We start from the raw sequence: 72,089 nt of genomic DNA on the forward strand, positions 1-72,089 counted from the left end.
GTTCTATTTTGTTAACTAAACCAAGAGAAACAGAGCCAAAGACTAGATTTGAGGGTTGGCCTCAAATAGTTTCCTGTAATGAAAATTGGGATGAGAGAAATGATCCAAATGCAATGAGAACAAACTTTGATTTAAATAAAGCTGTAGGGAGTTCTAAGAGAGTACTTTTCCTTACCTTGTTTTCCATTTTAAAAAATCCTCTTTCTCACTTAGGCTGTATGAGAAATTGCCCAGAGATTACTGAAAAAACTTGATATATCGGCTGTCTGTAAGACACTTTCCTTCTGAGCAACAAAAGAGAAAGCCCAGGGGTCCACCAAAGGTCTCCATCAAGGACAGAATTGCTGGGAGTTGAATTTGGAGATGTGTTTTACAGTTCTGTGTCTTGGCATTGAATTGAAATAGAAGAGAGTCTTTGGGAATGCTGGAGCCCCATGCACTTGTGCTGGTCATCTGTGTTTTAGGGCCTCTGCAACCCTCAAATGTTTAGGGGTCTATGTGTATTTGTGGATTTAATTGAGATAAAATTCACATAAATAACTTAATCATTGTGAAGTATGCATCCAGGGCTTGTAGTATATACACAGTGCTGTGCAATCATCATCTCTATCAAATTCCAAAACATCATAGTCCCCCAAAGAAATCCCATATCCATCAAGCAGTCACTCCCTATTCCTCCTCCTGCTAGCCCATAAGCAACTACTAGTTTGCTTCTTGTCTGTGTGGATTTGCCTATTTTGGATATTTCATATAAATGGAGTTAGGCAATATGTGACCTCTTGTGTCTGACTTCTTTTACTCAGCATCATGTTTTCAAGGTTCGTCCATGCTGTAGCATGTATTAGTACTCCACTCCTTTTAGGCTGAATAATATTCCTTTGTATGGATATACCACATTTGTTAATCTACTCATCCATCGATGGACATATGAGTTGTTTCCACTTTTTAACAATGTGAATAGTGCTGCTATGAACATTGGTGTATAGGAATTTGAATATCTGTTTTCAATTCTTACGGTTCTATACCTAGGAGTGAAAGTGCTGAGTCATATGGTAATTCTAAGTTTAACTTGTTGAGTAACCGCCAAATTGTTATCCATGGCACACTCTCATTTACTTGTGCACATACAATCCATTTTTTCTCTTGTAACATCTTTTGAACTCAAGCAAAACAGATAAAGCTTCAGGTAACCTAGTCACCTTGAATCTCTTCAGTGTGGAGTGGAAGCAGCAGCTGTTATCTGTTCCACTTGGAAATCCTTTCTGGGGGCCTGATAATATGGGCCTGATAATTTGTGCATCCTGATTTGTGAATCACCCCAAACTCCAGGTCAGTCTCCACCAGGGAGGACAGCATCGTATTTGGGAAGGATTAAATACAGTCAACACTTACTGTGACACGGCCCTTTAAGGCCAGATCTGAAGTTGGACATCTCCCTCCTTCCCTCACATTTGTGGAGAGCAGCAGGGAAATTTGAAAACAAGAGCCTGAGACCACTGAAGTTGCTGAGATCACTGTGTTCCTGTGATGTCACCCAGGTCACACTGTGTCGTCTTTGACATTCTACTCTTTGACATATCTAGGGAATGGGTCCCCAAGCCTTGAGAGATGGAAGACGTTTGGCAGGTAGACTGAGAGAGGAAGGGAATTCCAGGCAGAGAACGTGGCCCATGGAAACACACACAATGTGAAGGGTGAGCGAGGGCAAGGACTCTTGAGAAGGGTATGAAGCATTTGCAACATTCTCAATGGGAAGTGTAACAGGCAAATCACAAACTGTGGAGAGGAAGTAAGGAACCCCATTTAAGACAGGGACTGCTTCTTTTAAAATTTCTTTATTCGTTTTATTTATGAATTTTCATCCAAAGTCAAAAAGAAAGCTCCTTTACTCTGTCATAAAACCAACAGACGTCTCTGAACCCTACATATTGCCCAATTCGTACATGGCTACATAGAAATATGAGGTTTTGACATTTTGGAAAATCATCCAAACCATTGTTTAAATGTTGAGAACATACTTGTTTTTACTCAGTCTTTCCTGGAGACTTCTAAGTTCTCCAAATTTCATTAATAAATAAATAGAAGTCATTTAGCCATTTCTTTGAACTGCTTATGTTGGAAAGACATTGCCAGTTATTCTCCAAGTGTCCCTTTACTGTTTGCAGTTGACTATTGATACAAATGTTCTCTGCTTCCTTGAGTGCTCATCTGGGCTAGAGTTTCTTGTCAAACATGGATTCAAAAAGGACTTCATTCTTTCTGACTTCAAGTCATAATGACTTCTCCATCTCTGCTCTCTGCTCATTTATTGGGGAGATAACTTCCTCTTGGAACTGTTTTTATAAATTCTTAAATCTTCACTGGGTTAGATTCTTACTTGCTCCCTTGTGGCTTAAAAAGGGCCTGTCTTACTACCATGGGTCCCCTGGTGGCTAAAGAGACCTTAGTTGAAACTCCAAGTAGTTAATTTACAACTCAAGCTAACTTGGGCGGTCACAGTGCAGAGGAAATTCCATCTGATTTTTTTGACTGATATAATATAAGCCATTTCTTTTTTCTCTTTGTCAATAGACCATCTTTGTTTGTACTGATATATTCAATGTTGCCTACTCTCCCATTTTATCCCTTATATAATACACTCATTGAAAGTCTTGCCTCTACATTTTCTCTTATCATGGAATAATATTACCCACGAGAGCAAGAGATTTTAAGTGTCACAGATATCACTTCTTTTGCCTATCACCTAAAAACAGGAGAGCTCATATTTAATCATCGTGTTTCCAGTAACTTGAATAGGCAGTGATGTTAGAAGGAAGGGGTTGTTTGATCTTCTGGAAGAGCCGATGCAGTGATTTGTGTGTTTTTCCCAAAGAGGTACAAGGTCAAGCTGTGGCAGGAGCCACACTGGAGATAAGCTGAAATGCTGGGTCACTAAAGAGCCACCACTGAGCTCCCAGGGAGAAACTGAGTTGAAGAAAATTAGTTGAATCAGCTATTTTGGAGATGCAGTGCTAGGTGACATAAGCGAAGTGTTGAGAACTCCAGTCTAGGGTCATGTCCTGTGTGATTGCATGTTTAAAAATGTAGTTAAGAGGTCGGCGGTGTGAATAGAGGAACATCACTCAAAGGAGAACACAGGCTCCTAGACACCATGACCAAACTCTTTTAGGCACCACCAGGCCAAGCCCTCAGGTTTAGCCTGATTTGGATGTCAGACAGTTTCCTTTTATTTGAAGGGGGCTACAGATTCTGTTTTGCTTTCCATGCTTTTCCTGAAAGGGTGCCATCGTGTTACTGTACCTTTTCCCAAAGTGAGTCAGACGTGCTGACCATTGGAACACCAAAGTGGTGGTTCCCATAGCAGCCAGAACCACATGCAAGCAAACAACAAGAGAGCAACACTGTTCTCAAACCCAGTGGAGAAGTAGGATCACTAGAGCAAAGCGAGGACTTGGTCAATATGCTGTGCCTTTCTGAAGCTGACATTTCTTTTCCGAACTGGAAGAATTGTACCTCCCTCTCTGAAGGCGTCTTCACAAAGTGAATATTAGAGCCACTCAGACTTTCCGTGGAAGGACGCTCTTAGGTTTCCTCTTGTATGCACGGTTATGGCTAGGATGACGTTATATGGTGGACTCACAAACAAGACCCTTTTGTGGACTTTCAAAGTAAAGCCAGATGTTGGTTGCTGCTTCCACAGAGACTAAATGAGGTTTCAGGTAAACCAGATATATGCATAATTATAAAACTGCATGGTCCATTTCATTGAAATCTGCACTGGTACAACCTTCAAATGCTGAGCTGAGCATTTACCTGGAAATATTTTCAACTTACATAGAATCATATTTGGGTGAAATATGATTTAGAAGGACTTGACAGTTTTATTTAGAAAATTGGCCTCTGGAACAAGGAGACAGAAGAAACACATGTTCTTAGACATATGGCCAAAAAAGATCTTCTCAATTCTGGGTAAATAAGGCACTGAAGACATGAACTAGGAGACAGAAAAGAAAAATTTCTGAACTGATTCATTTGAATGCCCAATAGGGAGACGGGATGCTTAGTGGTTAAGAGCATATACTTTGGAGTTAGGCAGATCTAAGTCTGTGACCTCAACATTTCCAAGCCTTGGTTGCCTTCCCTCAAGAGGGAGGTTACACTGATGGCGATAGTTCCCATTTGTTGAGCTTTTCCTGCTTGACAGGCACTGTGTGAAGGTTTTATCCTCACTGCACCCTCAAATCAGTTCCATGAGGTAGGTACTACTACTGCCTGATTACAAATAAGAAAACGGAGGCAGAAATAGTTTCAGTAAGTTGCCAAGTAACTCATAGAGCTGACCTTTGGATTAAGAGTAACTACAGTATCTGACACACAGAGCACTAAGAGGACATCTAGGATGGGACTGGATACAGCGGTCCTTCCTTATCTGCTGGGGGTACCTTCCAAGCCCCCAGTGGATGCCTGACACCATAGATTGTACCAAATGCTATATATATACTGTTTTTCCTACATTAAACGTACTTATGGTGAAGTTTAATTTATAAATTGTGCACAGTAAGAAATTACCAACAAAACTAATAATAGAACAATTATAACAATATGCTGTAATAAAGTCATATGAATGTGATGATTCTCTCTCTTCCCCACTCTTCCCCTCTCTCTAAAATCAATAAACATATCCTTGAGTGAGAATAAAATAAATAAATGAATAAAAACTACTTTGCTTTATTTTGAAATGGATTTTTTAAAACATTTTTTCCTCCAGCTCGAGATTATAATTGGTATACAAAACACTGTACATAATTAATGTATACAATTCAGTGATTTTGGATATATGTATATGCTTGTGTTACCATCACCACAAACAAGTAAGAAATATATCCATCATCTCCAAAAGTCTCCCTGTGTCCCTTTGTTGGGATTTTTTTGGTTTTGTTTGGGAGAGGGGGGTATAAAAACACATGCCATTAGATCTAGCTCTCTTAATAAAATTTTAAGTACACAATACATTATTATAATAATTATATCATAAAACCTTATTAACTATGGGTACTATGTGGTACAGTAGATTTCTGGAACTTACTCCTCTTATCTAACTAACTATACCCATCTTCAAATGTCAGATTTTAAATCCCAGAAACTGATCTTTCTCTATAAGAAATAAGCAACAGGTCCTCAAAAGGAAGATTTCCTACTGCTCCCTTTCCTCTACCTGGAGTCACTATTAAATGTCAAGGGGAAGCTTTACTTTTAAAAAGCAGTTTTCATGCTAACTCTAAAATTGGTCATCACACTTCCAAACGTTTTATACTTTTAAAAATGTTTTGGGGGGAGCATTGCACACCTGGTTTATAAGGACTTGATTTCTCACCAACATGAGGAGAGTATAGAGCAAAAGTTCTTTATGGAGAATTTTTTTCCAGTGAAAAGGGGAAACCTAAAAATAAATCTGAACAAGACAAATATCCATTAGTCCTTAAAAGAAAATATTAGGATCCCCATATTTATATACATAAAGAAATATACATACTTCCCCACAGGCTGGACAAAAGCCCAGCTCTGACAGTTTCTACAATGATGAGAGAAAAACAAATGCATATGGAGCCATGATAGAGAGAAAACCCTCATAAGCCTTGTTTCATGCCAGATAAAATACATGTGATTTGATTGGGAAAGAATTCCTAATAATGCCAGTGTCATCAAGAAATAGGTTAAAAGATCTCATAGTGAAATAAGGGCCAGAACAGATAATCACGGACTTATTACATAAATAATGATCTGCCCTTCGTATTGTGGTTGTGGTCCATAAATCTTGATTCATTTTTCTGGCAGGGAGGACGAATGTGCAATGAACCCTCCACGCAGTCCTGTCTGGGCCACCTCGTGATGAGGGCTCAGGAATTCATGGACAGTGGGTGGGGTTGAGCACAATCCAGAACATGAATCAGGGCATGACTGGCGGGTCCAAATCCTGCCCTGGCCATGCTGACATGGGGCCCTCACCCAAGTGAGTCACCACAGGAAACTGACAGCTTCCACACAACTTTACCTCCAGGGTTCCAAGGGGTACTTTATTTACTTTTATTAAACTCACACTTCTAAAAAGATTGCTCTCATTGAGGCTGCCATTCAGCGGGTATGGTGAGCAGCATTTCTCCTGAATATAGTGTCTATGAGTTACAGGCTAATAAATATTCTGAATATCACTCTGAGTGATTGTGTTGTACAACGTAGCCTGTTAGTGCAACATACCGACCAAAAGACTGAAAGCAAAAATCAGACATTCAGAATTCAATGTCCAAAACTGGCCTTGCTCAGTCCACTTAGATATGAGAATTTTAATTTTTTGCTTTGCAGATGAATCTCTTTCCAGAGTTTCCAGCTGAATGTCGGTAAAGGGTTCTTACATGAAGGCATAGGCTTTCCCTGTCAAAGAAGTGATTTAAATTAAGCTTCTATGACTATAGGATCTTCCTGCTTAAGCCAATCGAGTCGAAGGAGAATCCAGACTTCACAGCAGTTTCAAAGTATACATTTAGGCATCACAGTTCTGAAAAACGTCCAATACATTTGCCAAGTGCCTTTCCCCACCACCTTTTAGTATTTGAACTTATTCAAGCAAATCTAACCCATATGTTTCTGACTCATTTACACTTGAATCATAAATATATTATTTTCTAAGAGCCATTTAATATCCAACCACTTTTTGTCACTTGCAAAATATATATTTTTAGACCTCTTCCCCTTAAAAACAAAAAGTCATCTTAGAGCAAACTAACAGAGAAAAGAGGTACAACTCTAGTTTAAAGTTTCTTTTTTTTGAGCGCAACATTTTTTAAAACATATGTTTTTATTGATTTTTTTTCTAGAGAGAGAAGAAGGGAGAGGGAGAGAGAAAGAAACATCGATGGGAGAGAGAAACATTAGTTGCCTCCCGTATGCACCTCGACTAGCTGCAACCTGGCCATGTGCCCCGATTAGGAATCAAACCAGGGACCTTCTGGTGCACAGGACAGTACCACTTTCAAGCGCATCTCAATCTGCATGCTGATTTTTCACTCTTTTACTATATAATTATTAACTTTAGTGCCATTGCGGTTCCTGTTAATTCATTTCGCACTTTGAATATCCTCTGGAGACTTTTACTTGTCAAGTATCTTTAAGCTTAGGTCATTTAGGGCTTCAGGAGTAAAAGAAATGGGGTGGAAGCAATTTTGCTTTTTTGGGAATGTGAATAATTTTTCTGCAATAGTTTCTTAAAAGGCATATACACTGTGTGATCCATGTCCAGCGCTGAATTATTGTCCTTCATTTTGAAAATAAATAAATAAAATTCCAGACGGCACAATCATTCTAGGAAAATCTTCCAAGGATGCCAACAGACATTAACGCAGTCCTTGAATTTAAGGTGACTCGAATCCAAATCTGCTGTTTCCAATGCACTCATGAATAAAGAGGAATGAAGGACTAGGACCCTCAGAAACACTAGTATTACCCATTACTTTATGACAACCAAAAGGGTTTTTTTTTAACAAATATTATATTTTTACTTTTCCCAAAGAAGTTCATCTTGTTCAATGCATTTCAGTAATGTCCATTGATATGTTTCTATTTCTCACTGAAAATATTTCTATTAAATGCTTCCATGTGTTGGTATCCATGCTGATGTAAAGTAGTCTTTGCTGTAAACCACCCAGTTATTTACTTTGACGTGACATTTAAAGTATCCTGTCTTTTCCTTACATTTATTTAACAGCTTCATACCCTTCATGTAGTACAATTGCTCTCAGGTTTATAGATCTATTCAAGAAATAAAATGAAGCCCCAGAATCTTCCAAAGAATAATTACTGTTGGTCCCATAAGGCATTTCATGCATTTGTATGTGATCTGGCAACCTATCTTCCACAGCATATTTAGCATGAAATATAATTAACACCTGGCAAGAATATCAGGCTCCATGAAGCTATTTAGCTTAAGACCTTAACATTCGCTTTTAATTTAAAAAGAACCTATAAGTATTCAAATATATCCATGAAGGTTATTTTGGTTATTTTGGTTAGGTATGTCAGAGGTTATTAGCAGATAAGATAGTTCAGACAATGTCTACAGGATAAAGTCATGGCCATATTACAGCACATGAGTCTGCAGCTATTCATAGTAGACACTAAATGAATGTCATGATCAGAGGAATAGTGAGTGGCCTTATCTTTGCAGCAAGTGGTTTGTTGGTCCCACCCCAGGAGCCATTTCACCAGCCTCTGCACTTGACTGACAGCATCTCAGGACTTTCCTTTCTCTTCTCCCACTTACTTGCCACTTACCTAGTGTCATCTCTCACTTTCCTATTGCATTTAAAACATCCTACCCCCTTCCACAGCTCCAACCAACATGTACGGAGGCCTAGCTTAGGATATCTCTTTGCACTCATATAGAGGAAAGGGAGCTAATATCTTTGAAGAATTTACAGCAATTAAGAAGACAGTTGCTCTCAGTTTCCATGATTGATGCAAGTCAGAGAACACAGGAAACTTTCAGCAGTCAGTAAAATCCTAGGATCATACCGCTTTGCATACTTAAAAGTGCTTTGGAGAACCAACTGCTCAGTGCTAATCTGCACAGTGTAATTTACCTCTACAGGTTGGGTGTTTTGAGGAGACACACACAAAAGGTTCTGTCAATTCCTTCAGTAGCCACAGTGCTTAAATGTGAATGGCACATGTCAAAGAAGCAAACACTAATTTGAGCAGTGCCAGTAATTGCCAATGCTTTAATTAAGTTCATGTTTTAAACCCCTGTTCTTGTCTTAGAAATAAAAATTACTGCTTTGATTCCAACTTCAAGCCAGGGAAGTAGACCACAAATTTTGGCAGAATTAGACAGTGCAGAGAAAGTCTCTGAGCAAAGGCCAAGCCCCTAGTGTTAACATTCCAAAGATTTGTTTCTGAAGAACCCATAGTCAAAGGTTCAAAGGATTTATTTTCTGGAATCCCGACTCTGCCATTGGCTTGGTATACAGCCTAGGGCATGTCACTAGGATACCAAAGGATCGTGAAAAACATATTTGTTGATCAGCATGGTGTAAATAAATGAGAAAAATCTGAATGAAATTTTCCTTACCATATATCTTAATGGGAAAATACAATAAAAAAGAATATTAAAATGAAATGGATGTGTTTACAGAAAGAGGCATTTGCAGAATTAGATGATATGGTTTAAAAGTAGGAAATCTTAGAAATTACACCAAAAAACCCCCACAGAACCATAAGCTGACTTTCGCTTAGATGACAAAGTTAATTTCTGCTCATGTGAAAATTCCTGCTGATGGTCACTGCTCCCACATACAACAAATGGATCTTTGATGAGGAATTGCTAGATACTGGCAGAGAGTCAAAGCTCATGAAATGGAAAGTTCAGGGACCACAACCACCTCACCCTTGGGGAGGTGAGTGCTCTTGGATAACTCATATCACCTCCCATGAGGGGCTGTCACATGCACACCTGCTGTAGGGGACGTGGTTACAGGATTTGTTGATGTGCCCGCTCATGGTTCCGATGAGAGAGAACACGTTTCTGATGTTGACTCGAGCGGACTAACAACCTGTCCTCCTGGCATGGTTTGAATAGAGTAAGAAATACAGTCTGAGTCCCAGAAACATAATGGACAGACTGGAAAAAGCAAGGGATGTGGAGGTGGAGAGTGCAACTTCTTAATGCATGACCTTGGGTTAGTTTCTAAAATTCACTGAGCTTTAGATCCTTTAGTTTTAAAATGTAATAACTTCCACCCTGTGGAAGATGAAAGCCTTCTGTATGTAAATAAAGCACTGTGTAATTATCAAGCATCATTGTTATTTACTCATTTTTTTCAACAAATATTTAGTGAGAATCTCTACTAAACCAAGCAAGCAAACTCTCAGCCATAAGATGTATAGGTCCCATCTTCAAAGAACTGAAAGGCAGTCTAGTGGGGATTATAAGTGAGAGAATAGGCAATTTCAATAGAATAGAATATAAAAGATACACCAAAAAAAATATTAGCTAATGCACTCAGAGTGGGAACTGTCTTTGTTTATAAAAACACCCTGAAAGCAAGGAGAGGAAAGGGGTGTGAGTTAGCAGGAAGCTGTGCCTTTCACGGGTATTTCTTCAGAGCCTGCTATGTGCTAGACTCTTGAACCTTGAGATATATCAGTAAACAAAACCCAAGCCTTCTTCCCAGGGCACTTACAGTCTAGTGAGGGGAGATGACAGTCATAAGGAACAATTTGGAGGGCAAATGTGATGGGGGTACAGTTCATGGAGGGTAGTCAGAGTAGGACTCATTGAGAAGGAGACAGTTTAGAAAGGATTTGCTGGAGGTAGGGCAATTAGCTATGTGGCTATTTGGGAAACAGCATTCCAGGAAGAGGTACCAGCCAGTAGAGAACTAACGAAGAAGCATGCCTGCACTTCCTAAGACCAACAAGAAGGTCCAGGTCAGTGGGGTGGAGGGAATGTCTCGAAGAGTAGTGGAAGGTGGGGTCTGAGAGGTCCCAGAGCCCCTATAGGTCCTTACTGGACTATCAGGGGCCTGGAAGGATTTGATTTTTCTACTGAGTGAGGTGTTGAGTACATGGAACTATGCATGACTTGTGTTTGAAAAGGATCACTCTCACTAGCAAATCATCCTTTTTTAAATAAAAGGAACTGGGATGTCAGAGGAGAAGGGGGGGCAATGAGGAGAGAGTAGGGTGAGAGAAAGCAAACAGGCTCCATGGAAGAAGGGTGGGACTGCTGAGAAAAGTGAGAAATTCCCAGCAAAGGGATGGGTGCCAAAGGACCCTTAGTCCTGGGCTATTTGGTATTTGTTTGTACAGGTTGTTTGTGTGGCTGTGATATACATTTCTAACCTCTCCAATTCCTCACTGAATTCAGATACTCTCATACACCCTTCCATGGTAGGTTAGTGGGGAATAAAAAATGATGTCCTATCCTATGGTCCCTCCCTCCACTATTGCCAATACAAGGGAAAGGGTGGAACCCCATCTCCTGGGGTTGCAGGAGATGAATAGCAGTGGAGCTAAAGTGGAACAGAGAGGTAACTATAGAGAGTGGTGGCCTGAGAAGGAGGGGAGGTGGCCCTCTGACAGGTCCTATAATAACTACAACTGACAAAGTCTTAGGGGCCAGTGGAGCCCCACATGAGTGTCACCTACCATAGTCAGGAAGGGCATCTGCTAAAAAGTGAATTCCAAGTGCAGACCTAAGAAAAGATAGGCTGGGGGTTGGGACATGAGACTGTGGGGTCCACAAGAAAGGGCAGCCTGGACTCAGGCCTGGAGATGATCACAAACTCTGCAGTAGGGGTGCCCATGGTGGGCCATGCTATGGCTGGGAATACAGAGTGAGAGGAAGTAGCCGGAGAGAGGAGATGAATTCTTCAAGCCATGTTCTTGAGTTCATACTTCATTCTCATGGCCAAATGGAGCCACTGACATGAGTAAGCTGGGGGTTGACCATCATTTAGAGAGCTCACCCTGGCTAAAAGCGGCTTATTATTGAAGTTTGAGGTAACAGAAGCACCATGGACCTTAGAAGGCAACTCAGCATTATTCTACCAGGCTCATGGGAGGCTGCCACGTAACTAAAACCTACATTTTTCAGCTACTCTTAATTCTGATCATCATAAAACAGAATAAGGAAGGTGATACTGCATGAGCTATTTTAATGGCAAAAGGTTTGAAAAACTAATGAGTGCTTCCTCACTGCACTACCTTCCATGGCTTAAAAGAATAGTCTATGCCCTCGCCAGGTAGCTCAGTTGGCCAGAGCGTCATCCCAATACACCAAGGATGTGGGTTTGATCTCCCGTCAGGAAACATACAGGAAGCAATCAATGAATGAATAAATAAGTGGAACACAAATCGATGTTTCTCTTTCTCTCTTCTTTTTTCTCTCTCTAAAATCAATAAATACAAATTTTAAATATAATCTAGTGCCAGTTTTCACCACTTTATTAATCTTTAATACTGCTATTTATAGCTACCAAATTACCAAGTATATGCCAGGTGATAATAAATGGAAATTATTCCATCTTCTTCTAGGTCCTCTTTGGAAATGAGACAAATTATTCAAATTCTCAATACACTCTTGAGACATCCTAATGTGACAGTGACTCTGAATAAATTGCTATTGTCACTAAGTGACACATTTTCTTTCATTTCAAATACAAAATTGTATCAAAGCGGCCATTCTTTTGAATCAATTCAAAACCTATTCCTGGACCACTTGGTTTCTTTAAAGCCTATCAGCCTCACCAATATTTCTTTAACTATGGCACCTGGAAGGAGCTATTGGAGAATTTGTCATGGCGGCCAGAAAGAGAATGAACAGAAGAGAGACAAGTTGAGGTATGGATTGAGAAAACATCAAGTGGCAAAAGAGATGCATTCATCTGCAAAGGGAATTTTTCTCTGGGTAGAGAATTAAATTTGGCTCGAGCTGGGGGAGCAGTTGTTCTGTGATCGTTATTACATCTGATTGTAGAGTTATTCTCACAGGTCATACATTCATTTTCCACTGGAAAAGGAATATTTATTCCACTAGCTGCTCCATAGGACATGACTAATAAATAATACGTGGAAACAATAACTCCGTTTGGTATAATTTATTTCAGTGGGTCAAGGCACATTTTTATTGCTTGCTGTCGAGGACCTTGTGTTTGGAGCGTGTTCCTGGGACTATTTATCAAGACAGAGGTACTGATATTGGCGGAAGAGGGGGACCAACAGGAACTAATCAATTCCAACCTCGTGGTTTCTCTCGGGTTCTTCAACTGCCAACGCACAGGCTGCATTCGACATTCTAAGAGCCTGGGAAACCACAAGCCAGCAAAACCTGCTCTCCCCTTGCAGTTATATATCCTGTAGAAGGACGGATTTCCCTGGTTTGGGGTGCACCGTGACATTTGGTGGTGAGAGGGGGCTGGGCCCGGCCCTGGCCTTCGGAGAGGCCTGGCACTGTGGACTGTCGAGCCAGCTGTCTGGCATCACATTACTTGCAAAACAACCCTTCATTTTTCACTCCCCTAAAGCTGGAGGGCGGTAATTCCTGGGATCATTACCCTTGTCTGTAAAATATAGGAATGTGAGAATGTGCTGGAATAGGTTTCAAAGCCGGTGGACTTTGTGGTCTCGATATCTACTTGGGTGCCCAGCTTCTCGTTTTATAAAACCATCGCCGTGCGCTTTGCGGGCACGGTGCTGCATAAGCACTTCCTGCTGCCAGAACGCACAGGGCCTGGCTGACCAGGCCGTTATACGGCCTGTCATTAAAACTCCGATTACATGGAGATATTTCTGGGCTATATATTGTGAAATGAAAAAAAAGGCAATAAATATGTATATAACTGTATATGTCTTTTACATATAATATTCATGGGGGAAATCTGGAAAAGCTACCCAACAGTGATGTTCCCAATAGTTCCTTCTGCATAGTGGGATCTGAGTTCTCTTTTCATGTATTTATTACCTGTACTTTCTACTCTTTTCAGAGAGCAGGCATTGGGCTTAGGCTCTACATCCAGCACTCAATAGGTGGGTGATTTTGGATGTTATTTAACTTCTCTAAATTTCAAATTATCCATTTGTACAAATGGAAATAATAATATATCCACTATTAAATGAAAATAAATGAGGTTAGATATATTAAAAGCTTAGTTCAGGTTCTGATTCACACAAGCACTCAATAAATGTTAGCTATTAGTCATATAGTACTATTATGTTAGTGCTGTTGCTATTATTGATGCAATAAATATTCATTTGGTGAAACTAATAAAGTCCTTTCCTGAGACCTGTAATTACCTGCTCATGTGTGTGTGTTGCTCAGAGACCCTTTGGGCCAGGGCTGTCTTAGTTGCAGTTCCCAGTAAGGGTGGGATTGGTGGGTTCCAAGGCCACTCACACCACTTATCAAACCGGCCTGCTCCATACTTGACCTAAGAAAATTGTATCTTCATGTTTTTGCCTTAACTAAAAAGAAAATAATATGCAGACCATGGCTGCTCACTGAGATCTTAAGTTCTCTTAAATCCCTAGGGTTGTTTGAATGCCACTGGCAACTCAATCGAGAGTCCCACAAGAGCATTCCAGAGTGAACACCTCACTGTTGTGATTGGGTCCCTCATCTTTCTGAAACAAGGAGAAACAGCCTCTAGTGCATGATCATGCAGTCTCAAAGACCCTGAAGGAAATTAGTCAACAGGTGAGAATTGCATACTTGGAAAATATGTTTTGTTAGGATGCTGGAAAGATTTATGGGTTGTTGAAAATGTGGACTGGCTTCTAGATATTTTGAGTTTCTCCAACAAGATTTGAGATGTTTTACCTGAATCCTCTCTCTGTAAAGGCATGTAGACGAAGCTCTGTGCATGTTTATAAGGAGAACTGATCTTATGTCAGAGCATCTGCCTACTGAAGAGATCCCCAAAACCTGAAAGGGTCACAGCTTCCAAGAAGTAGTCACCCCACCCAGATACCAGGAGAACTGCCCTCCTACTTCTAACTGGGTCAGAAATTCCCCCAGAGGAATCATTTCCCTGGGTTGGTCATTGTCTCTAGAAAACTGACATTTTGATGGCGAGGGGTTAGGACTCTAGCTAGAGAAGCACTCTTAGCTTGCTCCCTCTCCTTGGCCTGGGTAGGCTCGCTAGATGGGCACCTCCTATCTGTGTAACACTTGGTGGTCTCCAAAATGCTTTCAGCAGATGGATGACACCTGCACATAGTGGCAAATGCAGAGAGTGTGCGGAGATCATTGCAGGCATGGCTGATTTGGCTTAGCGAGGGCAGGAAGAGAGGCAAGCTTGGATAGGCTGGGCCTTGGACCAGAGGAGTATATGGGTGGGCAGTGGTGGTGGGTGAGGCAGAGAAAAAGCCAGCCAGGGATCGTCGTAGGAGAGGTGCCCCGGAGGGAGCGAGGAAACAAAGCCTGTCCAAGGTTACTTTCCTATTTTTGTCTCAGGTCCGTTCTGCCCTATAATTATAGTAGCACAGGGATCCTGAGAGAGCATTCAGATCGATGATTCCTGAAGTGTTGTGTGCATCAAGAAAGACCTGAGAGATAGTAAAAATGCAGTTCTCCCAGCCCACATCTAGATATTTTGACCGGCCTGTCAAAATAAGGGCCTGAAGTGTGCATTATAACAATCATGGTGGAGCTTATGATATAGATTGTCTATGAAGCACACTTTGAAAAACTCTCCTAATTTTGACTATCTCATTTTATGAAGAGATGGAAACTCAGAGAGGTTACATCACTTACTCTATGCTGCATTGATGATTTCGTGGCAGATTGGGCTAGAAACTAGGTGTCGCTTCTCCACAAACCTACTGTGTGCCAGAGACTTTTCTAATTTTATACCAGGCTGTCCCTCTTTAAAAGTAATGGTCTCCATTTCCTGGAATGTGTCACCTCTTTCTGCCACCTGGAGAGTCCTGGAAATTCCTTGTATGTTTAATGACAGGTCACCAGTTTGTGTCCAACAAAATACAGCTGAACTAAGATTCAAGGGACACCTATTGGCCATATGGCTATAGACTGTGTAGCTAGAGGTTCCCCAGCCTCAGCCCTTCACACTCAATGCCACATAAACAGAAGGTCTAGATCTGAAATGCTCTGGAACTCAGTCTCACAGACCCGATCCAGGGCTAGGTATGGGCAATATAACGGCACAACCATGAGAGCAAGGGTCCACTGAGGCCTCTTTCCCCACGTCCTTTCCTCCTGGGACAAGCCCTTCGGCCATGGAGGTGGCCAGAGCATCCAGGTCCAAGTGCAATAAGCCACAGCAGAGTCACTCCCACAGCCACACATCCTCTAGTGCACAGACCTCATCTTCGGCTTCTTTCTGGGATAAATACTTAGATGAGATGACTCTATAAATCTTCAATTTAAGCCAAATTATGGTGGAAAACATCATATTCTTTAGGTGAGGTCATCTGAACATAATTTAGAAAATCTCACATATGTTTCCATTTTCCTGAGCTTCCTGACCAGGAGGGATTTCTCCTCGGGTTGGTCAGTGCATTGAGCCTGGCTCCACGGATGGCACACAGCGACTGCACCATCTGAGCTGTTCCATGGGCAAGGCCCCAAAGTCCACTGAGGGCAGGACCTGAGGTTCGTAGACCTAGGATGGCTGCTCAGGTTTGCTCTTTGACTGAGATGTCTGAAGGTACAGTTGAGCAACCTGTCAGGTCCTGGGATCTTGAGGTCCCAAAACATATCCTATATCTGTGGACATCATTCAATCCTTTTAAGGCTCTCTTGAGGGAAAACCCACATTGATGATTATAAAAATTAGAGAGTGGCATAATATAATGAGTGGGATTTAAAGGATATTTTATAGGGAGAAACTTGCTCTAACAAAAAATCAAGCATTTACATAAAGTAGTCCAACATGAAGTCAGTCTCCCCCTCTCTCTCTTTCTGTCTCCACACACACACAAAAATGTACAGAGAATTGGCATAACATCAGAAGTAAAAAAAGTAAAAACACGGGATAAAAAACAAGTCCACAGCAGCAACTGAATTTTGATTTAAAAGTTCAAAAATATTAAAAGATGTTATAAAAACAAAGAGTGAATGTTTCTCTTAGCAGATTTTGGCTGCCAATCCTATCATACTGAACTTTGCCATATAGGTCTATAGAATTAAAAACTAAGGTCCCAACCTTGCTTTCTTCACTCCTTGCCCTTGATTATAAAAATGTTTTAAAATATTGAGAGGCTGCTTTGCTCGGAGAGATTTAATCATAAAGTAAGGCTTTGTGATAGAATAATTGGATACCCATTCCTCCATCCATCGCTCCATGCATTAATGCATCCTTTCATTCTCATGCATGGATTCATCCACAGACTCAGATTTAGATGCTTAATTCCACTCTGAAATGATAGCAGTCTCCTCTCTTAAACCATCCTCTTCAACATTACTGACTGTCTATGTTAATGGCATTATTGTCCTCCATTCTCTGGTTTCCTCCCTACCCCCTCTTCCCTACCACCATGACAAACATTCTCGAAACTCTAAGTAGTAACTAAATTATCTCCCCCCACCCCTGATTAGGGATTCTCTGATTTCTCTTTGAATTCCTCATATCAGGCAGGTGTTTAATAAAAGTGGGATGAATGAATGATTCATCCCATAATTTCTCTCACATTCATATCTTCTTCCTACCACCAGGGTCATGACTCGGGTCTGTAACCCCTCCGAGTAAACCACTGAAGTCACTTCCTGCCAGGTTCCCATTCCTATTTCATCTCCACTTCCAATCATTTTCTGACCTCATCCCTCCTCATGAAGTCTAGAGTCCTTAACTTGGTAAGGTTTGGCTCCAATTTATCTTTTCAGTCCTATCTCCCACTACAACCTATCTTGAAATTTCTGCTTTAGCCAGTCCAGACCACAAATATGGCCTTGTGAGTTTCTTAACCTGTGTCTAGAACGTTCCTGTTGGTATGCCCATGTCTAGAACGTTCCTGTCTGTATGCCCATGTTCACCCCTTCCCATCTTATTCAAAGTCTACCCACTTTGAAGGCTCATTTGTACAGTCTTCATATCATTGTCTATCTTCTCAAAGTAAATTTTACTTACAGCATGCATCACATTCTTTCTTGCATTTTGGATATTTGTAACCATGTCTTTTCCTCTACTATGTTATAGTCTCATGATGGGGAAAATAGGTGTCTCATTTATCTTTCCACACAGTGGCTAGCAAGTGCCTTTTGAATTTTAGACACCCAATAAATGATTCTGACTGAACTGAGTTGAACACAGACATACAACATAGCCCTTACCCTTAAAAGAACTGAAGAGAAAACCACGTGAAAGAGCCTGACAGACTGAGGGTCACCAGCTTTTTGCTGTGGAGATATTTAACCACCCAACCAGATAGTGCAGATTTATATCATGGACTATCAACATCTCTTAGGTGCTTGATACTGAGAGTATAGGATTCTCTCTGCTCCAATACCTCCAGCCCAATCAGGGCCTCAGCAATAAAACACACATACAGTTTGGCATTTTCGGTGCGTAGTAGGCTCAGTGATGTCTTCTAAATCCCTCATTTCAAACATGAAGAAGTTGAATGAAGTGCAAGGATGTTAATAATGCCCACAACCACTTTGTAACTTATGCTGTACAGTTTCCTTTTCTTCTGTTGACAGAATGTGTAACTATGGAGAACAGTTAAAAATCTCTGTTCATAACCTCTCTGCTTGCTTAGCAAATATGTTAAACCTAAAGCTAAATGTTGAAATAAAGGAGTCAATAATCAAAATAATAATAATAACAATAATAATAATAATGTCCTTATACATTTACTATGTGCCAGATGCTGTGTTAAATGCTTTCCATGCAATTCACCTTGAATCCTTACCACTCTAGGAAGTGGGTGCGGTTATCACTCCACATTTCATAAGGGGTGAAGCTGAGCCTTGGAGATGCTGCATAACTTGCCCAAGTTACAAACAGCAAGGAGTGGGCAGAATCAGGGTTAAAATCCATGTTGTCTGACCCAACAATGTTCTTTATTCTGTAGGTAATGCAATGTTTACATGATCTTTCAATGAGTTAGAAATAGGTTATGAGATGACAACTCCAGGCTTCTGACATCTGTTCCACGTCTCCTTCACTCATCACCTTCATTCAGACTTTGCTGGTAAATATGACAAGTTTGCAAGTGCTTAGGAAACACAAATTAAAATCGAATACAATTTGCTTCATACCACTGGATGGGGCTACTCCTTTATCTATTCTAATGTCTTCTGTGCCTTGTGACATGTTTGAAATTTTCTATAATTTAAAAAAGTCCATGGTAAAAAAAAAAAAAAAAAAGACAAAATAAATTAGGATTTATTATTCTCTAACACTAGAGAATCATCCTCCAGGGAAGGGCCACATCCAAAGCTCCTTGGCAGGCTCTATATTATCTAACATAATTTTTTCAAGATGATTTTCCACTGGGACTCATCTAACAATGCAATTTTACATTCTGCTAGTGAACTTTCAGAAAAATGTATCAGAAAAAGGGAGGGATCAGCATAATTTTGAACTGGGATGGGGGATCCTATTCCTTTCCCAGGCACAGGCCGCCCCCTGCTGTAGAAAATAGGTTTTTACAGCCCTTGTCTGATTTAACAGCACAGCTCTTGTATCTGATGTGCCTTACAGAACAAGATGGTAAGGTGTTGAGTGCAAAGTTTACACTCATTATGTGATAAGCTGATTGCCTTGGACCTTAAAGGCAAATGTGGAGATTCAGATTGGGGAGGTAAGTTAGTGATACGACTTTCATGTGTGCTTTAAAAAGAACCCTTTTTACTTTAGAATGATTCCTTGAGTGGCCAAATGTTATTTATTGGGAGGTCAGAGCCACTGGCCAGAGCAATTCTTTTACTCTCCTGTGAGAAGAAAGTGCCAACTGATGAGACAAGTTCCCAATGCAATTGCAAGACTGTGATCTGGATTAAATGTTTTCGCAAAGCACCCAAGCACAAAGCAAGCACATAGTGATTGTTCAGCAAACAGAAGTTCTCCTTATCATGGCTATCTTCATCATAATCACATCCAGAGGATTGCATTGTCTGCTAGGGCTGCCCGAACAAAATACCACAGACCCGGTGGCTTAAACAGCACATTCCTTTTCCCATGGTTCTGGAGGCTGGAAGTCCAAGACCAAGGTGCAGTCAGGGCTGTATTCTGTAGAGGCCTCTCATCCTGGCTGTGTCCTCACATGGCCTTTTCTCCGTGTGCACATGGAGAAAGGGAGCTCTGGTATCTCTTCCTCTTCTGATAAGGACATCAGTCCTATTGGATTAGGTCCCAGACTTATGACTTCATTTAACTTTAATTATCCCCATAAAGGCCCTCTCTCCAAGTGCTGTCACTTTGGGGGGGGGGGGGAGGGCACAATTCAGTCCATAACAAGGAGGGTAGTAAAAGCATCTCCTGTCACATCTCTGAATGCACAGGTAGGCTGATCGCCTGCCCTTCCACCATGAGGTCTGCAACTGGTCGAAATGAGCATTCCGGTGTGCTAGTGTGACCGGGAGGCTTTGTGCAATTCACTTGTGCCTCCTAGCATGGAATTCCCAAGGCTGGCCTCCCACATTTTGCAAAGACTTTCAGTGAGGGCTGAAACAACTGATACTTAATGCCAAAGGAGTTGAATCAGCCTTAACTTAAGATGAAAATGCAACAAGAAAAACCCAGTCCTCAAAACCATTTGATTAATGAAAATTTCTCTCCTTTTCCTTCTTCAGTGATTTCATCTCACATCTTACAGCCAGAACTATTCCAGCCCCGATAAACAGGAGCAATCAGCCCATGCTTGTTGACGCCAGCATTCCAAGAGAACCAAAGCAACTCTTGGCCTTTAGAGGGAGGTCACTTTGTACTGGCAATGTGACACATAAATGTGTTATGCTCACAGGACTATTCTTTGGCCTCCCAAATCGCTATTTCATTTGCAAGTCATTTAAGATCTGAAGCACTATTTGGCATAGGTAGTCACTAAAGTAGAAACACTCGAAGTAGTAAGGTCTTTGCAGATTTAGCGGAAAAAAAAAAACAACACAAAAAAACAACTTTCTTTGGTCAGAACAACTTCCACCAGACCCACAACCACATGTCTTTTCAAAGAGCAATTTGGGAAAATGGGACAATGCATCCACATCATTCCCATTTTGCTTGCTGAGGTTTAAATGTTTTGTGTGGGGCTAAGAAATTAAGTAGAGAAAGAGAAAAAACCAATACAGAGAAGAAGAAAATGAACTTAAATATTTAAAACAACAGGCGTCGGACGTTCTCCTTCCTCCTTCCCTTACTTTGGAAAATATTTCATCCTTTGACAAGTCGTCAAAGCTTATTACCAGAGATTTCATTCTTTTCCAAAAATAACAATCTTTGTGGTTTTAGAAATCTTTGTCAACCAAAAATTATTGCCCTTGTTTTTTTGAGGTGTGGCCCATACTTTTGTAACTTCATTTATTGAGTGATCTCAAGGGACTTACTAGGAATGAGTCTTCTTACAAGGTCCATAAGACTCAAGATGCCTGCCTCAAGCTCCCTCTCCAAATTCATCTTTTCCTGATCCTTCCAACCAACCAACTTGCAGATTCCTTAACACACTGATTGCTCCCTTTAGTCTCTATGCTTTTGTATAACATAAGTTACTCCTGTCTACAACGCCTCTCCAATCCCATCTTGTTTGCCAACCTTGTAATCACTGATTTTGGATCAGCTCTTTTGACCCTTTGGAACATCTTCCTGATCACTACAGAATTCATTTTCACAGCATGTACCTCCATTATAGCACTTCTTATAATGAAAGGCAACTACTTCTTTACATGATAAGAATAGCTAACATTTTTCAAGTACATGTAACATGGTGGGAATGCTGCTGTATGTTTTACATGCATTACTTCTACTCCTATTAAATAGGAAAGTGTCTGATGTGGAAACTGAGGCTTAGATGGATTATGTGGTTTGCCTGTGACTGCAGAGCTGGCATGTGTAGAGCTCAGATGTAAACGCACGTCCTTTGTGTCCACAGTGCTGCTGCTTGTCACCACTTTCCATCACCATTCCATTCACCATCCCCACTGGGCAATAAGCTCCCTGATGACAGGCACACATTTCATTCTTTCTGATGTTCTTAATGTCAAGCGTAACATCCTATACCTAAAGATTGTGTCAAGATGCATGCTGAATGAATAAATGAAACTAATGAATCATTGCAAAACTGTTTTGAAGCAAAGACCAAATAGTCAGAGCTCTACTTTCAAAGACTGAGAAAGGGGGTCCTCAGAAGGCATCAACACGAACTGTTCTTGGTCCAGCCTGTACCCTCATCTCCAGTTCACCTCCCCCATGCTTCCCGGAGCCCCGGATTTCAGTCTAGCAGAGCTGCTCCAGGTCTGCTTCCACAGAATCTCCAGTATGACTGCCCAAACTGCACTGAATGTTCTCCTTCTCTCATCTTTCTCACTAAGCTCTTTCTTTTCCTCACTCATGCAGCTTGTGAAATCCAAACTCCCCAACAACAATACTTCTCTGGACTAATCAGACAAGAGGAAAACTACAAACACTAAATGTTTTCAGTGCCTACCCTATGAGGGGCAGCAGTTTGGAAAGGTCAGATGTGAGGGCTCTGGAGACAGACACACTTGAGTGCGTTCAATGGTGCTGACACTCACTGAATCATCTTGGGAAAGGAGCAAGCTTTTCAAGTGTGCCCATCTCCTAGGGTAGTTCTGAGAACTCGTACTTCTAAAGCTTAGGATTTGGTACAATATAAACACTCAAGAAATTTTAGCTAATATTATTAATAAAGCAGAAAATCAGAAGAAAAGGTAACCTTTCAGTGATGAGCAGCCAAGCAGAGTAGGAAGGCAGGAGTGATTTTTACCCTCTCTCCAGGTTTCAAGGCCCAACTTGCAGTGATCTGATGAAGAACATCACTCCTGGGGCTGAATCCCTGGCTGTGAGCCACTGCCAGTGAGTCTTTCTTTGAAAGCACATTGAAATTTGGGATCGGGGGGGGGGGGGGGGGGGGGGGCAAAAACTATAGTCCTCCATCTATGAAACCAGGTAACAGCTACACACCCTGTGGTTTCTGGCAAGGAGATTAATTCAAGGGGAACTATTCTGAAAACAACAAGCCATTTCCTGTTTTATGGAAATGGCTCATAAACACTTGGGCTGTAGGCTTTGAATTGAAGCATGCCAAGTCTCCAGTGGCTACTGTTCATAGAAATTATTAGTTGCAAGGCAGGGACAATTAACAAGTGTTGATCTCATGGAAAATTAATGGTGATTTCTTCAGAGGTGCAAAGAGGGAGCAAATGGGTAGGGGAGAGAAAACAGGCTCCAACAAGGAGCAGGGACTCATGGACAGACAAGAGTGAAGATAATATTGCCCAACTTACTTCATATTAATTCTTCTTTTCCGAATGGGCAATACACTTCCTTTACCCCTTTGCCTGTAGATTTCCCAGTGACTTCTTTGACAAATAAATGTAACATTTCCTCTTTCTTAGAGTTCCTCTGAACCAAAGGCTATGCATAAAAACAAAGCTTTGCTGAGGGAAAAGCTTTGAAGGAAGCAGTAGAGTGTGGCGGTCAAAGCAAAGGTAGCTCTGGTTTTAAATCCCAACTGTGTTACTCATTAGTCATGTGACTTTGGGCACTTCATTTAACCTCCCTGAACCTTGGGATTTTTCACTGTAATAATATAGATAAATAATTTCCACTTCAGAAAGTTATTGTAAGTATTCAATGAAAATACCTGTGAAATACCATTTACATGGTGTTAGCACTCAATATTTGCTATTATTATTTTAATCATTATATATATTTAACAAAATATTTGTAATTAATCAAAATGATATTTGTAGTAGATTCTCAGTGCCCTGTATACCACATCTATTTTAAATGCTCAACAGAATGAGAAAGTCCTTCCATTCCTAAAGTCACTTTGCCACTCCACAGATCATCAAAGCTGCACTGATGTGTCAGGTCATAATGTATATTTCTTTTAGAGCATCTTTCAACTTGGTTACAACCAATGGGAAAATCCATCTAGTTATTCCCAGAGAGCAAGCCACTTGATCAAGTTAAAGCTGAGTCTGATTTGCCCTATGGGAAACTCAAGCCACATCTTGAGTTAGAAGACTGTTGTACATAATTGCTAGAGGTAGTGTCTTACTCCAGGTCCCTGGTCTCTTAGAAGTGAAAACACTGCAGGTCACTCACTAGTGCACTTGAGAATTAGCCAACTTTCCTCCTATTAGAAGAATAATCTTAGGTAAGGAGAGAAGGTATGAGAAAACAAGAACGCATGGAATAAACTCAAATTCAGCATTCATATCTCCCTTTATAGGAATTGCTGTATGTGATACCCTTCTTGTCTCCCTTTTCCTAAACTAGAGTGAAAGCTCCTGAGCACAGGAGGCTAATCTTCTGCTAAGCACTACAGGCAGCAGGTACTCAATGCATTCCTATGTAATCATTGAGTTTAATTTACTATGACACTAACACACAACCTTTAGAGAGGTGCCTGTTCCTGCTCAGTCTTCAGAGAGGATTGTCTGTCAAGCCCTACTCAGAGTTATAGTCAGGAAAAAAGGCATGAGCATTTCATGGGATAAGAGCCCATCCCAATGAGAATGTATCAATCACAGTGTATTTGCTGAGAATGAATAAAAACAAGGGGAAAGGGGACACATTATTGGTAAGTATAAAATTCACTAGCAAGTGATCACTTCGACTTCTTGTCTAGAAATAGAGTATAGGATATTCATGAATGGAAAATTCCTAGAAGACATATATCAAAAGAGCAAAGCTTTCTTTTTCTTTCCTGTTTACTCCCCAAGCTTCCCTAGCAACAACGAGGAGGTAAACAGTGAATAAGTCAGTGCAGTCCTCATGCCCCGGCTGAATTTACAGAGAGCTCTTGCTGAGTATCTAATGGTGAAATTGATGATAATCTTGAAAGTGACATTAAAGATTCTGTAGGTTAGGGCATTCTCCTTAAGTAAAAAAAAAAAAAGTCCAGCAGGAGAAGGAATGGGTCCCAGGACAACTTTGGTTTTGTGCCTGCCATTCAGCTTAGAAAAGTAATATTACCAATAAAATTGATGCCCTTTGTGTTTGCCCTGAATCCCACCCAATTCTTTCTCTCAAAGGAAAACCACCATCCTGAATTTAGTGCTTATTATTTCTATGCACTGCTTTATACCTTTGCTAAATATGAGTGTATCTCAAAGCCTGTATTTAAATTTTAAATAAGTGGTATTCTGCTACATGTCTCTGTAATTTTTTTTGCTGCACATCGAGAAAAAAATTTATATGTTTGCTTACATAGTGAAATTAATAACTTCCAATTATCAAAAGATATCAATCCCTAAAGGCACAAGTCTCAGACAGGGAAAAGATGTTTTGTTAAAACTCCTAACTAATTAAGGATCGCCATCCAAAAACTAAGCTCACAGTTTAGGCCAGGTTAAAACTTGAATCTATAACACTCATTTCCCAGGCCTCTATACAAAAGCAGCCTACAACACTTCAAATGGTAAGGTCATTAGCACTGGACCTGCACAGCCTTCCTGTCACAATACAGCTGCTCAGTAATGAGAACAGAGCAGAAATCGAGATCCAGTTCAAATAGCTTGTTTGCAGACCACCCAGAAAATGTGTTGTCTGTGCCAAGAAATCCAACTTCTCCAAAGCCAGCTAGATTAGACAAGTGAGCTGATACAAAAGAAAAGAAAAAGAAACTGTGGGGGTAGGGTAATTGGTGACAAAGTAAAACTAAAAAGCCAACTGAAGTAACAACCAGAGTCCTTGGTATCACGGAACTTGAGGCCATAGGAAGGCCCACTATAGGAGGTTGAATGGTGGCCCCCAAAAGATATGTCCACATTCTGTTCCCTAACCTGTAAACATGACCTTATTTCAGAGAAGGGTCTGTGCAGATGTAATTGAAGATCTCAAGATGAGATCATCCTGAATTATCCAGGTGGGCCATCCATCCAATGACAAATGTCTTACAAGAGACAAAAGAGAAGACTCAGAAGGGGAGAAGGCCATGTGCAAATAGAGACAGAGATTGGAGTGACAGGGTCATAAGTCAAGGAACGCCCGAAGCCAGCAGAAACTAGGAGAGGCCGGGAAGGAGTCTCCCCTAAAGCCTTCCAAGGAAGGAGCACAGCCCTGCTGACACCTTGACTTTGGATTCTAGCCTATAGAACCATGAGAGAAAAATATGTTTCAGTTTTTTCAAGCCACTAAGTTTGCAATAATCTGTAACAGTCCCAGGAAACTAAAACACCCATATTCCATCAGAAAGTCAACTATATTCTCATTATCTAGAACTGTTTTTCAATTAGGCCATTTGCAATATTTAAAGAGAGTTGGCCTTCTCTGTTCTCTATTAACCTCTGGACCTCCTGAGCTATCGGGGTCTTCTTTGGGTACGTTTTCTTTCAGGCTCCCAAACAGAGAAACAAATTTGAGAAAATAATAAAACCTCCCACCCAATGGCTAGCTACTCCAACAGTAATTTAATTTGGGTCCACAACTGAAAAATTTACAGGCTAATTTTAATTTTGCCAGGTTAATGTTAAATGACATTCATGCAAAGTTGCAAATTCAGAATAAGAAGCTACAGCTGTATAAGTACAGATTAAGTAGGTTAGCGGTAGGACGTGTGAAAAAACAATTCAGCTAAATCAATAAGAATGACAAGTGATGTGCTTGTCAATGGAATCAATCCTGGGCTGTATTCATAAGAATGTAATCGACACAGCAAAGGAAGGAATAGGCTGGGCCATCCATCCCGCCTGATGCCATTCCTGGAATCCCTCCCATGCCGAGAGTCACATTTGCAAATGAACTCATCCAATGTTGGGCAACTACGACTCCAGAGTGAAGGTGTAACGACAGATGGAGAGCAGACAGAAGGCCATGATTCTCAGCTTGCAGAAAGTCTTTAGAACGAATGTGATGATGTCTTCATGCCTTCAAGTGACCATCCTAAGAATCAGATTGTGCTCTGGGTAGCAGTGGGCAGAAACAGGTAGAGGAGGGTGAGCCTGCAAGAGACTAACAAGCAGCAGCCAGAAAGGAGAAGAAAAACCAAGAGTGTGTGAATCACAGAAGCCAAGGGACAGCTCCTGGCCCGGCGGTGTTAGCATAGAAAGACACTGCTGGTCACCGCGGCAGTGCAAACTGAAACACAAGGAAGGAAAAACAGGGCTTTTCTAGAATGGGAAAAATGTTTGAATACCCCCACATTTAGTCCTGTGTCTTGTCGCACACTGATATGGCCTTAATTCTGGCTGATCTGGAAAATAACCCAACACACCTACCCTTGGCCTTCACTTAATGGTTCCTAAATGGCCGTCCACTACTGCGGGCCACCAGTGAGGATAGTTCCTGACGGCCAGCAGAGTGAGGAAAACGACAAAGTAGTAAGTTTTTCTATTGAGAAGACTGCCTTTCATTTTGAAGTAACATCTTTCCTACAGTTTTTTTCTGAGTGTTAAAATGCTGTCTTTTTGGAAATTATGGTGATACTTGGAAAATGACTTTTTAATCTGACAGTCCTATTTGTGATGTTTAAAAAATTTCTTCTGGGGAATCCAAAAATCTGGGAGCCAGGGCTCCAGATTCTAATAGGAAAAAAAAAAGATTTATTTTTTAAAATTCAAAGACAGGAACCTAAAATTAGTGTTGAAGGGCTCTTTTTCCTAAGAATTTAGCAATGAAGAAAACAATGCTTAGATGTGACTTATAGTTTGTAAACGTTTTAAAGTTCATAGGCTGTGTGCATTTTTTATAGAACCAACTAAATTAGAATAAGACTTGTACTAATTCAGTTGAAAGCTTTTATGTTTAGTGTCGTAGCTACAGTTACTCCAGTTACCAGTGAGGGCGTCACCTGTCTGTGCTTACCTGGGACCAGGCGCAGAGCTAAGTGTTCATGCTTCATCTGCTCACAGCCACTCTCTCATGTAGGCTCACTCCATCATACAGAAAAGGAATCTGAGAGTTTGGAGAGGCTAAGAGACAATGAAAGAATTAAATTCTGTGCCGCTGTAATGACAACCACGGCACAAGCAGTTTCCCAGAATAACCGCATGGCTTTCTCCCCGGCTCACCCGCGTTCCTGTGATACTGCCACTGGCCACAAGGGGGAGTAGAGGCTCCTACTTGAACGTGGGTTCATTTTAAACCATGGGCTTTACCTAGTCTCAGATTCATTAAAACAGTTCAAAGTGCAAAAATATATCTTATCAATTTTTTCAGTGCTTCTTTTTTCACCCATAATATTATTTGGCTGCAAAACAGGAAAACTGGATAGAACTCGGCACTGCACTGGAAGGCGTGTTCTCGTCTTAAAAGGCAGACCTGTAATCGTGTGGATGCGGGTTTCCCACGAAGAGCAGAAAGATTCTGGTGTTTTCCAAATACACAGCAAAGGAATCTACCACTTCGTATTTATTCTTTTTTTTTTTTTTTTTTGTATTTATTCTTACAGACAGGGCCTGAATTCAACATCTATATAAAGTGGAGGTAATTGTTATAACTGCCCCAGCTTAGCTCACACAGGACAGTTGGAGGTTCCAGTGATATAATCAGCTCTGGCCCTTCCTGGAACTAACCACTCCACCCCCCACCCCACCCCCAGACCCTCTGAGAACTACGGGAACCATAATATCTGCAACCGAGTCTAATACCAGGGGGCCGCATAATGCAGTCAGGGGGTCATTAGGGAGCCAGACTTACGTCAGCGCCCAGGTGCAGTTGGGCCTTTTGGACTTTCGTCTTGCCGTAGAGGCAGGGCCTGGCACTTGCCCCGCCCCCTGTTTCCATGCCAACGCTCACATCCGCTTCGTTCCAGAATTTGACCAATCCCGTTCGAATTCCCCACCCGCGTGTTAAACAGCCAATTCCAGATGGTGGTTCTGCCATTATAAACTCTGGCTTCCCCTGTCTTCCTCAAAGCACAATTTAGGTTGGTAACTGAGTCTGTATTTCCTGGGCTGCAGTTGCTTTTGCCCAAATAAATGCTTTTTATTCTTTATTACAGTCTAAACTTAATTTTGGTCGGCAACTGTAGCACTGCTTGTAAATATGACCCAATGACAAGGCAACAGAGCTAACTGTGTTTATGTCCATTCATCAATAAGGTAGTTGTGAGTAACTTCCTAGAAGAGCTGTGATGGCCCAGGACAGGAGAAATGGTGGCTCTGCGTGTGCGTGTGTGTGTGTGTGCATGCGTGTGTGCCTGTGTGCGTGCAGGTGCAAGCCCCTGAGGCTGCCGTGCGTGCAGACCCGGGTTATAAACCTTCTCGGATTCCCGCCAGCAGGGTTATCGCTCTAGAAAGACCCACCAGCTGTTTTGTTGAAGGCTTCAGAGGAAACGGTCCCATGGCCATGGACCGCTTTTGATTAGCTGCCTTCCAGGGGTGACCACGTGGCCGAAAGGGAGTTACGACGCTGTGGTGGGGCTCTGCCGGCGCCCAGGGCAGCCTGGAGAAGATCTTTCCGCGCGGAGGGGGCGACACTGAGCGAACGGAGGAGGCAGGAAATGCCCCCGTCCCTTCCGCAGGGCCACCGCCAGCGCCGCCACCATTCGTGGCCCCGGGAGATTGCGGCGACCTCTCTGAGAACATCCCTCTGGTCCCAAAGCTGTGACCCGCTGGGCCATGCGCCACCTCCCGTTGCTCTCCCCAGGTCCTTGCCTCGCTGCCTCTCTCCCTCCGCTTTTGCTATCCTAGGAGCGCAGTTACTCGTAAAGCGTTAGCACGCACACTTTGCTTCAGGCTCTGTTCCCTAGAGGATCCAGGATAAGACAGAGTGTTCTGTTGTTTCAGAACTTGAAGTCTTCAAGAAGGTGCCTAACCCTGATTCTTTGTTTTCATGACCAATGACAGAAACTACTTCAGCCCGAAGAAAAGGCAGAAAGTAACTGCAGGGTTAATACGTATGGCTAAAGGCTTGTTGCAATTCATGAATGGGCCACTAGATGGCGCACGAACATCATCCTTTCTTGGCTTGGAGCCGCTGCATGCTGCTCAGAAACTTGGCGTCCTTCTTTGACTCAATTATTTTCCCACAAATGCTGTAGTAAGGGCTGGAGCTGCCGAGAGTTCCCAAAATAGCAGAAACAGTGGTTATGTAAGCAAATAATATAGTGTGGATGGTCCACTCACAGGTGTATTCACTGCCCTTGAAGGTGGGTTTCAAATGACTCTTACTTTCTTCAAACATAGTTACTTTTTTCAAAATAATTTTTTACTTGAAATTCACATGACATTAAATGAGCGATTTTAAAGTGAACAGTTGAGTGGCATTTTGTGCATTCAAAATGTGCAATCATTATCTAGTTAGTTTCAAAATACTTTCAGTATTTAAAACTAAAACCTCTTGCGAATTAAGCAGTTTTCCCCATTCCTCCTCACCTCAGCCCCTGGTAATGAACTAACCAATATGCATTTTGTCCCAATGCATTTTCCTATTCTGAACATTTCATATAAATGAAATCATTCTATATGTGACCTGTGTGTGGCTTCTTTCACTTAGCACGGTGTTTTCAAGGCTTATTCATTTGTAGCATGTATGAGTACTTCATTCCTTTTTATGGCTAAATAATATTTTATTATATAGCTACATACTACAATTAATTCATTCAGGACATTAGAGCTGTCTCTACCTTTGGGCTATTGAGAATACTGTTGCTACAAATGTGTGTACATGTACTTGTTTGATTACCTGTTTTAAATCCCATTGGCTCCCCAAGGATGTGTCCCAGGTGCAAAGAGAAGCTGGTGAGAAAATGGTGCTAGGTCCTATGTTTAATTTTTTGACAGTCTTCCAAACTGTTTTCCACAGCAGCTTAACCACTTTACATTCCCACCATCAATGGAGGAGAAAGGGTTACAATTTCTCAACATCCTCAACAACACTTGCTAATTGTGCTTTTAAAATTATTATTATAGCCATCCTAGTGGTGTGAAGTGGTACCTAATGATGGGTTTGGTTTGTATTTCCCAAATGACTAGTGATGTTGAGTATCTTTTCATGAGCTTGTTGACCCTTGTATATTTCCTTTAAGACATATTTATTCAAGTCCTGTGCCCATTTTAAAAAATTGAATTATTTGCCCTTTTGTTGTTGACTTATACAAATTAACACACTCTGGTTGCTAGACCCTGATTGGGTATATAATTTACTAATATTGTCTCTCATTCTGTAGGTTATCTTTTCACTTTTCTGATAATATCCTTTGATGCACAAAAATTTTAAATTTTGACGAAGTCAAATGTGTCTTTTCTTTCATTGTTCATGTTTTTTGTATTATCTCCACTGCCAGATACAGTGCCATAAAGATGTACCCCTATGATTTATTCTTATATAATTTTTGTTCTTATATTTAACTAATTGATGCATTTTGAGTTAATTTTTGTGTATGGTGTGAGATAGGGGTCCAACCTCATTCTTTTGCAGGTGGATATCCAATTGTTTCAATATAATTTGTTGAAGAAACCATTCTTTCCCCATTGAATGGTCTTGGCACATTTGTTGAAAATCAACTGACCATACATGCGTGGGTTCTCTTCTGAATTCTCAATTTTAGTCCATTGGTCTATATGTCTGTCCTTATGTTACAACCACATTTTTAAATTAATGTGGCTTTGTAGTAAGTTTTGAAATTATGAAATGTGAGTCCTCCCACACTCTTCTTTGTTCTCTAGATTGTTTTGACTAGTTAGGGTCCCTTGCAATTTCATATTAATGTGAGAACTGTCTTTTTCCTTTCTGTACTAAAGGTCATTGGAATTTTTACAGAGAGTGCATTGAATCTGTTGATCACCTTATGTAGTATTGCCATCTTAACAATATTGTCTTCCAAGCCAATCTTTCAACAATGTTTTATAATTGTCAGTGTATCAGTCTTTCATCTTTTTGGTTTAATTTATTCCTTGGTGCTTTATATTTAGGATGCTATTGTGAATGAAGTTGTTTTCTTAATTTTCTTTTGAGATTGTTCATTGCTAGCGTATAGAAACATAGCTGATTTTTGTGGGTTCATCTTGTACCTGCAACTTTGCCAAATCCATTTATTAATTCTTGTAGCTTTTCGTGGATGCTCTGAATTCTTCTGTGGATATATAAGATCAAGCTATCTGTAAATGGACATAGATTTAATTCTTTCTTTTTAATTTGGATGCCATTTATTTACTTTTCTTGTCTAATCGCTCTAGCTAGAACTTTGAGTACAATGTTGAACAGCAGTGGTGAAAGCCAGCATCCCTGTCTTGTTCCTGATCTCAGGGGGAAAGCATTCAGTCTTTCACCATTAAGTTAGATGTTACCCATGTGTTCCTCCTAAATGCCCTTTATAATGTTGAAGAAATTCCCTTCTTTTTCTATATTCCTGAATGTTTTAATCACGAAAGGGTATTAGGTTTTGTAAAAGGCCTTTTCTGTATCAATTGAGATGATCATGTGGGTTTTCCCTTCATTCTTTAATGTGGTGTATTACATTGTTTTCTTATGTTAAACCACCTTTTATAATTGTCAGTGTATCAGTCTTTCATCTTCTTGGTTTAATTTATTCCTGGGTGTTTTATACTTTGTATTCCTGAGTATTTATTACTTTTTAATAACTCTTTTTAAAAAAATGAAGATACATATAAGTTGTTGCAGGAATGTAGAAGAGGCAGAACTCTGCAGGACAGGGAAGAATGTATGGGAGGGGTAAGAAAGAGGAAGACAGGTCAGCCAGTAAAAGGCGGATAAGAAGTGATCTTGACCGATAAGGGAATAAAAGCCAGATCTGCAAGTAGTCTTTCTCTAATTCTAGATAGATGAGAAGCCTCATCTAATTTCCAAAATCCAGCTTCACTTTCCTTATCTGTAAAATGAACGCATTGTTTTGGTTTTGATGATAATAACTGTAATAATTTATCATCACGCTCATATTATAAGCCTTTCCTGTGTAGTTACCCAGTTTGGGGACTGTAATTTTTAACCATTTCATAACAGCCCATGGTTAGGTAATCAGAGTAAGCACTTAGATTAGTCTTGTCCTATCCTGTGGAAATGGAAAATAGTGAGTCACCCATTGCTAGTGAAAAGTTGTCTCTCCCTCAGCTCACTTAAACAAGTATCTCTAAGCACATCGAAACTAACTCGCCATTCTAGGCAGAGCGGGGAGATGACCAGGGAACAGGGATGGTGAGGCCGGCCCTTGGCCCTGGCTTTTCCTGGCTCCTCCACCTTACTCTCCCTCCAGCCGTTCTCTGACCTTCAACTTGGCCTCTTCTTGCCTCCCTTGCTGGGCTCTCCAGGAGTATGCACGGGGCTAGAAATCCCTGGTGAGGATAGATCTAGCCTCTCTTCAGCTCAGCATGTATATATTAGGCACTTTGCAACTCACCTTCAATAGGAGATAAAGAAGAAAACAAAAACAAAAGGGTCTGTTTATAGATGCAAGTGCCGTTCTCTGGGTGGCCCCTGGTGGCAGTGCCAGCTAAGCAGGCAGATCCTGGCCCCTTCCTCCACTTGCCTGCCACTGTAAGCACTCAACCAGGCATGACTGTGGCTTATCCCAAGTTAATGCCCAAGGCTAAGGCACCCTTCTTGGTGGTTCCATTTCCCCACCAGTTTGTTTTTCATCTGGGAGACGTCCCTGGGAGGCAATGGGGTGGGGCTGGTTAAGGGTTCAGATTCTGAGCTAGAGAGAGCCAGGTTTTAAACTCTGACTCTGGACTCTTGAGCCCAGGCCAGTGTGGCTCAAATGGTTGGGCATCATATCATGCACTGAAAGGTCACAGGTTTGATTCCAGTCAGGGCACATGCCCAGGTTGCTGGCTCAATCCCCAGTAGAAGGCATGAAGGAGGCAGCTGATCGATGTTTCTCTCCCTCCCTCTCCCTTCCTCTCTCTCTAAAATCAATAAAAAACATATTAAAAATAATAATTATAATAAACTCTTACTCTACTACTTTCTATCAGAATGTTTTATTAAATATTTATTGAGCACTTGCTTTGTACCAGACAGGCGTAGGTTATAATTTCAAAAAATACAAAATGGAAAACCATGATGCCTGCTCTAAAGACATTTACAAACCACTGATAGAAAAAAAAGGCATCCTTGCTCAGAACAGAGGCCAAGACATGGTCTCTAAGCTTTGTGTCTCTGATCCAAGGAGTCCCTGTCCCTCTTTAAGCCTTTGGTTGTTCATGTACCTTCTTAGAACCTGAACCCCTAGAACAAGGCCAAATTTGATAAGAATCTTGTTAGACCAAAGGACAGTAGAGTTCCCAAATGAATGGTATGGTTTCTAAATTCTGTACTCTTTTAAACTTGCCCTTTTAAACTTTAGTGACAAATGGTGATTCATGATGACTCTACTGTTCACTGTCCGGCCCAACTTAGGAACCTCGTAGTCATCATTAATGTCTAGTCTCTTATCACCCACGTTCAGTCCAGAACACGGTTCATCTGATGCTAGTAGTCAAGTGTCTCAAGTCCCCTTGTGTTCCCACCGCCACTCTCAGCTGTGGCCCTCAATCTCTCTTACCAGGCCTGGCCAGTTCATGCTTCCTTCAACCATCCTGCACACCCCAAGCCAGTGAGCCAAGAGCCCAGGCTCAGGCAAGTCATATCTCAAGATACGAAACAGGCTTAAAGGTGTGATCCTAAAGCCCCACCAGTGCCTTCTGAGGATTCATGGGGAGAGGTGCAAAGAGGTGCAGGAAAGTAATGAGAACATATTCTACCCAAAGGGGAGAGACCCCCTGAGTTCTCGAAACAACGGACCAAATTTCAACATTTTCTAGGCTTCTAAGAGTTTGAGAAAAAAACAAAAAATAAAACAGTAGTTGTTTGTACATTGTATTCTTTGCCCTGATGTTTTTCTTTTATTTGGTTCTGATGTTTTTCTAGTATAGGTTTTTATCTGGGGCAAACCAAACACAATCCTAGAATATGTGCAAAAGGGTCTGACAAATCTTGTCTTAGCATTTTTTTAATGCCAGTGAAAATCTGCCTTTAGAAGGCAACCGTTTTAAATACTGCAATTGCTGTGCTTATTTGTTTTCTAAATCCCACTGAAGAGGCCTTTTTGTACCTTGGTAGGACTGAGCGCTCATAATAGAAATGAAGAGTCTGTGGTGAGATTTATCATCGACAATAAAATCACACGAAAGTGGCACAGTTCTTCTGTGCAACAGGTCACAGGACACCTGGAGGGTGGAGCTCGTGTAAAACACTCACATGTGGGTTGGATTTGTCCTCAGTTCAGGCTTCCAGCCTCCCTGTCCTGTACACACTGCAGGGCCCTGCCCAGTGCCTTTCCGAAGGCCCACAAGAAACTGGAAGGAACTTAACGGCATCATCTAGCCCAGGCCCCTCGGTTTAGGTGAGAAATCAAAGTTGGAGAAACCAGTGCTTGCCCGGGGCCACCCAACAAGTCAGCTTCTCACACCATGGTCACCCCAGGCAGACTCCTGAGTCTCAGCTGGTGCGTTTCCAAAGCAGCTGCAGAGAAGAGCTGTCCTGGTGCCAAGTTCTTATCTGCTGGTGTCCTTCAGATTGGGTGGCTGAGTGCCAAGGGGAAACTCAGAGTCTGTGAATTCTAATCCTGGACACTTGTGGTCAGAGGATCTTAAATTTCCCTCCAGAGCAGAGGCTCTGGGACGGATCACAGGGGAGTTGAAAGCAAGACTGCTTCCTGCGGGTGCATCTGAATCCGGGTGTGTTGTGGGTGCTATTGTTAAGCCTGATATTGTCATCATGGCCATAGAACCAACCTACATTTTTCTCTCCAGCTGTCTTGACCATACAAATATGCTTTCACAGTCTATTCTCACCCCAATATGAGCTTGATGTGCTGCTCTTCATGCAAATCAATACCTCGAAGATCAGAATTCTAATCCTTTAGAGGAAAGCTGACACAGAATCACATCAAAGTCTCAAAATTTTCAGATTTAAGGAAAAGGTAGGGACTCTGCCCTTAGCACTTTCTCGAAGCATGTTAAGGTCATCTCAGTGAGATGATGATGATGACGATATTAACAGGCTCACATTTGTTGACAACCACTATGCCAGAGCTGTGCTGGGTATTTAACACTCACCATCGCCTTTAATCTTCACAACAAGCCCACCAGGTAGGCCCTATCATATCCTCATTCTACAGACGAAGACGCTGAAGCTCAGTGGTTTTAAGCCGGCTGTCAGAGCCCATGCCCTTACCCACCCTACTAGGCACTAACCCACCACTGGGCTGGGGTTGGAAGCCGCCATTCCTTACAGTTTCTGCAGGAAGCCCTTGCCCAGCCCCCCTCTGGTACTCACCTCACCTGCCAGCTCTCTGGGGAGTCTCCTGCGGCCATCCTGGCTGGCTCGGCGCCCTTCCACCCCGAGCTCCACCTTCTCCCCGAGCATGGGCAGTGCACTTGCTGGCCATTTGCTGGTTTCCTCCTTTACAGCACTTTCAGGCGAGGCGGCTTTGCTCTATCCAGCGCTCTTCCGCCTCCTAGCAGGTCATCAATGTGGGTTTCTTGAATAACGGCTGATGGGAAAATTGACAATATGTTTTGGTTGTCTGTCGCTGAGTAACAAACTGCTCCAAACTTAGCAGCTTAACACAACTATATGATTATCTCTCAGGACCCTGTGGGTCAGCAGCTGGGACAGGGCCTAGGGGGGCATGGCTCACCTCTGCCATCTGTCCTCGGAGCCTCCTCAGTCTCCACGGAGATGCCTCCCCTGCTGGCTATAATGGCTCCCCTGGGGCCACACGTCTGGGGCCTCAGGCCTTGCTGTCAGGTGGGCTCCTCAGTTCCCTTGTGTGCAGTCTCAAGTCTTTTCTGAGAATAGACTGTTAAAACATATTTGTATGGTCATGTGGCCTCACCATGTGGTCTCTTCGTGAACCTGGTTGGACTTCTCACCTGGAAGTTCAGGGCTCCCAAATAAGTAAAAGCAGAAACTTCTAGTCCTTAAGGCTTAGGCCCAGGCCTGTCCATCACTTCTGCCACCTTCCATTGCTCAGAGCAAGTCACTGGACGAGCCCTGCACGGGGCCTGGGTTGTGGGAGGCCTGGTTCATGGGGGGACCATCTTTGGTGACTAGACCCCGTAGTCTCGTAGAGACATCTCCCTCCCAGCCCACATCTCCAAAGAAACAGTGTCAGTCAGAGGAGTGCTGAGCCAGAGAAGGTGGATAACTCAGCCTATTTCATCACCACAATTTGAGGGAAGCCAATAATGAAAACACATAAAAGTTAGGGATTCCCAGAGAATTTTGTGCATATAAACAGCCAGTGGCATGGTGCCTGGGTAGAAACACCTGAGGCCCTGCTTAGAACGCGACAAACAGCCTGTCCAGCAATGCGGATGTTTGAGATCTGTCATAACCTCTGTCTGTCCTTCCCTTACAGCTCCTCCTTTCTCTGTCTCCTCAACCCCCCTCCCTGCCCCCCTCTTGGCTTTCATCTCTTAGAGCCCTTCCCTTTGCCGTGTGGATGCTCCTAAATTGGATTTAGTCTTGTTATGTTTGCACAATGATCCTCCCTCCCTCCCCACTCCCTAGTTGTTCTTGGAACACTTTCCCTAAAGATGGTCCAAATCTCTTAGGCCCCATGTTGCTGAGCTTTTTCTTTTACAGGATCCTTTCTTTGCCTTTGAAGATGTTCCTGTCTTTGGGTTTTTGTTGTTGTTTGTATGTTTTTGTTTCTTTTGTACTCAAATTGCATGTCAAGGCTTTTAGTTTTTTCAATGCTGTGTCCTGTATAAGTTAATCAACATTATCATTAATACATATATTTGTTTGCTATTTGGCGAATCTACAGATAAAAAACTCTTTATTGAGGATCAATGGAAATGATTCCCGCATTTCCTGCAGTAAATTTCTTCAGTAGGACTATATAATGATATGATTCTAACATAGCCCCCAGAGACTATTAATACAGGGGCTAAAGATATTGGACTTTACAGTCAGGGGCCTGGGGCAGTATTTGCCCTTTCACCTGAAAGCCAGGTTCAGCCTGGCTACAAAGGACCTATATAGGAGGCAGTAGAGATGGGGCAGAAAGAGTAGAAAGTAGTGCAGAAACTCTGAGAGCATCCTGAAACCAGCTCAGGCACTGGCCCCTGGACCACAAGGGTGTTGCATAAAGAAAGCCTGCCCCACATAAGTCGTCATCCTAACCTTTCAGCAAATCTTTCTGATCAAATGTTTGCTCCTGTATCCAACCTAGACATGAGCAACAGGCTCCTGGCCCACCTAGCCTAGATTGCCACAAAATTTAGAAAAGATGGAATCTTATCCATGAAAGGGGCCTGGAAATTACCTAGGCCAGAGGTTCTCATTTTCTCATCTCTCATCTCTTTCACTTTTAAAAATCATTAAAGACCTTGAAAAGCTTTTGTTGATGTAGCTTTATCTGTTGATATTTACTGGATTTAAAATCAAAACTGTGAGAAAACATTTATTAATTCATTTAAAAATACTAATAAACTAACTACATGTGAATGAAAATAACATATTTTTAATAAAAGAGAACTATGTTTTTCCAAAACATTTTAATAAATAAAGTGACAAAGATTTATATTAATGCAAATAGAAAAGAGCTGGATTCTCATTTCTGCTTTTACACCAATCTGTTGTGACCTGTTATTTTGATGAACATGTATGAAGAAAATTCAGCCTCACACAAGTATGAAGTTGTACAGGGAGGAAGTATTTTCATGGTGAGTTCAAGTAATTGTGGATGTGCTTCCATGTACACCCAGGCTCCACAAGTACAGTTTGTACTCATTACATCAAAGTGCACTGGTCTGTCCTGCGCTCCTAAATGAGTATTTTTTTATCCCATGGATAATTTTTGAGGTTGAGTGTTATGATCTTCATTTTTTAACAGGAAACTAGATGGAAGTTTCTCCTTGGTTTCAAAAAAAGTCATCTAGAAAAATTAGATGTGACATAAAAGAGCAAGGTAATAAAAGTGGCAAAGGGGAATGATGGGACAAATACATGGTAAGGATTAAGGACACCTGAACTGCTGTCAAAGGAAAGGAAAGGAAATTAAGACTAATTGGCATCTATGGAGCATTCCCCAAGTGCCCAATAGAATTACCTCATTTAATGTATTTTCAAAACAGCCTGTGAGGTAGGATGTACGCTATTGTCTCCCAGAGGAGAGCTAGTCCCTGAACACGCAGAGTTAGGACATGGGGGGTGGACTAGACTGGAACCAGCTACATCTGACATGGCAGCCTGCAATCTTTTAAAAAACACGAGTTTTTAAAAATTCCAAAAATAGCATAAATTTCTTTAAGAAAGAAAGAAAAGTAGGAAGATACAAACCTCTGTCACCTTGCTCTCCACCCCTCCCCACTTCTGCCAGTAGTAAAAGTCGTACAGATACCGGATTTGTACCAAACCCAGAGCCCCTGCTCTTAATCGCTCCATGACCCCCTTTACCAAATGGTGAGGGTAGAACAGACGAGGGCTGAGATCATTCAAGATAACTAGTACCTTAGTGCTAATTGTGCTTATACAGTCCACGTAGGTTTCAGGTTCTGGCCACTTTGGAGGCCTTGTTAGAGTCATGTATTCCAAGAATTTCTATGGACTAATTTTTCCCTGTTGTGGGAGAGAGAAGAAAAATAACACAAAGGGCAGAACAGAACAGAAAAAGAGATGAGGGGTGAGTGGTGAGTGTGGACATAAGCACATTGGCCATCTTCTGGTGGGTAAACAGGGGTGCCAGGGAAAGGAGAGCAGCCGGGTGCTGGGTTCCAAAGGGAACCACCCCGTGCCTCCCAGTGAACCTTCCTAGAAATTAGCAGTAAGAAGTCAGTTATGAATTTCCCAGTTAGTTGCCCTTCCAAACATTACTAAAATGACTTTCTTGGTTATTGTTTTAATTTTTTCAAAAGTATTAGCCAAACTATTTAGGATGTGTTCCAGTTAATTCTTTTTTATAGGCAGGAGATGTCTTTCTTATTTTTTTGAATATATGAAGCATTTATTACAGGGGTGGAGGAGATGGGAACTGTGCCTGTAAAAAAAAAAAAAAATCTGCTTTGTAAATTGTAATGGTCATTGTCTCACTGGCTCCTGAAGGAGCAGGAGTGAAGTTGTCACTTGAAGCTCAGAGCAAAGAATCTGCACGAAACCGACTCAACCTCCACCAAGAGAAGCACTTAAATGTTTCAAAATTACAGTGCCGGAAGCATTTCTCTTCAAACATTCATCTTAGGAAGAGCCTGCGAAAGGGGATTTCTGTTCTTTTCGATTGAGTCAGTGTCACTAATAATAAGGCTTCGGTCCCTCGAAAAGCCCCCTGAGGGAGTATTTTTCAATTTACTCATTTTATTTATTATTCAGTACTTTTTACATTATATTTCTTAGACTCCCCCCCTTCACGTTTCTCTCCCAGCAGTGTCATCAAATTGAGATACACCTAAGGACAGACTTACTTCTCCCTTTCTCTTTACCCCTCTGTTCCCCAGCCTCAATTCCTACTTCTCCAGCCCTAAAGAAAACTGATGAAGGAACAAAAGTGAGGAAGGTTTTGGGGTGCTTTCTCCACTCAGCACAGGCTAGTCATGGCAGATGGAGAAAAGGCTGGTTCGAGGCGTCTGGGTGAAAAGGGTGGAGGGCCTGAGAAGTACAAATCGGTAATTACAAAATAGCCACAGGGCCCCAGCCGGCGTGGCTCAGCGGCTGAGCATCAACCTAGGATCCAGGAGATCATGGCTTAATTCCCGGTCAGGGCACATGCCCAGGTCGTGGGCTTGATCCCCAGTGGGGGGGGGGGGGATGCAGGAGGCAGCCGATCAATGACTCATCATTGATGTTTCTATCTCTCTCCCTCTCCCTCTCCCTTCCTCTCTCTGAAATCAGTGAAGATATATTTTAAAAAAATAGTCACAGGGATGTAAAGTGCAGCATAGGAAATAGAGTCCATAATGTTTCGACAATTTTGTATGGTGCCAGGTGAGTACTGGAAATAGCAGGGGAACACTTTGTAAAGAATACGCTTGGTAGACACTATCCTGTACACCTGAAACTAATACAAAATAGTACTGAATGTAAACTATAATTTAAGTAAAAAGAAAAAAGACTGGCTCAACGTGCTTATGGCCCCTCCTAACAGCAACCTCTGCCCAGAAGCTTGAGCAGTTTATGCTACTCAATGGGACTTACTAGAAACTGGCCTCTTTCTTCTTTTTAAAATAACACAGTTCTTGGCATTGACTTTCTACAGAAACCATGAAGCAAACAATTCTTGAGAAAGTTTTTTCTTCTCTGTAAATTAGAGGATTATAAAGTGGCAATAGCAATGGGCTTGCCGGGCACACCACTGCACCTGTGAGTCAGCACCACCTTGATGTGGGGGGAGGGGGAGTGGGGACAGATAATCAGGTTTTATCCCTGAAGTGCGCTGAAAGAATATAATTATAGAAACAAATATTTTCAATATTTTTCTTTTATTTATGAGAATGTGCCTTAATATTTCCTTGTGTATTCAAATGCTTATTCTTATCTGTACTCACTACAAATGTAGCCTGTCTTTCCTTTCTGTTTCTGCTCTTGTGGGGCACTTCTTGTAATCCAGGCATCTCAAAACCGGACTCAGTCTTAGACTGGATTCCTGAAATGTCCTACCTGTTTAAAACGTCCCTCGTGCCAAAGCATGCCCCCCACCCTTTCCTTCAGTAGCCAGCATTTAGGGTGCTGCTCACTGCCTGTTGGAAGGGTTGCTTAAATACTGTTAGCACATTTTTTGCTGACAACAATCTTCCCAGGTAGGCACTGTTATTATTCCATTTTGAGATGAGGGAACTGAAGTCAGAGGGGTTGCCCATGGTCACTAGTCTGTGGGGAAGCAGAGCTTGGGTTTGGAGCTGGGTTCTATGGACATTCGGGCTCCTCTTCACACGCTGAGATGTTGCCTCTCTCTTGAAAGGACCTCATTTGCTGGCAGCTTTGGAAAAGACCTTGACTCCCAGCTTGCCTCCAGCAGACACCCCACCGCCAAGAAGCAGGCCACCCAGAACATGAGGCTGGCTGAAGTGCCTTTGACTAAGCTGGGGCTTCCTGCCATTCGCTGCTCCTGAGCTTTTGGGGTTTTTTTGTTGTTTTGTGTTCCAGAGAGCCCCTGATGCCACAGAAACCCACTAACGTAAACCCTGAGCTCAGCTTTAGAGAGTGATAACGGGAGGAGGGCCGCAGTCCTCCCAGGTGTAAACAAAAGCCCAAGAAAACCATGTCAGAAAGACATTTCCCAGAGTTTGGGGCTAGTTTAGTTCACAACAAGAAGACATGCTCCCCAGCTCTCCCTCACCTCTTACACCCCAGCTGCACGGGCCCCCCATGGTCAAGAAAACTGACTTCCAATTTTATAAAACAAAGGATACCCCTCCAAAACCAGGCAATTGTTTAGGCAGTTTTATCCTGTACGCTTTTCTAAATGTTCTACAGAGAGAATGCTGCTTTTTAAAACAGCATTTAAAAAAAGTGTCTGGTGGGTTTCCCAAGTTATTACCTCCTGCAAAGATTGCAGGGAAGGTGGAAGACAGTAAGGAGGGAAATGAGACCGCGTGTGTTAAAAATGCTGTATAAACATTGTTTGAAAAACAGAAAATTCTACTGAAATGCAAATCGGTGTCTTGTATTATAGTTTTAATTTGCCAGTTAGACCAAGACACGCCCCCTCCAGTGTGGGGCTGGGGCGGGTTGGGGGGGTTCTTGATCTACTTGCAGTTGTAAGCATTGGAGAGCGTTTCAGGCTGCAGAAAGATCCGAGTGTAAGAGAGATGGGCGTCTATATTGCTTTGAAGAGCTAAGAGCATATGCCTTTCAACAGGCCCATGGCCCCAGAAGCCTCCGATTCTTGCCTTCAGTAACCCTCCCTCCAGACGGACAGGATCAGAAACTAATGAGCTGCATTTGGAAAGGCAGTGAACCAAAGGCGACGGCCACCACTCTGGGGACAACGACGCAACCCCTGTCCAGAGCCAGGAGGGCGCCTTCCAGTGAACTTCCAGACCAGACTCAGTCAAGGGCAACACAGATCACATCTAAGGCGCCCAGGGCACTCGCTTTTCACAATGCGTTTTATTATTCATAAAAAAATAAACGTTATTTACATTTGCTAATTAACTGTGGTCCTGCAGCCTCCAGCAGCTGTTTGTTCCCCCTGAGCAGGGTCTCCAGGTACGGAATGGGCTCAGGGCCCCGGCGAGGAAGGACGTGGGCGGTGAGGGGGTCGGTGCTGCTGGGGAAGCAGGGGCGGGGCAGGCGGGGACGGTCAGGGGTCCAGCTGGACCCTACAAGGAGTTGCGGGAGGAAGGCGTGGAGGAAAGCCCGGCGGAGACGGAGCCTGGTGTGCGTGGGGGGGGCTCACCCCTAGGAGGAAGGGGCGGGACCTGCAGGAGTGCGGGGTCTGCCCGCAGCAGGGAGGCCAAGGGGCCCGGAGCGCTCCGGGCGAAGCCACCACCGCCGCCGGTGCCCCGGGCGCCCCGCCCCGTCCCCCTGGAGGGCGCTGCCCTATGGGACACCAGCCCCACCAGGGATTCACTCTTCTCTCTCTGCAACTTGAAAACCTGCCCGATGTGGGTGAAGACTCCGGTCTTTGAGGCCGATGGTCACGGAGAGAGCGTCTAACCTGCCTAACCCGCGAGGCCCGGGAGGCCCGGGCTGCGCCGGGTCGCGCGGTCACCTGTCTGTAGTTCATGCGTATCTGGCTCAGCTCGAAACTGACCCGAGGCGGTTTGGCGCTGGGCTCTGAAGGCAGCGTGGGGGCGAGTCTACACCGCCAAAGCCCGACTCTGGATCTGGGTCCGCGCTCGCCGGGCCGAAGGAGGCCCTTTCCGCCGAGGGGAAGAGGCGCCGTGCGCGCCCCCGAGGACAGCCGCGCCGCCGACCCCGGCCTCTGCCCCCCGCGCCCGCCACCTGTCGTGTTCAAAATTCGGAGTGTGGGGGGGTATCTAGGAGAATCCAATGGAACTTTCTTCCCGTTCCCTGGGGGTTCTCACGCAGCCTCCGTTCTCTCCGCGGCCCCCAGACGCAGGCGCTTAACCAGTAATCCATGGGCGAGTTCAAGCCCCGTCTAGGCGGTGGTCCCACAGAGTCTGCCCGCGGCGGAAACGTCTTTGGTGTCAGAGTCGGGTCGTCCCGAGACCACAAACGGCCACGTCTGTGAAATCAAAGAGGGCGTCAGATGTAAGAGGCTCTCAAACCGAAACTGCTCAGCAAAGTGGACCCTGTGATATTCCTGGTTCTGAGTAACTCAGACTTTATCAGCGTTTTTGGAAATGTGCCTGTCTTCTCTCTAATCTAGAATTTGAATTTTACTGGATTTTGATTGCGTGGGACGTGAAGGGGACCCATCCATGCGTCCTCCGGGACTGTGCCCTCACCTTCACGCGGTGGAACTTGGAGGAGTTGGGATTTTGTCGTGTAATTCCCTTCCCCGAGCACGCGCGCGCGCGCACACACACTCACACACACTCACATACACACACATACACACACACACACTCATACTCACACACACACACACACACACACATCAGCCCTCCGCTGCTCTCAAGTCCTCAGAGTTGGCAGGTCAGAGAGGGACTTTCCAGACAGATCCCTTTGGGGGAACCTCTGCTATTCTGCAAGAATTAAAAAATCCAAAGGCCTTTTAACAGGGCTCGGCCTTCCCTCCTTCTTTTCAGAAAGCAGGGCTCGTTCAATCAAATCTGTCAGACTCTTAGCTGGAAAAAGTTGCACGAGGGAGATTTGCCATTTACTCTGCAAAGGAACCCAGATTCACCCCGTCAGCAGGATAGGAGCCAATAGCAGTCCCCGGACCAAGCACCACGTACACGGACCAGAATCGTGCAAACACAGAGGGGGGTGGTTCTCCAGGAAGATGGTTGGCCCCTCCCGTGATTTGGGAGACGCTGAACTGGCGTCCTCGCCACCCGCCCCAGATCCCTTCTTTCGGGTTCCTCCCAGCGGGCTGACTCTGCCCCGCTCCCGGGAGCGCCCCGGGCACCCCCCGGCCCAGCGCCCCGGGCCTCGAGCGCGGCGCTCCTACCAGGTTCACCGGGTGCACGTAGCCGTTCTCGTAGCGGTCCTCCTGCAGCAGCTGCCGCAGGTGCGCGATGTAGCTGGAGGCCAGCCGCAGCGTGTCCAGCTTGGAGAGCTTGGTGTCGGGGGGCACCCAGGGCAGGCTGGTCTTGAGCCGGGAGAAGGCTTTGCTCAGCACGCGCATCCGGGCGCGCTCTCGGGCGTTGGCCGCGTTCCGCTGCGACTGCTTGCACTCGGCGGCCGAGCCCTTGGGCGGGAGGGGCTTCTTGCCGCCGCCGCCCCCCGCGACGCGGGGCCGCTTTCGCTTGCAGCCTCCGGAGCCGCCCGCCGCGCCCAGCGCGCACGGCCCCTCCTCGCCCTCGGGGTCTTCCTCCTCGGCGGACGAGTTGTCACTGGGCGAGATGTAGCTGCGCTCCGCGCCGCGGAGGGCCGGCCTCTTGGAGGCGGGGACCGGGTACCCCCGCTGCAGCCCCTGCAACTCCATGTCCTCTGGGTCGCTCACGGAGCCGGTGGACATCGCTGCGTCCCCCACGCCCACGCGCGGCCGCCTTCCTCCCGCAGGCCAGTCTCCAGGCCTCCGCCTTCCGCTCTTTAGAGGAGGCGGGGTCCGGGCCGAGCTCCGAGGAGGACAGGGGACCTGGGTCCCGCGGCGCGGAGCCTCGGGAGTGAGCCCTGCCCCTGGCGCCCGAGAGCGCGGCCGAGAAGTCGGCTCCCGGCCTGGGCTCGGCCCGCGCAGCCACGAGCTGCGCCTTTTGACAGGACTATTTATCTGTACCCCTCGGAACAAACCACCCCTGGCAGAGAGAGAGAGGAGAGAGAGAGAGAGGGAGAGAGAGAGAATTGGAAAGGGGGGCAAGAGGTGGGGCGGGGGCGGGGGCGTGGAAGGGGTGGGGACCGCTCTTGGAGAGCAGGGGATCTGCCGTGGGGGCGGGGAAGGGGAAGTCTCCGCTAAGCCGAGATGTGGGCCCGGGGCCCAGGGACCCTTAGATGGTCGGTGTGAGATAAGCGAGTGTGCTGGGCGAGCGAAGGAGGGGAGCCTGCGTGGACCCACCCACTCGCACCCCAGCTGCTCTCCGCGATGGCGAAGGTGGCCATGCACTTAGAAACCCCAGGACCGCGACCTCTGCTTCGCTCCCGGTCTTTCAGCAGAACTCTTCCAGGCCCATCACTCCCGCGGCGTGGTTGTCTATCCGAGCCTCTCCCGAGGAAAAAGTAAAAGCAAAACAACCACCAACACTCCGAAAGTTACCTCTCATTTCCCCTCCTTGTCCTGACATCGCTTTATGATCTGCGAAGCACTTTTATCTACACTAGTTCATTTTCAAACATCTGTGACTCCACTTTGCATACCTTGAAGCTAAACCGCGGAGATATTAACTGGGGGCCCCCAGGTCGCCAGGCTGGTGAGTCCAAACGGCCTCAGAGCCCGTGGTTAGAGACCCCGGCTCCTCCGCAGTCTCGTCGCCTTCCCGCCTCAAACCACCGGATGTTGCATCTGCTATTTTCTAGTCTTGAGAGTGCCACGCGTGATTTTGTTGTTAATGACACAATGCGTAAGATAAACTACAGTCTCGGGGACCGATTGCTGTTTTTGATGGTGCGGGAGGAGGGTGCGCGCGCTCCTGGATGCAGAACGCAGTCAGCACAATCGTCCAAAGGGGGGGGGGGACCACAAAACAGCACCCAGAACGACCGTGTCCCATGCCAACCAAAAATTAAACACCCCGCCCCTCCCCCACGAAGGAGACAAAACAAAACTGCACTCGGTTTCTTGATTTTCTAACTCGAGGGGCCTTTGCAGTAACATGGTCTGGGGATGTGGCTTCATTTTGGAGGTGGGCGCCAGTGGAGAGCTACTGAGCGCTGCTGTGTGCCGGTCCCTGCCCGCTAAGTAATTAAAAATAAAATCTACAACAACAAAATAATTAAAACTCTATCAGGTTGGGGTGTGGTGACTCCCTGCGCCTTCACACCCGACTTAGGAGCTTATTGGTCCTGCCCCTAAAGCCTCAGGCTCCCAAGCCGACTACGTGCAAGGAGACAGATGCGCAGCGGGCCCGGACGGCGCGGGCAGCCTCGCGGGGCAGCCTCGCTCGCGGCTGCTCCAGCAGAACGAATGTGCGGGCTCCCGGCCTGAAGCGCCACAACAGGTGGCTGGCCGGGCTGACTTCATCGCTCAGGCATCGTTCCACCTTCGTCTCCCAGGCCGTGCCTTTCTCCTGGGGGATGTTTCACACAGCCCGTCCTGCTCCAGCCGGCGTTACAGGGGTTTTCTCCCTGCACATTTAGTCATTTTGTTGGGGGGGGGGGGAGAGGGGGGGAGGGCTCCTTCTGGCATCAGTTGAGTAAAAAGGGACGCTGTCTTTCAGTTTTCTCTGGGCTGGGAAACCGCAGGGAGTAGTTGACAGAGCATAGCAATCTTTCCTGGAGAGCTTGAACTTGAACTTGACTCTGGGTGCGCGGGAAGGAGGGAGGAAGGAGGGAGGCAAAAGGAGAGACGGGGGAGCAAAAAGGTGCAAAGGGGACATCTCAGGCCAGCTTTTTGCATCGCCTATTGATGACTCGAGGATATCAGTATAAATACATAGCCTCACACATTAGGAGCAGGCATATAGGTTTTAAAAATCTGGATTGTTTATACAGGTGCAGAACAAAGTCTTTCTTTAGAAAGATTAATGGTGGGGAGAGCGCTAGATTTTCTCTAAACAGTCGCAAAAACTGCACCCAGCCTCAACGCTAAGCGGGTCATGGCCGGTTTCTTTTTCTTTAAAGAACCGCCTGACCCCAACAATTTGTGCTTATCTTTTCCAAAGCTCTTTCCTTTCCTCTTTTTTTCTCTCCTTTTCACTTCCCTTTCCTTTCTCCCTCCCTCCTTCCCTCTCCTTTACCTTCTCGCTCCCTCCTTCCCTTTGTTCTTTTTCAAGAAAGACGGTTCATTTCTCTATTTTTCTTTTCTTTCTTTCATTTTCCCTTTCCCCCCATTTACTTCTAGTTATATTTTACTCTCCCCCCCCCCCAAGTTTCAGGCTCCTAATGAAGACTGGGGCACATATCTTCATGTCCATATCACATTAGTATAGAACTGCTGTTTGCTTTAGTATGTCTGCAGCGATACCCGACATCTCCACCTCTTGACACTTTCAAAACTTTTACTTTTCCTTCTCTCTCAATGACTACAACAGCTCCACGTGCTGCACAGTACAAGCATTACTACCTCTTCCAAAAGCCCAGTTATTTTGTTTTGGCAAGCTACCACACTTGCAAGTGAATAATACTTTATTTTTATATTTTAAAAAAGCACATTAAAAGCAATTCCCATGTGCCCATGCCTTGTAACATGAATATGCAGTTGTTTACAGTATACAGTGATGGTCCTGAAACTCTTTAAGATTTTTTTTTTAAGTATGCAATGGAGAGTAGGGTTAAAGTTACATTACAAAAGAAACATTAATACATTTAAAAAATGTTTTTTTATTGATTTCAGAGAGAAGAAGAGAGAGGGAGAGAGAGGTGGAAACATCAATGATGAGAGTGCCTCCTGCATGCCCCCTACTGGGGATGGAGTCTGAAACCCTGGCATTTGCCCTGACTGGGAATCGAACCATACATGAACTTCTGGTTCATAGGTCGATGCTCAACCACTAAGCCACACCGGCCAGGCACTACATTTAATAATGTTTCCTAATCCTGACTCTCCTGCTTATTGGCTTTATGGCATTAGGCATCTTACTTTATTGAGGCCAAGATTCCTAATGTATAAAATGAACTTTCTATCTTGTTTGAGGACCAGGAAGTATATGAGCAATTGCCTGGACCAGAGCCTGGTACACGGGAGAAGATCAATACATGCTAATTATTTTTATTATGTGAATTGCCTTGCCCAACACCACACAGCCAATGTGTCAGAACCTGGAGCTGACCCAGATTTTGTGCTCCAGGGCTTGTTCTGGGTTTTAGATGGCACTGGGATGTTTCATTTGCTTTAACTGCAGGCTTCTAGGGTCTGAAGTCATAGTTCCATTGCCTGACATTTTCCACAGGTCCCATAAGCGTCCCCACTGAGGAAAAATGCATGGGACTGCATTAGCAACTTCTTCTTTCTCCAAGTTCTCTCATCATAAAGTCATAGCACTTTTCCAAGCCTCACTTCCCCTATTTAAAAACAGTGATAAAACCGCTGAATCCAACCTACTGAAGCATTATAGGAGACAGTGGTGCATGTGAGAGTGGCACACTCAGGTGTATGACAGAAAAGGTACCTAAAATATTAAAATATTTTTTAAAATGTAGATTTTGGGTTTTAAAAGGGAAGAATGCAGTGAAATGATAATAAGGACCATCAAAAAGAACATTTATCACCACTCCCCCTTCCAATGCTGTAGTAAGTACTGGGCCAGGAAGTCGGAATCAAGGGAGGTCAGGTGGGTTTCAGGTTTAGGGAGAGCAGGCGCTGCATCTATATTCTGTGAACACCAAGTCAAAACATGTAGGACAGCAAGTAGGTGTTTAAGAAAGGCTGTGGGGATGCATTTGAAAGGATGGCGTACTTCCCACATGACTTTCCGGCAGTGTCCCCCCACAGCCTCCTGATGTCCTGAGCTGTCCTGTTGGCTTAAGAAATTGCCCAGACCATTGATCTGAGAAAACAAAGAGTCTAGCTCAGCACTGGCCAATAAGGATGCCACATGAGACTACTGAGCACTTGAGATGTGTCTAGTCATGTACAGAATTGTAATAAAATACACACCAGAGATTGAAAACAATATGAATAAAAGAATGTAAAATATCTCATTCGTATTTTTAAAAACTATATGCCAAACAATGATCATATTTCAGATATAGTGGGTTAAAAGAAGTATATTAAAATTAATTTCACCTGTTTCTTTTTTATAAAGTGTCTACTAAAACTGTAGAATTACATATGTAGCTCGCATTGTATTTCCATTGGATAACTCGGGGATTAACTCTGCAACTGTGCATTGAGCGTCTCCTGTTTGCTGCGGCAGGTGCTGGTGAGCCTGCCTCCCGCCCACTCGGAGGGCACATTCTCGTGGGAAAAAGCACGGTAATGCGGGGAGCACCCGTGACATCACGTCTCCTCCCGCTGGTCCCTCCCTGCCATCTCGCCCGCACCTCACCACGTGTACCCAGCCTCTTGGAATCGCCCAGGGCGAGCCAACCTGCGGACAGGGCCTGGGCCTTTGCAGAGCTGACCTGGGTACAGAGGACATGTCCAGGCCAGAAAAGCAGGGGTTCCCTGGGTTGTGGTGTGCGGGCCACGTGGTGTGCGGGCCACTTCCGGGTAGATCACGTGGTGTTCAGGTCACTTCCGGGGCAGGTCACGTGGACTCGGTCCCGCGGGGTCACGGAGTTAGGCCCGCCCTTCGCCTGGCCCTGACTCAATGCGCGAAGCTCGCCCGTCTCCAGGTCAGCCCTGCCCCGGGTCTTTCAGGCCGTCCCTGGGTCCCTGGCCGCCCAGAAGGTCCGTGCCCCCCGCCACGGGAAGATGAGGAGCCAGGGCGCCTGGGCTCCGCCAGCAGCGTGGTCAGGCAGCGGCGGGAACAGTCATGCTCCGCGCGGGGTCCTGTGTCGGCCGCGGCACAGCGGGTTCTCCGCGGTTGGCTCATTTTTCCGAGAATTGCGGCAGGATCTTTCCTCCTGTGGCCCCGTGAGGCCTTAGTGCGCGGAGCGGCCAGCGACTCAGGTGGAAAAGCCCGGGTTAAGAAACAAAAAGGGGAGAGGGAAGGTGTTAAGATTCAGACCTGATTTTCCCTGCCCCTCAGGAGAGAACTCCTCGTTGATTGTCTTGACAGCTAAAAATGAAGAAGGCTTTGGGAAAAGAATTTTTTCAAGAACTATCTGTGGATTCTAGGGAGCCGACCAACCCCAAGGCGTAACTGTTCCGCAAGCCTTCAGTTTCCAGTTGGAAGACTGTGTCTCTCCTGCAAATGACTGTGAATACTAGATTAGCAGAGTCGGTTCGCAGAATCCCTGGACCTCATTGATTTGGAGACTCCTCAAGGGGGAGCTAGTCTGGGCTGTGGCTCCAGTCTGAGAACAATATTATTTTTAAAAATCCCGTGAGGTGGCCTTTTACCCTTAGACAGAAACTATTTCTGTCTCAAGAAAATTTAATTTTACTGTTGATTTTTATCAGGAGTACTCTATTACAGAGACATCCCTGGAAATGTAGCACACAGCTCTGCCAATATGTGGTCCCAAGCCTTGTTTGATTTAACCTGAGAGAGAATGATACCCTGCCATGTGGCACGTACTGAAAAGAGCCCCGTCTGCTCTGGACCTTAGGAGATCTTTCTATTCACAAGTAGAATGCCACTTGTTCGTCTTCTTGGAGCTGTTTCTCCTTGTATACCCACCTCCAAGTAGTCATGTGGTTGTGATGGCCAATGAGCCTGGCGGTGTGCAGGCTCCCACGGAAACCATAGAACGCTGCACAAGGTCAATGATCATGTTACTGTCCCCATTCTCTCTCATTCTTTTCCTACCCCCTTTCCCAATAGTAGACTGGTCAGAGTGGCTCTCATTGTAGCAGCCCTCCATCCCCCCACCCCATCCACCAAGTGAAAACTGCCTCCTGTTGCCAGAAGGAAGTCCTCATGTGATAAATACTATGTGGTGTTAGAGGGTGGGGATTCTGTACATTTTGTCAACCAGTTCCTTAACCAATTCTTCTGTAAAAGAGGGACCTAGTTTATTTACATCCAAGCTTTGTTTCCCTAGCCCCAAACCCCCTGACCTCCAATTCTAATATGAGCTGTCATAGATGATCGGAGAGCAGGCAGGTGTTTTGGGAAATGTGCCCACTTTTCCTTGATTCCCTCCTCCCCTTTGGCCTATTTGTGCTGCTCTGCCAAATTAGCAGGGATGATGAGCTGCTTAGCTTGCAAGGAAAACAACAACAACAAAAATAACAGAGCAAAACAAACCGCCCTGCTGCATTTCTCTTTAGGTTTCAGTCTCTGCATTTCTCTTTAGGTTTCAGTCTCAAAGGACAACTTCTTGATGATGTTGTAAACAGAACTAGACAAGGTATCCTCATGCCTAGTTTCATCACCATTCTTCAATGCCTTTTTGGATTGCCACATTCAGGCAACTCCCTTTAGGGAAGAGGGGAGCAAAATGTAAATAAAGAGAAGTGTAAAGATGAAACTGTAAGCTCAACGAAGGCAGAGACTGTCTGTTCATCTGGGTATCTCTGGTGTCCAACAGCAGCTTACGAAAACCACCACCTGAATATTTGAGGGTTGAAAACATTCACAAAGAAATGCACACAGTCCAATCTGCACTCATAATTAATGGGAGACACTTAATCTATTGTTTGCCCTTCATTTAACCAATGCAGTTCAGTCTTATATGCTTTATCATACTCTCAACACTTTCAGGGACCCAGTTACATTTCTCATTTGCTGAATGGGCTTCAAAGAATATTTCCTGTTTTCAAATGTAGCTTATCTACTTATCATGTACAGTACTATATTTTGCCACAACCCCAGAGCTAATTCTGCATAACCGAAGAATTACATTTATTATAAACATCTCAACAATAAGATATTTTTAAATAAAAATGAAATCTAGCTTTTGATACCATTTTTAACTTTTTTTTACTGATACAAAAAAATCAGAATTTTCATCAAGTTTCAGGGATCACAGATGTACAAAGCCTCACATTAAACCTTGGACAAAGTAAGGAGATAATGGAGCCTTTAAAGGTCCACACATTCGATGCAAAGGCAGAGAAGGGGGATTCAGAGAAAGAAAGGCAGCAATCAGAGAGGTGAGAGGCACACCAAGAGAGAGTAGTGTTACTAAAAGCAAGGGAGGAGTTGCAGGAAATAATGGGTGGGGACTTCCAGTTGAGATGGTCACCATGGGCCACATTCTAAAGCTCTCCCCCGGCTCCAAACACATAGCAGTTAAGATGTAAAAATGGAAAACTAAAAAGACAGCATGTTCAGTAGCAAGAACACTACATCTGTAGACCAGCAGTGGGGCAGAAACAATGCTGAGTGGTGCTGAAGCCCCTGGCAGATCCTCTGGGTCTCCTCCAGGCAGGAGCATCCAGCGGTTGAGTTCCTGCAGATAAGGCAGAGGACCATAACTGTCCCATGTGAGAAGGGAGGCTGACCTGGTCACTGCTTAAATTAGGATGCTGGAGCAGGGCCACCTTAGTGACCACAACCTCTAAGGAAGCAAAGAGAAGCAGGTCCAGCCAGCATCTGGGCTCTGTGGCTGGGTCAGTTTCAATTGTTTCTTCTCCTAATTATGGGTCACATTTTCTTGCTTCTTTGCATGCTTGGTAACTTTTCTTTGGATGCCAGATGTTGTGAATTTTGCCTGTTGGGTGCTGAATATATCTGTATTCTGATAAATATTATTGAGTTTTGTTCTGGGATGCAGAACAAAACATTACAAAACATTACACCATTTGTTCTAGGAAATGGTGTAATCCTTTTAAGTATGACTTAAGATTGATGAAGGAATCAGAGCAGTGCTTATTCTAGGGTTAATTATTCCCTCTACTGAGGCAAGTCTTTTCTGAGTACTGAACCCTATGCTCTGTGAATCAGGAGATTTTTCAGTCTGGCTGAAGCAGGTATTATTCCCAGCCCTGTGTGAGTACCTGGCACTGTTCCCTTTAATCCTTCTTGGTAGGCCTTCCTTCAACCTCTAGTAGTTTTCTCATATGCTTGTGTTGATCAGCAGAATACTCCCTGGGGACCCTCTGCAGATCTCCAGAGTTCTCTCTCTGTGCATCTCTCTTCTCTCTGGTCCCCTTTTCTGTGAATTCTAGATGCCCCATTCTCCCAACTCAGGAAGTCTGCCTTGGTCTCCCCTCTCTGCTCCTCAGCCTGGTATCCTCTTTCATGGCAATAACTGGGGCAGTTGTAGCAGTCATAGGTCTTGCCTTATTTGTTTTCCCATCTCTCAGGGTCCCCGTCCTTCACTGTCTCATGCCCAGTGTTTAGAGACTCAGCTTCACACATTTTGTGTGTTTTGTGGTTGTTTCAGGTGGAAGATACTCAATCTCTGGGACTCAATCTTGGCCACAAGTGGAAGTCTTTGGAATTATACCTTAGCAGGAAACTATTTTCTTTTTGTTTTGTTTTTAAGGGTAAGGGTTGGTTAAGTAAGCATGCTTGTATTTTGAGGAAGAGATTAAAGATATTTGAAATAAGAGAAATTGAAGGGAATAGCAATGGGCCAAGGTCCCAGAGGAGGTGGAAGGAGATGGGTGTTAATCTTGAAGAAGAGGAGGGACACCTCTTTTTTGAAATGAGATGAAAATAAATAATATAGGACACACTGTAGATGAATAGAGGTTTGTAATGGGAAATTCAAGAAGTTAGCCCCCAATGGTCTCTCTTTTCTCAGCAGATTATGTATTAAGGTTATCAACTCAGAATAGGTGAGTAGGCACGAGATACCTGGATTAACAGAAGTGGGAAATGTGGAGAGCAACCGTCTTGGTAAGGATAAGAATTTCAAAGCAGTGTAAGGGCCCTGATGAGGTTGACTGATTAGCACTTATACCCATTAACAAATGTGAAGTTATCTAGCATAGTGGTTGCAATGTAGTGATTTTTAGTTAGAAATAGCTGAATCTTGATGGTAGGGTTATCTGTTAACATCCTTGGTAACAAAACTTGCAAGAATGAGCCATTAATGGGTTCGTTAGGTTTTCATGAGGTACAGCAGGGGTGGGGAACATTTTTTATGCCAAGGGCCATACTAAGATTAGGGAGAAATTCTCCATTTAAAAAATTTCACTTACATCAGGTATTTGCAGTGTAACATTTAAAAAATATTTCATCAGTTTACTTTGCAGAATTTAGCATTTCCTGGTTTAATATTGGAGGTAGAGAGGTTGCCAAAGTTTTCCTATTTGCTTGTTACCTTGCTATCACTTTGTTTCCTCTTTGTTATTTGCTATTACCTTGTTTCCTCTTCACACATAGCAGACATATTGTGCATGTGGCTTGATAGTCCCAGTTATGTGGGGGAGGGTGGGAACTATGACAGCTGCCAGGACGGCTGCGCTGGTGGACGGCTGGATGCAGGTGCACAGACTGCACCAATTTGACAGGCTTTAAGGCTTGCATTATCTCTAGTGGTATCCAATAGCCTATCCAATAAGGTCCTTAAAAACAAAAGAAGCAACACAGTTATACATATTCACCAGGGCATATAGCTCCATAATGGTCACTCAGATCTCCAAGGATAAAACATCTGCAATGTGTTATTTTGGTGATCTGCATGGTCACAGTGTCACAGCAGCTTAGGAATTAAATCATGCACCTGACATTGTGAGACTGTGTTATCTGCATGATTTTATTTTTGCCCATACTCTGTATATGAATAAACATTGGAACTCTTAAGTTTACATAACAGTTTCTTGCCAGAGGAATGCAAAGGGAAGGTAGTAACTGCTGCGTGAGTTATTCTGGTCATATCTTGAAGCTGCAGAATGTCAGTGTGCCTCTGATTTTGAGTTTCTCTCTTCAGTGTCTGATGACCTAGAATTAGTCCCACTCTACCACCAGACCACGGACTGGGATCACTTGCAGATGTTGAACTGATGGCTGACCTGGTCTGGACAGTCCAAGATGGCCTATGCCTGGCATCTTGGTGTGGATGGCTAGAAGGCTGGGTTCGACTGGGGTCTCCTTCCATTGGTATTGGGGCTTCTTTACATGTTCTCTCGTGGAGGCTCAGGAGTTCATGTGTAATTACTTCAAGAGGTCTTAGGTGTAGGCTGTAAGACTTCTTATAATCTTGACTCAGAAATCCAAGGATGTCATTTCCACCTCATTCTATTGGTCCAGCAAGTTACTAAGGCCCACCCAGATTCAAGGGGAAAGGGAATTAGACCCCATCTTTTAATGAGAAGAGTAGCAAGGTGTTGTGGTCATCTTCAGTCTCACATAGGGTGGGATACCAGAGGGAAGAACTGGGGTTGAAAAAACTGTCTAAGAAGGCCTTTATCACCCCCTAGCTGTGTCTATTTAGCCTTTATTTGTAAAATAGAGGGTAATAAAATCTCTTTTAGAACTTTGAGAATCAAGTGAAATAATGTGTGTGAAATACCTTAGGACAATGCCTGGTGCATAGTAGTTGTACTTGGATTTCTTTAGAGAGATTTATCTGTTGATGATGTCAGTTCTCTTCCTGCCAAGAGTGGAGTCTCTAGATTGTGACAGATTATTAAGTGTATCAAGACTTTGTCTCCATCTGTTAACTCTCACTGTGTATAGGTATTCGAGGTGGTCAAAAGCTAATTTACAAACCATAGCTGCCCCTTCTCAGTTCTAGAGCTAACATTCTTGCAGATTGTTGCAGGTGATATAATACTTGGGGCCAGAATTATTTATTTTGTAGAGGAACAGTGCCTTCAAAAGGTAATATCTTCAGTATCCTTCTGCAGGACTCTGATTCTCTTTCAGCCTGGGTTTCTCAGTTCACCATTGCCCTTGCCTCAAACTAGACTCAGATTAGGGCTGAGTACAGTTCAGCCATGGGCTCTCATTGAAGGGAATTAGAAAACCCAGTTGAGAGCTCCGTCATTCACCTATATAGAAATGTCAGTGATGATATCTGGGATCCCCAGTCAGCCTCAGAACTCCCTTGGTATTGTTGACAGTGCAAAGAGGCTGTCCTATATTTGTGAGGTCCCTTAGTCTTGATTCATAACCTCCCCCTCCCTTTATGTCATTATAATCATAATAAATTGAGCATACATGCTATCTGCCTGAGATGGAAATACATTTTGTGGTTCTAGAATAATGGGAAAAAAGAAGAGACATGCATAATACTCAGACTTGGAATTACTAAACTCTGGGATCTGTTATTATTATCCCCACAGCTGAATATGTGGGTTTGCGTTTGTATATAAATTTCTAAGTGCTATTGCTAAAAGTTATGTACAGGCCTATTAAGGAATTATAAGTCTTCATGCCAGAAGACTTAATATTTTGTTCAGTGTTTTGCATAAAACTGCTGAAGTGTCATGAGTCGTATATGGTTTTGCCGTCATTTATCAGTTGTTTGAGAAAAGCAGTGCCTTTAAGAGGCTTCCCATCTTAAGTTTTTGTCAAATAATCATTTTATTTCCACCAATTGTCTCTGAAGATATTTGTGTTCTTAATTCTTTAAGTCATCTCATGTTGCAATGGTGAGGCAATCTGGAATGTGGGTGTGCAGATTCTGTTCTGAACAGCAGGCCAGCTGGGAGCCCTGCACAGAGATCACGCTTCACTGCTGTGGGAAAATGGAAACCTCTCTCACCACTAATGACCTCTACAGATTCAGTAAATTCAAAGAAAAAAGATATATGTATTAGCAGCAGCTACTGAAAATCTCTATTTTTTATTGAAGATGTTTCAACTAAATTATTTGGAAGAAATGAAAGAAAGATGATAAATTATAATAATTTTAAAAATTGACAGGTCAGTTGGGTCAACAATAGATTCTTTTAAATAAGGCATTATATATCTCATATGTCTTACTTCAAATTTTAAGATCAATTTAAAAGAATATAGCTTTAAGAAGGTATAAGGGTGAAAATTACAGTCACCCCCAGGTGATGTTATTTTTGTGATAATTCAGACATTAAACTTAATTTCTAGGAGGGAAAAAACTGCAGGTTTTGTTCTACCTCATTTAGTGCTTCATTATCACTCTCAAACCATTTGAACTGTGTTTACTCCAGTAAACTGTGAACTGTGAACACAGTAAGACCTCCTCTGTTCTCTTACGTGGAAATGTTCACAGGATAATATTTGTATGGTGCTTTGAATTCCTCCAAAATATACACATTGTTCCCCAAATTCAAATATATGTGCTAAGTAAGTCTCATAAAATACAAAATAATTTCCCTTCATAATTACTTTAAAACAGTTTTTAAATAGATGAGTTACATTAACCAAAATACCTACCCTTTTCCACTATATCAACATCCCCACTGCCTACCTGTTTTCTCTGTTCAGGTATGTTTTATCACACAGACTAAGTATTTCTACACTAACAGAAAAACAGTCATACTGAACCAATTAAAGCAAGCAAAGGAAAAATTAGCTGAGAAAACCCATGGTGTTTTATGGATGAGATGGCGTATACAGTATCGTGCCTCACATTATCATAACTCACAGACTTCTTACTTTCTTAATGAGTGACAATAGTAAATCTGGAAAACATCTGCCCTGAAAAAGAACACTAGCTGCTCTCTGCTTAAAAAATGTTGCTCGCCTATTACTGTATAGCAGCCATGCGTATCATATTGTGGTATGAGATGTCTTGGTTGCAAGAAATTAATATGCTCATGTTTGATTTCAAGTTGTCTAGAACAGAATTCAGCATAATTCAAATCATTGTAAAGCCCCAGTTGGAATAAAGAACATGATTTACTGTTAGCAAATCTTCAACACTGCTCTCAATTCCCAGCAATCATGCTGACTTGGGCCAAAGCTATTAGCTAACTATTGCGTGGTTTTGTGCCATCTAAAAAGAAAATATGCAATATACAAAGCAAGTCTAAAAATAACCTCTCATTTATATAGCTGACCATTTTAACTGATAAGCGTGCTTTGGCTGCACAAGTAAAATATATTCTTGAAATATTATGACCACCGCAAGAGCAGCTGCTATCAGAATAAGTTTATTAACATTCCCACCTGTGTTTCTATCATGGCTAAGAGTATTCTTCTTTTCCTCTCATTACCAGTTGACAGGTGTTTGGAAGCTGAAAGAATGATTTCTAGAAGAAGGAACAAGAAACAATTCCAGTATCAATTTGTGCATTGTATGAGCTCCCTAATTTTTCCAAGTTATTGTCAAATAGGTCTGAAAGTTAAAAGTAGTTGTTCGTTCATTTTTATTTCTCCTTCAAGTGAGAGGTAATATCACAGTAGCTAAACTGCTTTTGCACTTTGAATAGACGTTTTCTTTGTACTAATATTGTGTTGTTAATTTCTAAACTGTTCCAAAAAAGCATGGAATTTGGCAAAATACTAATTACTTCTTTCCTGGCTTAGAAGATAAATTCTGTCATGGAAAAGACTTCATTTCCAGACTCACTCAGATATTTGTCTTTTTCCCTTTCAGTAGTGATGCATTATTATTACAAAGTGTGAAAATTTTCATTCAAGAGTGACTTTATCCAAGACATTATCTAATAGAACAGCTGGTACCCTTGTGCAGATTGACCCTGGACCGTAGAAAAGTTCCCAATTCTCGAAGACCTTTAACTTGCCTTTTTAATGAAAAGAGCAGGGTCTGAATTACTTATATTACCTATTTAACTCGTCATCTATTGTTATTTTAATGAAATGATTCACATGAACTGAAGGTAGAGTTTTTCCATATACCACCTGAGTTTAAAATTACACAATTGATTCCATTTCAAACATTTTTAACTATCCAAAATGTTCTCAGATTGTTTGCAATTTTATATATCTATATAGATATGTATCTGTTTTTTGATAATTTTACTGTTTAGCCCAAAATATAAGCAGATTTGAATTTTTAATCTTATTGGTTCCAGAAAACAAACCTAGCAGTGTACAAAGATGACTGAGCCAAGTTCGATGGCAGCTTGTGAATATTTCTGGCTGAATAGAATCATACACTGTTTACAGTTGTCTTTTACATGCAGGTGCATTGTGGGAAAGTAACCCACCAATGAAGTCACATGAATCCTTTGCTTCAAGTCTTTTAGTCACATAGTAAGAAATTAACAATGCTGTATTTGTTTTCTTTTTAATATTTCTCATATTTCTTATTCTCATCCTGTAGGAATGCATTCTAATCCAAGGACACATTCTCATACATTCATTAATCCTTGTGCTCCAAAATGATTCACATGAAAACTCAAAATCAGATGGTTTCATGTGTTCCAACTTAGCTTTTGCTAAAACAGGGTCATCCTTGAACTTGTCATCTGCTGAGGTATTGAATTCCCTATTTCACTCAATTACATGATCTTAAGAATGCAGCCATTTGCCATTTCTGTCTCAACTCTGAGCACATGTTTTTTACGTCTAACTGTTCAGCCTTAGGAACCCCTCAATAATAAATGACCTACTGGAAAAAAGAGTAAATCACTTAAGGAGCTACCTAAGTCATACATAAAAATGTTGTGTCTGTTTAAAAATAAGGTATTATTATTTTAGTTTTCCTGGTGATGGCAAGCTTTTAGATCTTTAAAGCATCCTACTCCAGCCAGCTGAGGTACAAATGAATCGTTTAAAGAGTAAAATATCCCTTTAGTTGAAGAAGAAGTTTATCTATTTAATGAAGTTGTAATCAGGGTGATATTTTCAGAGAAAATCAGTTGTCATTTTTTTCTCATTTAAAACAGTATCCTAATATGAAATAATTTAATTATAAAAAATTATTTTCATATGTGTGTTACTCAGTTTTCTTCTAAAATGAAGTGGACAGACGTTAGCTTCAGATATTTACAGTTAAATGCTAAGTCAAATTAAACTCATATCTGTCTTCTCTGCTGGACTAAAAACTCCTTGAGGGCACAGGTTGTGGCCTATTCATTCCTCAGAAGGAGAAATGACTAGGGCAGATTTTGGCATATAGTAGATGCTCATTAAATGTTGCTGAACTGATCTGAGTCTTTATGTGGTCAGATGTAAGACACCTATTTTATTTTTAACCACACAACTTTAAACTAAAAAATAAAATATGAGCTCATTCTTTTCATGTATCCCATATCTTCTTTTTACTTTTCAGGTTACTTTCTTGTAGTTGTATCCTTTGATCCTTTTGGGATGGTGGTTCTGATAAGTTTTATCAGTCCATTGTTCTTGTTTTAAGTCTCACCCCTGGTTAATTAATTATATGGCAGAATTGGAAACTCTTTTTTTTTTCTTTTAAAAACTTGTAAGCCCTTTCCTCTATATATTTATTTACTGTTTTTAAAAGAAATATGTGGGATGGGCCAAATTACCTCTTTGTAGAAAAAGAATTCTTATTTCAGCTTGGAGATGAATAGAGCTCAAAAGACTATCATTTCCTACACAAACAACAGGGAAGAAAGCTGCCAAGCTGGAAATTAGTGACTTTCCTTGAACTCACAACAGGACTGAGATTGCATGCAAACAACTACCCTGAAATATGGGGAGAGACACGTGTTCTCAAAGAAAGGTGGTGCTGTTTAAATGCCATATGCTCCAAAAAGAAGATTCAGCTAGAAGTTTTGAATGAATTCCCAAAAAGTGAGTGGGAGTGTGAAATCCCTGCGGGCTTCAGACATGTGTGTCGGGCCACACCCTCTTGAAGGATTTTATTAAAGAAATCCATAGGGAGGATTGGGGAGACGCCTATGAAAACTTACCCTGTGATACCAGTTGGAGCAGGGGAGGAAACAGAAGTCACTGCAGAAATACTGCCAGATTCATCTGTATCATCTCAGAGGAACGAAAATCTTAATATGCAGGGGAAAGGGAACAAAAGTGTAGACTGAGGCTCCTGGGAGAGGGGTGGGATTCTGTGTAGGCTCAGTGTTACCCCTGGAGAAGGAGCAGAAATACTTGAGACTGTCACAGCCTTAAGACACAAGGCCTGCCTGGATCTGAGGCTTAATAAGAACATCAGACAACACCTCCTTCCCCCACTCCTCCACCTCCATCACCCTATCAAGTGTCAAATAAAATTAAAGTGGAATACAGCTGGGAGAGCCAGAGAAACAAATTATCTGTCCTTCGCACAAAGGTAAAATCCTAAGCCAAGTGGGGAGACCCAAAGCCAAGCAGGAAGCAAGCTTCAGAGCCAGCCCAAGTCTTGCCTAGACTGACATGAACCCCTACATGAATGGTCTAGCTAAAGGAAAGCTGTGCTTATCTCCAAGCATAACAATTTTTATCTCACTATCTGTTGTCTCATACAATATACCCAACTTGAAAAACTTACAAGGAATATGAAGAGGGAAGAAAAAGCACACAGTTTAACCCTGGCCAGTATGCTTAGTGGTTAGAGCATGGACCCACACAACAAAAGGTGGCAGGTTCAATTCCCTGTCAAGGGCCATGTACTGGGTTGCAGGTTCACTCCCTGTGCCTGGTAAGGGTCCTTGGAGCAGGCAACCAGTTGATGTGTATCTCTTAGATCAGTGTTTCTCTTTCTTCCCCCCATCCTCTCTTCCACTCTCTCTGAAAAGCAATGGAAAAAATATCCTCGGGTGAGGATTAACCACAACAAAAATAAAAACAAAAAAACATTTTAAAATGACAAAGGAGTCAACAGAGCCACTTTTTTGCACTTTTTTGAGTTTCTAGTCCAGTGCACTGATTTTCAACCTGCATGCGCATTAGAATCATCACATGGAGGGGACTTTAAACACAATTTAATTTTGTGATCTCTACCCTGACAATTAAATCAGAATCACTTGGGAGGGGGTTGGGAGAAGGGAAGGGATATCCAGATATAATTATTTACTTTAAAAGATGCCAGCTGATTCTATTACAACTGAGGGTGAGAAACACTTTTTAGTAAAGAAAGAATATATAATGCAATTACCTAAAGTGGATTTGATTCCCTACCTTTCTATAATGCCTAAGCTTTCCCATATTATCCAGTAGATTATTAAGTGAAATGATGTATTATGTATATAACTGTAACCAAAACCAAGGTTTGGCTGCCTGACACCATGAAAGCTAAACTCATGAGACAGGTGCTAGTGTAAAAGAAAGAGGTTTATTCAAGTGTTGGCCACCTGAGAAGATGGGGACTTTTGTCGCAAAGTCCATCTCAATATCTTAGTGTAGGCAGAGGTTTTTATGAGGAGAAAGAGGGAATGCAGAACAAAGAGATCAAGGGGGGGTGGGAGGTTGAAAAGTTCGCTACATGCAGGTCAGCAAGGTCCATCACAATAAGAACCTTGAAACTGGTTAAGTGATGTTCTGGTGTGTGTCATCCTGGTTTTATATCATCTTGGTTTTACAATTGAAGGTCAGCAATTCTCCTAGAGCTGGGATGTCTGAAGATGGAAGTCTGCATTCTCTGAAATTAGTTCCTAGGATTCTTATACAGACATGCTGTTTATCTACAAGCTACATATTAGAGTCAGCATTTACAGAAGCAATGTCAAAAGAATGGTGGGGTGGATTACAATTCCCAACTGTTAAATAATTTTAAGCAAATAAATGCCAAATAGAGACGCTGTATCATCCTTTAGGCTCTGGTAACTTAAGAAAAAATCATGTCTTACTGGGTTAAGACAGTATATACATATATATGTGTATACATATATGTAAAGCATATATATGCAAATATAAATATAATTATACATAAAGTCAAGGAGAATAATGTACCTTGGACATTTGTCTGCAGTTCAGAAGAGACAAAATAGATAAATCACAAATCACAGATTTTACTGTTCATTGTAGTGGAAAGTTGTTAAAGAGTCATTGCTAGAATTTTTTTCTGGCCTATATAGTAAGTACTTAGAGATTAAGTAGATTTACTACCTGGGCTCTAAATGGTGAATTAACATATGAAATGAAAGGTTTGAACCCAGCCAGGGTAAAGGCCAGGGAGGTAACCATCACCATTCTCTCACTCCCTATGAATTTCTTCCTTTGAATTCCTGGCTCTTTGTGTTTTAATTTAGTGTGTAGGTTGGGAGATTATGTTTAAACCATAAGGGGATTTAACTGGAGAAAGGAGAGAGCTGAGGGGTAATTGTTACTGGATGGCAGTGTAAGGTGCTATCAAACATTCAGCTTCAACTTGGAGAATCATTTATCTTCTCTGCACCTAGAATGCCAGCCCTAATCATAATCAGTTATGTGGGTTTTTTTTCCTTTTTTCCTTAATAGATTGGTGTTTGGGGGAGGAGGGAGTAGCTAGCTAGAGGCATAAACCCCCTATTAGTCACAGAGAATTATTTGTTGTATAGAATTACTTATTACTGATGGTGAACTGTTTTTATGGGCCATTTACTGAGACTTGGAAATGATTTACCTGGTGTAGTGGGGAGAGCATGACATTGTACAGACAGGCTGGTTTTGAATCTCACTTCTCTCACTACCTATACATTCTTTGGTGAGTTTACCTCTTTGAGTCTCAGTTTCCTCCTCTATATAATGGGGATAATAATACCCATCTTAGTAGAGCTGTTGTGAAGATTAAATGAGCTAATATTTTAAAGTATATGGTAGGCGCTTAATACAATTCTAGGTTTCCTTCCTTTATGACACCTCGTGCTTCTCTTTACAGCAGCGATTTTCAACCTTTTTCATCTCATGGTACACAAACTGTTTAAATTCTGCAGTACACCAAAAAATATAGTAGTATATTTTTGGCCAATCGCAAAAAAATAGGTATAATTTTGATTCATTCACACCAGACGGCTATTGTTGTATCAACTGTTTTCATTTTTTAATTTGACAACCTAAGGGAAATGCTTTAAAAATTGCATGTTTTAAAAATTCTTGTGGCACCCAGCTGAAAATCATTGCTCTATAGGATCTTTCCCCTTGCTCCCTCTGGCTCTCAGGGGTCCTGCACTGTGTCCCCACTATGTCTGTCACTACCTCACCTGTGGTCCCTTAGGTTCCCCCAGGTCTCAGCATATTGAATTTCATTACTACTCCTTTCCCTGTCTCTGCTCCTCCTACTCAGAGTTAATATTTATTGGATGGAGTGGTAAACTCTTTAGATGTCTCTTCACTTAAGTAATTAATGATTAACAATAATTAATTGTATGTTCACTTAATACTTAGCAACATTATTTGTATGTTCACTTAATTAATTACTAATTGATCACAATTAATCATGCCCACCTAATCTTCATAACAATTTGATTCCTATTTTACAGAAGGAGCAAGCGACACTTAGATGAGCGTCCCCTAGGTCACATAACTAGCTAATGTGACACAACCAGTTCACTGTCTTGGTTGGCTCCAGGTTGCCCACAGGACCCAATAACAACTTCTTAGGGCAAAATATAGTGCTGCTCCCAGTTCACACCCAGCCTGTCTCCTGTTGCTCTGCTCTAAGCTTCAGCTACACATGAATCCATTCCCTAAACATTCCATATTCTTCGATGCTTCCTGACTTTCCATATGCTGTTCCTTCAGCCTGAAGTGCCCTTTCTTTCTCCATTCATCTGGTAAGCTTCCGCTTCTGTTTTGTGGTCTGGCAAAGATGTCATACCTTCTGAGAACCCTTCCCTGCCTGTTACAGGCCCTCCAACTTCCACAGTCTGCTGCACAAACCTATAACTATAGCACTTTTCATACTCTTTGCAAATTAGTGATTCAATTGTCTCAGTATTACTGTTATTGTCCTTGAACTGCTAGTGGGGAGAAGAATTTTTGCCACCTAGATGGTGTTTAATAATGGCATGTGTGGGTATGTGTATGCAGTGGAAATTTCCATTGCAGTAATTTTAGATTCACATGCAGTTATGAGAAATAATAGAGAGATACCTTTATACGTTGCCCATTTTTCTCCAACTATAACATTTGGTAAAACTGTAGTATAATATCAAAACTAGGATATTGACATTGATATAATCCACTGATTTTATATTCAGATTCTTCTGGATTTGCTTGGTCTCATTTGTATGCGTGTGTGTGTATTAATATTACATAAAAATGTATCACCTGTGTAGGTTTGTGTACTCACCACAACAATCAAAACACTGAACAGTTCCAACACCACAGGGATCCCTCCTGAGCTACTTTAACCACACCTATGCCCTTCCACTCTGTTACCCTCCCACAGCATCCCTAACCTCAGGCAACCTTTTATCCATCCTCCGTTTCTAAAATCTCATTTCAAAAATGTCACATAAGTGGAATCATACATTATATAATCTTTTGGGACTGGTGGTTTTAGCTCAGTGTAACTCCCTGAGGAGTCATCCAAGTTATTACATATTTTAATTTTTCATTCCTTTTTATTGCTTAGTAGTATTCCACGGCATGCATGTAGCGCTGTTTGTATAACCATTCACCTGATGAAGGACATTTGGGCTGATTTCATTTGGGGCTATTATGAATAAAGCTGCTATGAACATTCGTGTTCAGATTTTTAGGTGACCATACATTTCAGTTTCTCTGGGATAAATACCTGGAGTGCCAATGCTGGGCCATATGGTTATTGCGTATTCAGTTTTATGAGAAACTGCCAAACTGTTTTCCAGAGTGGCTGTGCCATCTGACGTTCCCACCAGTAATGCACGGGGTGGTCCTATTTCTCTGAATGCCAGTCAGCATTCGCTATTGTCATTCTTTTTTGCTTTGGCCATTCTGAAATCTCTGTTTTCCTTCCTCCTTCTCTCCCTCTCTCTTTCCCTTCTTCCCTCCCTCCCTCCTTTCTTTCGTCCTGTGAATTACACCTCCCTCAGTGTGTGCACTCTCCTCCTGTGAGGGCATCTTGAAGTACAGGCCCACTCTCCCCATGGACATTTATTTTCCTGCCTCCTATGCATGAGTGGGAGGAAAGGCAGGGCTTTTTATTGGGGGGTTGGTGCTGACCACCTGTGCTGCGATGGCTCCTCCTTTACAGCACCCATGGCTCTTTCCTATTCCCAAACTTGGTTTTCCAAACACCCGTCTAGGATACCTTTAGTATGCTTTTCATAAATTAATCTTTGCTTTCTTTCTCCAGAAATCTGTTGCTTACAACCTAGAATCCTAGTTGATAATATGTGCTTTTAAAATTTTAAATTATTTTAGTCCCTAATTATTCATTGTAGAATATTTAACATATACTTCAGTGTGTATTCTTAGTGATATAAACACATGGAGCTACAAACAATGTGGAAGAGTGCTGAGGACAGAAGAAAAGTTACGTAGGCTCAGAGGGAGGACAGTTGTGCTCACCGAGGTGGACACGTGGGGAGGAAAGGCTTTGGTGGAGGACATACGATTTGGTCTTAAAATCAAATGACATTTGGACAAATTATAATCCAAATTGAACATTTGCTGAACTTTGGACTTATGCTTATCCAAATAAAAACCACAATAATGCACACTGAGCTCCTTTTTTTCATTTTCACTGCCTGTGTGTCCACCGTCCTGAGTGGGCAGGAAGTAGATCCTGTACCCTCTCACAATCCAGTTACCGTGGATCGCCGTGAGTGTAACCCTGTGTGCCCTCAAGAGTGGTGGCAGCTGTGGCGGACTATATGGCCTGCGCCTGGGGGAGAGGACGCAGTCGGACATATTACTGCTAGGGGTGCTTACGGTTTTGTTGACAATTGCTTTTTAAAAAAGTCTTTTTCTAAAAGATACTGTGCTTTATTCTGTTATAAAACAAGATGCAGATAGAAAATTTAAAAGTAGACATTTGATTATTGCAGCAGGAATCGCACCACTCCCAGGAGACTTACCCACTGCTGCTGGCTTAGGGGTGGTAAGGAGTGATATCAAAGAAAGGAGCGTAACATAAACTTGTAAAGAACTTCTTCATGTGTTATAGACATGGTTTAGCGTGTTTATTATAACTAGAGAGGCCAGAGAATGGATTCCTACAGGGAATGGTATGACCTCACTGAATATTGTATTTCACTGAGCTCCAGAAGCAACGAAGTCTGTATCAAGTCATAAATTATACAAGAGGGGTTAAAGCAACATCTGAAATATAGTTAATAGATCAAAGAGAACTGTATTTAACATATATTAAGGAATTAATTTGTGACATTGCTTGAGATGAGCAACGTGAATCACAAAACATGATGAATCCTGGAAACGTCACAACCCACCCATATTTTTTATTATGACATATAGCACTCTTATAAAAGAATATAAATAAAAGATGTGCACACTTTAGAGAACAGCAAAATAAGTAGCCACTTTCCCAGCACCCTGTTTAAGAAACACAAAGTTCCCAGTATCTTTACAATCCCCATTTTCCCTCTTGGGTCCCCTCCTCTGCCTCCCTCCTGGAGGTGGTTGTGAGCTTGGATTTTGTGTTTATCATTCTCCTTCCTTTCACCATGATTTTATTACATATGTATTTATTATACACAATAAATATTTTAAAATTTTGCATTCTGCTGAGGTACATATAAATGGAATCTACCATATATGTTCCTCTGTGATTTCCCTTTTTTCTTCTCAGTGTGTAAGATGTAATCATTCTGATACCTGAGCCGAAGCTTACTCATGTTTACTGCTATATAGTGTCCGTCTGTAGTAATGTTTCACTGATATTTTTATTCATTCTAATTGTAATGGACCTATATCTCAGGGCCCACTCTTAGTGGATGTAAATACATGGAATGTGAAATAATTTAGAAATACTGTTTTTCTATTACAAACATAAGCTGAGATACAAGAGCTTCTGTAGAATAATGTTTTATAACCCTTTCTGACCATGATATAAATTGGTTTTACAAAATTTTCACAAAACAATACTTAGGTCACGAAGGATGCCTTTTGATATTTTCTGTTCCATTCCACCCCATTTCATTTTATTTTTTAAAATCCTGGTTATGTTCATTTCTTCTACATTCATTTCTTGAGCTACCCATGGACCATAATCAGTCAACGACCAGTTTTGAGAATGTTATGCCAGCACCAGGAATGGAGTTGCTGGGCTGCAGACGTGCACACCTCCAGCCCATCAGACAGTGCCCAGTGGATGTCCGGTCAGCACGTCCACGGCACTGAGTTCCTCCCTCACAGCCACAGCACACGTGCTCTCTTTGAGCTAAGGCTTTAACATTTGATCGGATCAAATTTGTTGTTGTTGTTGTCAATCCTCACCCGAGAATATTTTTTCCATTGATTTTTTAGAGAGAGTGTAAGGGAGGGATGGGGAGAGGGGGAAGGGGAGAGAGAGACACACACATCCATGCCCTGACTGGGGCCAGGGATCGAACCTGCAACCCATGTACGTACCCTTGACCTGGAATGGAACCTGCAAAACTTCTAACCACTGAGCAAAACCAGCCAGGGCGATACCGTCAGATTTTTACATTTTCTGTTTCACTACATTCTGGGTCTTTAATAAAAGTAATTGAACTCAGCATTAAAGCTCACCACAGATCATCCAAATTAGGGCGAATCGACTCAGTCTGTCAATAAAAATACACATTCAGAAGAAATCAGAAGGTTTCATTTTGGGGCATTTTAGTATATGAGATTTTTCTTAGGAAAAAAAAGTGATGTATGCTAAATGCATACACTAAAAAGTGAAGTGGAATCGGCAGTACAGGTCCTAAACTGACTCTTCTAGGGACTCAGATTGCCCGGATCAGTAGTCAACTATGAAAAGCATAAGCCTATAGTTATAAAAAACCTACTTTGAGTTTTAATCTGAGTCAACAGAAATATTAGCAACACCAGGAAGCAAATGAAATGTGTGTTTTGTGCTTTCGGAGCCCAATTCTACCACATATTCAAATAAATCCTGTTGTTGTCATTCTGCTGTTTCTATTTAAACTTGGACAAAAAGAATTCTTCGATTTTTCCCACTGTATTCAATGAAGAATGATAGGAAGAGATTAGAGTAATCTGCTTCTTTCACTCTTCTAAACCCTTGAGATAAATTTCTGGCAAACATGCCACTCACTCACTAGTGGTAATTTAGGGGCTTGGGACTTGGGACACAGGAACTTGCACTCTTTCTTGTGCCTCTCACTGGCATGTGGAAGGTGTGGAGGGTAGGACTACTAAATTTCCATGCACACAATCTGTCAGAGGTCTGCACCATCCCAGATCCTCAGCCATTGCCAATGCTGGGGCAAATTAGCAAGACCAAGGAAGTCAGTTAAGTTCTCTCCTTGCAGACAGGCAGCTGATTTATTTATGACAAATTCGTTGGCTCCCTGCCAACATAAAACAAGTTCACACAAAACTGGTTGGGGAGGGGAGGTGGAGACAGGAGAACAGTGAAGCTGCTCCCTGGCCCATAGCGTCAAGAGGACTTCCAAAGCATACAGCCTACAGTTTCAGGAGGGCTACCATTGGGTGGGCCTGTCTGCTACCTGGAGGAGGCTATCTTACAGCATCCCAGTAGCAGTATCTCACTTTGCAGGGCAGCAGGTAAGGTCCAGGAAGGAGGGAGTAATGCTTGTAGGAGCTCAGCAACTTTTGGTCCTGGCTCTGTTGGCAGTTTGCTAATTAAAAAAAGAAAATTTTCATTTTGAATTTGTCAAGAGGTTTTTAAATCCGTAACGTTCCATCTGTATTCACAGATTAAGTGCAACCTATAGCACCTTTTGCCATTAAACTCCCAGATTATGTTTCCTTTTTTTCTTTTTAAACAGTGATTACTAATAGGAGGACTCTTGGTGCAGAGTATTTTCCATCAGTTGACTTTGAGTTCTTAAAATTTACAATTTTAATAGAATTATTAGAATATTTACATTTATGTTTTAAAGAAATAGCTTTATTTAAATGTGAGTCAAAAGGCTGAAAAAATCCCAATAAATTTTAGTTTATAAATAGTTTATGTCTAATACAGATTAATATTCAAGTTGTAAAGCATCCATTTGTCTCTTTTTTATGTTTTTTGTTGTTGTTAATCCTCACCTGAGGATATTTTTTCCATTGATTTTTTTAGAGAGAGTGGAAGGGATGGGGAGAGACAGAGAGAGAGAGAAACACTAATGTGAGAGAGATACATCGATTGGTTGCCTCCTGCACGCATCCTGACCTGGACTGGGGATCCAGCCTGCAACTGAAGTATGTGCGCTTGACCAGAATCAAACTCACAACCCTTCAGTCTGAGGGCCGACACTCTAACCACCAAACAAAACCAGCTAGGGCATTCATTTAATTTTTATTCACTCATTTATTCATTCATTTAACACCTTGTGGGCACATACCTGACATTTACAAAGGGCTTTATGTCTCACAAAGTACTCTCATGCATCATTTCACAGAAGTCCAACAGAACTCTGAGAGTATCTTAGTGGGTCTACTCAGATCATGAATGATGATGACACTGATGGGCTCTGGAGACCTGCCTCAACCAGGCTGAAGCCTAAGGGTCTGCTCTAGGGTCCAGGTAGGCAGGCAAAGGGGATATCTGAAGGCTTTGGGACCTTGGTCACAGTTGACCTCTTCCTCCTATCATCCTATCCTGAGCCAGTCCTTATGCTCTGGATGACAAGGTTGAAATAAGAAAACACTAAAGCACTAGTGATTTACTAGGCCATCCCTTCCAGTAATATCCCCCTGAATGCTCTAGCACAGCCAGAAGGAGGAGCTCACAGACATTTCTCCTTGTGGAGCTTAATATGTGGTGAAACCCAGGTGGAGGAAACAGTTTTGCTGATTACCTGGCCCCTAGTCCTAGAAAAGCCAGGTGATAATTTTTTTATTGACCAAACAGCTTCATTAGTGTTATTTTTCCTTTTGCAGTACTGTTAAGATGTCTAGTATTTTTGTGACTGTTTTAGGTGCTATATTGATAAAACACTTACCAAATGGATGATAACAAGTTGAAAAGTTCCTAAAGAATGGTAAGAAGGAATGATTCTTAATTCTACTCTCCAGGCACCTAGAACAGCTGGAGGTTGTGCCTGAGTCCTAAAAAGCTGATAAAGGACCTATAAGCAAATGAGTCAGCTAATGATGTGCACTGAGGAATTCCACTTCATAAACTCCATAGCCTACTGGGGACAAGCTAGCTTTCTGCCTCTGCCTCTCCCATATGCATATGTTTGATAAAATTTCTCATGTATTAATGTAACAATGAGTAATTGTAACCCACCCCACCATTCTTGTGACATTGTTTCTGTAAATGCTGACTCTAATATGTAGCTTGTAGATAAACAGCATGTTTGAATAAGAATCCTAGGAACTAACTTCAGAAGATGCCCGCTCTAACATTTAGTCATCCCATTTTTGGGAGGTTTGCTGACTTTCAACCATAGGACCAGGATGATATAGAACCCAGATCACAAAGACCAGGATGACACATACCAGACTATCACTTGGGCAGTTTCAAGGCCCTAATCTGAATAGATTGTTCTGATCTGCACATGGAGAATTTTTCAACCCTCTCCCCTTGATTTCTTTGTTCCGCTTTCTCACTCCCTCCTTATAAAAACCTCTGCCTGCACTGAGATGTTGAGATGGGCTTTGTTATAAGAGTCCCCCATCTTCTCAGGTGGCTGACACTTGAATAAACCTCTTTCCTTTTCACCAGCACCTGTCTCATGAATTTGGCTTTCATGGCAGCAGGCAGCTGAACCTGGGTTTTGATTACATTAATAAACTACAGGGAAACAGTTTCCAAGTCTTTCACCCTCTATGCACCTGGTGGTGCTAATGGGCACAGATACTCTGATGAAGCAAGGAGGGAAAAGAGGAAAATTGTCCATGATTAAAATAAGTAATGGAATTTGTGTCCCTCTAGAGAAGTCTTAATGGCACATGAGCCTCAGGTTAAGAAAAGACTAAGTTTAATCTGCCTAGAGATCTGCATCTTGCTAGAAGA

The 72,089-nt window shown here is 42.6% G+C and overlaps 1 protein-coding gene across 1 annotated transcript; it reads right to left on the minus strand.

Moving 5' to 3' along the window:
• Nucleotides 1-43,506: 43,506 nt before the first annotated feature.
• Nucleotides 43,507-45,393, minus strand: MSC (musculin). Its single transcript, XM_087825176.1, has 2 exons — nt 44,665-45,393; nt 43,507-43,773 (listed from the first exon to the last, which is right to left on the minus strand). The coding sequence occupies exons 1-2, from the start codon at nt 45,172-45,174 to the stop codon at nt 43,687-43,689; spliced, it is 597 nt and encodes a 198-aa protein (XP_087681302.1). The 5' UTR covers nt 45,175-45,393; the 3' UTR covers nt 43,507-43,686.
• Nucleotides 45,394-72,089: the final 26,696 nt, after the last annotated feature.

Source organism: Miniopterus natalensis, chromosome 16, assembly GCF_054644295.1.
Source record: "Miniopterus natalensis isolate mMinNat1 chromosome 16, mMinNat1.hap1, whole genome shotgun sequence".
Classification (NCBI taxonomy): domain Eukaryota; kingdom Metazoa; phylum Chordata; class Mammalia; order Chiroptera; family Miniopteridae; genus Miniopterus; species Miniopterus natalensis.

What these genes read in the sequence shown, in the direction of transcription:
- MSC (XM_087825176.1), bottom strand. Translation starts at nt 45,174, where the DNA reads ATGTCCACCGGCTCCGTGAGCGACCCAGAGGACATGGAGTTGCAGGGG. An exon ending in ACGTGCACCCGGTGAACCTG is followed by an intron (nt 43,774 to 44,664) that starts GTAGGAGCGCCG and finishes TTGATTTCACAG; the next exon opens with ACGTGGCCGTTTGTGGTCTC.